The 70,553-nt window shown below is 44.4% G+C and overlaps 2 protein-coding genes and 1 long non-coding RNA gene across 4 annotated transcripts; 1 reads left to right on the forward strand and 2 right to left on the reverse strand.

The window, feature by feature from the left end:
- Positions 1–418: 418 nt before the first annotated feature.
- On the reverse strand, positions 419–19,583 carry PLA1A (phospholipase A1 member A). Its single transcript, XM_086884081.1, has 12 exons — positions 18,797–19,583; positions 14,694–14,770; positions 12,896–13,097; positions 11,196–11,373; positions 10,379–10,487; positions 8,819–8,920; positions 7,927–8,016; positions 7,313–7,480; positions 6,182–6,271; positions 5,622–5,730; positions 2,109–2,273; positions 419–900 (listed from the first exon to the last, which is right to left on the reverse strand). Exons 2-12 carry the CDS (start codon positions 14,764–14,766, stop codon positions 816–818), a joined length of 1,371 nt encoding a protein of 456 aa, XP_086740207.1. The 5' UTR covers positions 14,767–14,770; positions 18,797–19,583; the 3' UTR covers positions 419–815.
- CD58 (CD58 molecule) lies at positions 19,413–43,067 on the forward strand. Of its 2 annotated transcripts, XR_015285393.1 has the most exons (9): positions 19,567–19,631; positions 29,087–29,380; positions 30,023–30,277; positions 32,187–32,285; positions 34,582–34,641; positions 34,803–34,859; positions 37,529–37,631; positions 39,022–39,090; positions 40,870–43,067. XR_015285393.1 is itself a non-coding variant. In XM_086884083.1 (8 exons), the coding sequence occupies exons 1-8, from the start codon at positions 19,595–19,597 to the stop codon at positions 40,881–40,883; spliced, it is 885 nt and encodes a 294-aa protein (XP_086740209.1). In that variant the 5' UTR covers positions 19,413–19,594; the 3' UTR covers positions 40,884–43,067. The 2 variants fall into 2 exon arrangements, 1 of the variants encoding a protein (XP_086740209.1); XM_086884083.1 differs by lacking the exon at positions 37,529–37,631 and having other exon boundaries at positions 19,413–19,631.
- Positions 43,068–54,858: 11,791 nt separating this feature from the next.
- Positions 54,859–57,946, reverse strand: LOC111938972 (uncharacterized). The gene is made up of 2 exons (XR_002869136.2): positions 57,247–57,946; positions 54,859–57,157 (listed from the first exon to the last, which is right to left on the reverse strand). It is a non-coding gene; the product is annotated as an uncharacterized LOC111938972 (long non-coding RNA).
- Between the last annotated feature and the right edge of the window lie 12,607 nt (positions 57,947–70,553).

A 70,553-nucleotide genomic window follows, 5' to 3' on the forward strand; every position in this document is an offset into this window, starting at 1 on the left:
AGGTGTGGGTGTGTTGTTTCTGTGGTCATGCATCCCACTGTAATCTTTCACCAATTATTTCCAGACTTCAACTACTTTTTCTGGTCTGAACAGCTGTGCTGAGTTCCTGGGACTGTTTCGTGTTAGGTGGCCCTGTGGCTACAGTGCTCCATTCTCCTTCTACCTTCTATTCTGGGCAGATGGTGAAAGCAGTACAAAATTGGACGTGACAGCTCTGTGCTACTCCTGGTGTCTGCTTCACTTCATGTGAGTTTCAGAGAGAATTATGTGCTGTAAAATCAATAGGGTCTCCCTCTGAAAGCATCTTGTAGATGAGTCTAGTGAGTTTCCCATTGGAGGTGTGATTAAGAATGATTCCTTCCTTCCAGACTTGGACCACACAGTTTCCCCTTGCTGAAGAAAAAGAATACCTCTCACCTTTAATATGAAGATTTCAGGACAGTTTAATATAAAACACTAATACACTAATGAATTATACTAATACAAATACCACTACAAAAAGAGTGATATTATCCACTCCTTCTTTAATACAGATTCAAACCTTGAGATTAAATGACTTTCCTGTCTCACTTTGCGAGCTGGGTACAGAACCTGGGAGACAAAAATGTCAATCCAGTCTTTCAACTGAAAGATTTTGCTGTAACCAGTTAAGCTTGTATTTGTCAATCTGCCATGCACTTCTTTTCCTTGACATCTTGCCCCTAGTGCAGGGAGTAAAAAACCCATCCAGTTTTATGCTGAAAGTATCATCTGGGAGCAGGGAGCAGCACTAGATTTAGGATTCCTTTCTGGTTCTGCATATCCTGAAGGCAGAGCTAGGCACAAGCAGTGGGCAGGTCATAGGAGATGTCTGTGTTGCTGGGGAGGGTGAGGATCCTGGGCAGGCACGACGTTGTCCTGCTGTGGGAAGAGCACAGAGAAGTCAGGCTGGCTTTGTGAGGGATAGTGAATGGGCCACTGTGTCCTGGCTGGAAGGGTGTGTATGGGCTCGTGTCCTTCACCTTTCCCTTGATCTCAGCAGCACCACTGTTGCTCTGAGTGCTCCCAGCATAGTGACAGGAGCACAGCTGTGAGCCTGTGCAACTCTACAGCTTTCTATCTCTATCAAAGCCAAGTCCAGTGCTTCCAGGGGTGCAGGTTAGAACCTCTTTCAGGCAATGTGCCTTGCTGTCCCCTTCATAAGTGATAAAAACACATCCAACTCTGGACTGTAAAACATGCTATTAAGGAATAGTCCTTATACTCAAGGGACTGGTATTTATATAGGAATGTCTTTTTTCGTCTCCTATCTGGGCCTGCTGGATATATTTTTACTGCCTAGAACTTCAGCTTCCCTACTGTCCATCAAAATAGAATTTGAACCTTCTTTGAAGTATCCACTAGCTTGCTTCAGCCTTGAGCCAGCATTTCAGAAGCAATGTGGATGGACAGTTTAAGGTGTCACTATAGACTCAGTTTTTTCCTGCCTGCAAGAACTTTGGATCTGCAAAACTCCTGCCAAGAATATTGCATTATGGAGAAGACAATCATCTCTCTCAGGATGAGAAGGACTTGGCTGCTTTTACTCCAGGAAAGGTAACTATAGCTGAAGGTATATTCTCTACCATGTCTGACCTAGAAAATGTCAAAATGGTTGTCTACAGCCTTAGTGTTTTATAAACCTTGCTGTATAAAACACAGAAATATATTATTGGTCTTCCGTTGTCTCATCCTGAAAAATGTTCACCGGTCATGTTTTAGATGGGGACCCATTGTAGACAGGGGAAGATGGAGAGGGCAAGCAAGGACAAAGGAATAAATTTTAGTTAGTACAAGCTTTTGCTGTGATTTGTGACATAGGTATCTTCAAGGTGATGTGAGTTGCAGCCCTATTCCTTCCATGGCACTACACTTTTATCCTGGGGGAAGAATTTTAGAAAACTCCTATAGAACTACCTTTGTAGCTTTTCTCTTTCACAAATACAAAATGAGTTACATAGGGACACAGGGGTGATAGGAAAGACCTCTTTATGTGTTTTTCCTTAACTAGGTGGAAAAAGGCATTGCTTCAAACCACAGGCTGCATCCATAGGCTCAGTGCATCCCTGTATGACAATCCTGAGTCTTACCTGCTGTTGAGAGGCAGTGGTGCTACACAGAACTTGCCAACAACAGATGGCTCATCCTTGCTCCAAAAACGATTCTTGGGGATATACCTCAGGGTCACACTGTTTATCTGGCAGAGGGGAACTCGGTGGGCCAGCAGATGTTTGCCTGTCTCCTGGTCCTTGGGTCTGCAAGGCAGGATGAGAGATTGAGGGAGGTATTCAGTCAATCTGCAGATACAGTCCACGTGCAGATCCATGGAAACACTGGAGGAATCTGCAGTATTATTGGGAAGCCCTCACGTAATAAAATGGAGTGAGAAGACTCATCTGTCAAAACAAGGCATTGCATGAGCGTCTTCCAGGCTGTCTCTCCATGTTTTATCTCTGTATTCAGGAATATTTCTGTATAAATATATTTCCTTCCATCACCAATTCTTTTTACTGTTGCGTATGTATTGAAACACTGCTCAGCTTGCCACAGAAAGGTAAGTAGTAGATAAGTCAACATCTATGAAATGGTGAATGCCATGGATGGGGATCAGTTGTGCATCATTTCTTCCAGTAAACTGGAATCCTCAAAGAAAGCTAAGAGGTGGCAGGATCAAAAAAATGCACAGTGCGCAGAGTACCACTCCTTTCAAGCTGTTAAAATCCTCGCTTTGGGATGTTGTGAATGCCAGGAAGTTTACAAGACTGTACAAGTCAAGGGAGGGGGACCGGATAGGTTTGTGGAATACAAAAGCTAGTAAGGATAAAGATCTCTTCTTTGGCTCTGAAAGTCCCTGAGATGTAACTAGACACAGGGAAACTCTTTGGGGAAGTATTGCTACACGCTTACACAGAGATTTTTTTATACTCTTCTCTAGCTACTTGCTTTTGATCATGCCAAAGGTGGGGTGCTTAGATAGAGGGACCTTTGTCTGTCCCTATTCTCTTACCCAGGCAATGTGGACTGAGAAATGACAGAGGTTTGGTGATGAGCCAATGACCAGAGCCCAGTGAGTTGTGTCCCACAGATCTGTGCTGCCCAGGTATTTTAAGTCCCTTCTATGGAGTCCATCCAGTGGGCCTTACACTTGGTCTACTTGGCACCTCCTAGAGCATGGAGATCATTGATTTCCTTGTGCTTGTGAGGAATGATAAATGTGCTGGCTTGGCACAGTCCCCAAACCACCTGAGTGACTGTCTGATCAGAAATATGATGGCAGGGAAAGGGGGCAGGTGACAAAAGGGTCAGGAAGAGCCTACAATTCTGCTAACCAAAGTAACTCTCAGGCACAGGCTGACAGCAGCACTCACAGCAGCCAGCCCACAGCAGCACACCCAGTCTCTCCCTTAGACTGCAGCAGTAGTTGCTGGGTTTTGTGTGTCTGTGTCTGGCTTGAAGCTGCTAAAAATAAGAAGCATGGCAAAATTGTGTTTATAAAAGTGAATAATGGATAGCAAATGGAGGCCATCTCTCTATGGCACATTGTCCATGGACAGAGGAACTCACTACAGTTAATCATGCTGAAAGAGCCACTCCTGTGACTGATGCTGGGTCCCATCCCGCACAACCTTTGGATGGATTTAAGAGACTTGGCTGGCTTCAGAGGTATGTTTTCTTGGATATGGGGGATGATGTCATGTGATGTGTAAGCACACAGGAGTGCAGCTGGGAAGTGCCCAGCTGTGTAGCAAACTCCTCACTCATCAGGCCCATGTCAGCTACTGAAGCTTGGGGACCTGTCTCTTGGGGCATTCTGAGCAACATGTGGGGAGGAGTGAGAGTGGAATGGATATGTGGGAGAGGAGGCAAGAAGGGCAGTGTGAGGCAAGACACAATCATGTGAGTCTTTTGCTGAAGGTCTGAGACTAGCTGAACACTCCCAAGTAAGTCCCTCTGCGCTTCTGGGAAACTGCAGGATGATTTACATGACAGATCATCTGAGATAAGTCACTGATCGATCAGTGTCTGAACTGTGATGTGAGGATCTATGTTTAGATGCCCATATGATACTCTGAGCTTGACTGCACTGGAAGGCTGAGCTTTGCCTAGAGCAAGAAAATTTGCCCTTTGCTACTAGTGGGAAATAAAAGGGATATCTCCAATTTTATACTCTCAAATCTGTAGGTTTATTGCTGTAAGCAAATTTTTCAGTTTAGCCTTGTGCTTCTAAGAAAGGCATTTAATAGAAACACAGCTGCTGTTCCCCCCCGCAGGGCATCTCTGGATAGGCTTCCCTGCTCTAACTCCACTGTCTCATTAAAACCAGAGGGTACAGCAAAGCCTCGGGATTGCCTGCCTGGCTCACTTCCCTGGGCAGCCTTTCCCTCCAGCACTCACATGCCTCCTGCTGGGCTCCCACCAAGCCCAGTGTCCGACAGCTGCCAATGGAAGAGCTGCAGGGGTCCTTGTCTGACCTGGCTATTACTATTTCTTCCCTCCTGCATCTGCGAAAAAGGCAGATTTGTCCTCCAAACCAGGAGGAGTCGAACAGACTGAGCTCCACCAGGCTGGTGTACAAACCCAAATTGTGCTACCTGGCTGGAAATCTGTGACCAAGCATCTGTGTCACTCTGGAGAGTACCCTAGAGTGTGGCTTCCCCTTCCCCATTTCTCCCCACTACTTCCTGGTGCCCACAACTGAATCAGCAACACAATTAGCTCCAGGTCACATAGCTAGGCTTAGCAGTAAGGGCTGTGTGGGAGCCAGCGCTGGAAGCCCTGTGATCCCAGGGGAGATGGCTGGATGACTTTAGCAGGCTCTTTTCCTGCTTTCTGTGGAAGCCAGCAGCATGTGCTAGCTGCATCCCAGTCCAGAGCAGTGGGCAAGGAGTAGGAAGTGAGGAAGGCTCTGGGGAACTTCTTGTGGTGGGGAGATCCTCTGGTTACAAGAGCTGTGGAGTCTGATTCTTTAATTCAGACACAGTCTGGTGGAAGGTGGTGCTTTCAAGAGACATCTTCCTGTCTCCACAGTGGATCCTGGTCCCCTGTCCCTTGGTTTTGCCTGCAATGGGAGCGAGAGCATTTCTGCATTACTGCAGAGGCAACAAGCTATGTTCCTGACTGTGCCGAGGTGCACTTGTCTCCTCTTTCCAACTGCTGTCCTCTTGGGCATCAAGAGAAATGTCTAAGCCACCAAGTCCACCTGTCTGGAGCCTCTGGTGGATTGGGGTCTTGCTGTAGGCCACCCCTGTCTGCCAGAGCAGGGCTAATGACTATCTGACAGTGATTGCAGTTTGAAGTGGCGCCAGGTCAGAATATGGTGTGGAAAAGAAACCAGCAGAGCCACACAAAGTATGCAAACCTGGGGCTCCAAGAGTGTTCCTACTGCTTTGTGCACTTGGGAAAGACATGGACCCAGTCAGGGTTACTAAGTAGTAGTAGCACATGCCTGATTCTTGAGGGCATTTAAGGAAAATGTGGAGTGACTCAAGAAGCAAGGTTGTGGTTAATCACTCAGGGAAATACACTGTTGTGCTTTTCCTGGGCTAGGATAAACATCCTTACTCATGGAGCTGGGAAAGAATAGGCCAGAAGCATGCACTCACATGGTGATCTTTGCTGTGTCCTTGGTGCTGTTGCTGCTGAAACTGATCTCAATGCTGGTCACTCTGTTCCTTTTCTTCTGCAAGTGGAACTCAACCAGGCTGTGGTGGACTGAGCAAGAAGCAAAGAATGTGGGTGTGAGGACATGTACTATCTGTAGGAGCTACCCATGACAAAAGAGGGGCTCTAGCACTCATTCCCCAGTCCCACCAGCAGAAAAGATTAAACAGACATAAGAAAGAATCAAGTCTCTGTGCTACGTGAGGCATGGGGTCATGTCTGTACAGCCCAGTGTGAACAAACAGGCATTTTCCATCCTTTGTACTTCAGCCCTGAAACCACGTGGCTGTGTTAGATCAGGGCTGTGCCCACACTAACAAATCTGTTGGAAAGGGCTTTATGGAAGGGATGTGCAGGGTCATTGCTGTTCAGTGGTGTGTCTCAGACCCCATGGCCCACAGCAGCTGACTCTGATGGGGACTGGAACTCTGATGTGCTGGAACTACCCAGGCTCCTCAGAGACCAACACCCTTCTGGCTCATTTTTCTCTCATGCTGCTTACCACAGAATGGGGCTGAAGGACTGGTCATTAAAAAAACTTTCACTTCCTGAGGCAGCCTGCTCATGTTGACACCTGCCTGCTCCAGCAGGCCTGTGAAAAGAAATGAAGTCAGTGCAGGGAAAGCCATGAATGACAGAACAGAAATATAATCAGTCACCTCCTTTCCTGACTCCCCTGTCTTGGTCCCTTTCTTATACCAGTGCAAATCAGAGCAAGTACAAGTTTGTGGTGTCTGTTTGAAAGGTCAACATTCCCTCAGAAAGTCTCCTCTGGCTACCCCAGGTAATCATCACCAGAGAACCTCTTGGTGGCTTTCTTTTCATTCCTCTGCTAACAAACTGTGCTATCAGTTGCATCTGTGCAAAATGGGCAAGACCAAAGACTGCCAAGTCAGGTAGCTTAGTGCAGGTGTAAATGACAGTGCAAACACAAGGGAAATGGAATTCCTTGGTCAAATGAGCAAACCACCAGAACTCATGGCCTGCATCATTGAATAGCTGGCAAAATGGTTTGGTGAGAAGGGGAAGAGGTGGCTGATCTGAGAGAACCTATACCAAAAAAAGCCTCTCTTTATGTTCCTCTGGCACCATACTGCAAAGAGCAGCAGAAGACACTTCCTTTCCTCATGCCACAGCCCATTTTCAGAAGCCTATTACCTTCTCCAGTCCAAGGACTGGTCATCATCTGGACTGGACCCCATCATCTTTGGGGTGACCATGGCAGAAATTTATGAAAAGGAGGTGACTCAGTAACACTGGATGGTGCAGAAGAAAGAGACTTCAGGCTTGAACTAAAATTTCCAGCTGCTTCTCTAAGCAAGACATTTTTTGAGCTGATTGCCTACTGATTCTGGCAGGCAATTCTGGAAACTCTCTTTCAACAAATATCTGGGCCCTAGGAAATGTTTAAAGATCAGAAATGTTCAAGATTTTACTGTTCTACCTTGCACAATATATTAGCTTTTAAAATGTGTCTGTAGAAACCTGAAAATGAAACAGCTTCTCCCTCTTCCCAAAGAGATCCAAAGCAAATCCTGCTGAGAGAAATGTGGACTGCATCCTGTGCTCTGCACTGACACCATCAGGAATGTATTGTCATCTGCTCCAGGAAGATCTCATGCTGGTACTGTACCTATTCTGGGACAGGAGGTCAGGAAGGGTTCTGCACAGTCCAGGCAATGACCATTTAGAAAATCTTGATGACTTGCACAGGGGAACCCCATGATGGGGCAGGGATGGTTCAAGGCACTGATGTAGAGATGCACAGCCCGCATGTGATCACAGATCAGGAAGTTATAGCCTGCAAGGAAAAAATTAACCAGAGACAAGCAGCCATGAGTGTTCCTGTCGGCTTCAGGCTTTTTGCTCATTCCCAAGGAACTGGGAGTGAAGGAACATTCTAAGTAGACACGACTGCCAGCATGAAAACAAAAAGCAGCTTTTGTTAGTGCTACCTAAGAGCTTTTTCTAAGAATGTGTCATCTCTACTGAAGCTAGGGTTTTGTGTCACAGGGAAGCATCACCAAAATCGCATCTCTTGATGGTGGTGCTGCCAAAACACTTGATCTGTATGTGATTTTAATTTCACCTGCTTCTTGTACTGCTGAGAAGAGATGTGGGCTGTGAACATGTTTGTCTCGCTTTGCTGACTGCCCTGGCTGTAGCAGGAGCTACTTGCCAAACAGCATTTTCACAGGCTGCTAAATAGCCATGAGAGCTCTTTGCTTGGTCAGAGAGTGCTCTTACCTGCAGAGATGAATCGGGGGCATCCTGGCTGATCTTTGCCTCCATTGACAAAGTAATCGATGTGGCCTACAGGAATCCGGATCCCGAAATCTGAAAGGAGGTGAAATTCCACTTCATTCTCAGGCTTGGCTCTTCCTTGGGCTTTACCCTACATGGTGATGACAGGTCCCAATAATTGGTTGAGCATTAGTAGTACTGGAGCCAGCCCTAATGATGGAGACATCAAGGCCAGATTTCCTGCTTCTACATGTACAGGTTTGATGCATGGAGAAGAAAATGCTCCAGGCTCTGCCATCAAAATGACTGGAAACTGTGTCTTAACCACCACCTCAGCAGCCCTAGTTCTTGATTCTATGTAAAGGAGAACTAAACTGACCACAGCCTTAATTTGGGATTATGAAGGATAATTGGGGGTTGTGTTGGTAAAGGTTTTCGTGGTCTCCAGGCAAAAGGTGTGACTCAAAGGCACCACATTACTCTTTAGCACGTGTTCTGCCTATGTAGATCCTCAGTGCTTTAGAGAAGTTACTCTGTTGTAGCACCAGCTGTTGGTTTGACTCTGTTACTTTCAGACAGCACTCTCGTGGCACTTCTCTTACATCAGGTGGGAAAAAACCAAATTGAAACCTGGCCTATAAATTCCCTTCAGGCAATAAAAGTCATGCCGAGCTGGTTCTTCGTAAACTCACTCTGCTGCAGCAATCTCCGCCTGTCGGTTGTTTGAAGTGCTCTGGGGTATGAATTGGTCATCAAAGCCTTTCTTAACAAGAAATTTCCTCAGAGTGAACTTGAATTCATGGTAGTCTGGCAAAAAATGACCTACAGCCCCCTTAGCAATAATGATGTCAGGGGGAACAGAAGCCCAGGCTGAGGAAGAGGGAAGCCAGCTTACTGTCAGCATCAGTATGAATGGCTTCCACAAAGAGGGCATCCCCAGGATCCAGGCGTTCCTCGGGGCTGGCTCTGGTGTACTTAGGGCCTGCAGGATCCAGGGCTGTAAGAAAATCAAACACCTCAACAACAAGTACTCTTCAACCCCTCTCTTTCTTATTTCTGAACCAGTTATTTTTATCTAAAACTTAAAAAATACTGCTAGGCAGAAATAATAAATTACTCCCAGTTCTCAGCAATATAGTTTCTGCCAGTGCCAGCTTCCACTACAGGTTCCTTGCATTATCCTTGCTGCTCCACACCCTTTCAGCAGAGTTTTAACTCAAGGTTCTAGGCTGTAAAGCCATGACTGAGCTTTAAATAGCTCTGACAGAGTGGGTGCATAGTGTCTCTTGGAGTTTTGGTGAAAGAGAATCAAACTTTTTAATGCCTTCCCAAATTGTACTGTCATGTGTATCAGCACTACAGTCTGAGAAATGTCACTGGAGATCAGCATTTAGGTGGTGAATTCAGCACCCCAGGCATTAACCAACTCAGGAATTACGGAAGTTTCATACTACCTAACAGTTTTAAACCAAAGAGACTTCTGAGCCCTTTCCTCACAAATAAAATTGAGTCTTTAGCAATCATCTACATTTTTGCCTAAAACTTGTTCCTAGAGCAACTTCTGTGGACTCATAGGAACACAGAGAAGTATCCTTGGCAGTACCAAGAAGCAGATTACTTTTTTTTTTTCCCTGAGGTTTATCCTGTTCTCATTTGATGGAAGAATAACACCACAAGACTTTTTTTTTACTCCCCAGGCAAAAATAGTTTAGGAAGCAGGTCTGCTCCAGATGCCATGGAGCTCGCTGGTTTCACAGCTTTGGACTTAGTCTCATTAATTCTTTATGGAGAAGGCAATATCAACAATATACAAATGAGCATATCTGCATTTGTGAGGGGAAATGGAAGGAGGAAAGGAGAAGGAAAAAACACCTTCTTTTCTGTTCTTTCTGTAAATAAAAGCTAAAAGGCTTGCCTTATCACTACAAACTTGCCTGATGACCACTGGGCTGTCACTGGACCTGCACTGCTCTTCTTGCCCAAACACAGCAGGACTGTATCCCTTGTCTGTGGGGCCACTACCCACCTCACTGTCCCCTTGGCTCTCAGCTCACATTTTCCTGCAGAGCAGCTCACTCCGGCTGCTCCCCTCCTCAATTGCATTGTGGGCTTTAATTCTAAGAACCACATGTACGTGCTGTAATTTGGAAGCAAAGCTTCTGAGTGTTGTGGGCTTTCACTAGTCATGAGGGCTTGTACTCAGCTTGTAAGTTGGCACCAATTTGAAGAGTGTAGCAGAGGTGAAAGGGCCTTTTTGCAAATGCTTGTGTTCTTTTGGCAGTGTGGAGGGGACTGATGTTGGAAAGGCGCTGTCAGAATCTAGGAAGAAGCCCATAAGCTTGGATCTAGTGAGTCCTTACAAAATTAAAATACCACTCTGAATGACTCCTCTTTCTTGCCTCTTTCACTCTCTCTTGAAGGAGAGGTGAGGACCCCAGGCTCAGTTTGATGGTACCTGTTATCCGTCCCAGGTGACCGCCATGGAAGTGCCCCACCAGGCCCCCGACGTGTGCTCCGAGGCTTACCCCAATGATGTGGATAGATGTCCCTGAGACTCCCAGGGCCTGCAGGGTGACAATAATAAAAACTATTTTTTCTGTAGCAGAAAGGTGAAATACCCTGTCCCAGCCCACACAGCAGCTCTATAACTCTCCTAATGCAGGATTGCTTTTGAAGCGTACAGTGGAAAACCAAATACTTTAGGAAATTATGGATATTGCCCTTATCTGTTTTTCAGAGCCTTTCTTCAGGTCCACAGATGCAAACCCAGCCCTAAACAGATAGGTCAACACTGCAAACATTTAATGGAGGGTTTACATGTAGCTGTTAACACAAGGATTCATCACCCTGATTGCAGAAGTCTTGCTCAGCTATGCTTTCCCTGAACAGAACGGGACACATCTGGGTATTTCCACAGAGTGTGAAGTGTATCTGAAGCCCAGAGCAAACATAATATAGCTTCAAATCTCACTTCCTCCAGCTTCCTGGGCAAAATTTATCAGCAGAAGAAGAAGACTGTCCAGTGACTATGGATCTGAGAAAACCCAAGGCAGGCCTTAGGTTTATTCTGAAGAGGCAGCTGACTACTGAGATTTTTTCCAGAAAATGTCAAAACTCAAAAGGAAGAATAAAAATGGTGGCATACTCAAGCCTGGATTGAAAGAGGGAAAACAGAAAAAATCTGGAATAAAAAATCCACTTGTCCAACTCCTGGATACAGCAGGTTGTGCTCCTGGCTGTGCTCCCTGCACTGGAAATGCCCAGTAGCTTACCAGGAGCTTGCTGATGAAGTGTGAGATGGCGAGGGCCAGCTGTGTGACATTTTCCACTGCGGAGGGATAGGCTCCTGTAGACCCATAAACCCAGTCTACTGCGATCACATTCACCTGGCTGGTGTGCAGTATGGCTCGGACAAGCCCTTCAATCCAGGAAGGTTTGGTACCCAAAGCCCTGTGGAGTCACCAGAGACAAGGGTGTTAGGTGTTCCCCAAGCAGGGCATGTGCCACTGTGCTGCTCACTGCTGCTGGAGCTTCACATGTCTCAGAGGAGGCTGCCAGACAGAGGCTGAAATTTATTCTTGGTGCCAGACACCCACACCTGGGAATTATTTTTTTTTGGTGGTGTAGTAACACTTTCCAAAATGCTCTGATTCAGGAGGGAACCAGATATTTTAATGAATGAGATCACATTTGCAGGGCTCAGGCTGAGATTTCACTCTCTCTGTGGTGATTCATTCAGCCACCACAGAGACCACCTGGAGCAAGTGAGGTGACTGAGAACACTTGGATCTTTCTCTGCTGCCACTGGCAGGAAGTCTTTGGCCAGATCACTTGGTCTTTCACCACTACATTTTCTCATCCCTAGACAACCAAAAAAAATGCCAAAGAATTGCCAGAAAAACCGAGGAGGCTCTGTTCTACCCAGTTTCCCTAATGCCAGCTGGTGAAGAGTGTGCTATTTCTCTTGAAGGCAACAGCTGTTTTTCTGAGAAGGCCCTGCAACATCTGCTATAGTTTCATCCTGGTTTTCTATGCACTTTCTGTTCAGGCTTTTGAACTTCAAAACAAATAATATTATATCGTTACACCTGACTGAAAAATGGCACAGAAACTTGCAGAATTATGTCAGTTTGAAAAAAAAAACCAAAACAGCTCCAATCCCAACACCTTCAAGAACAGAAGGATAATCTGTCTGCTTGGGGTTCAAAATGGCTCATTAATCCAGGCTATTGGGCATGAAATCCAGAAAGACAATTTAAAGGGACAAAAATCTTAAAGAAAAGGCTTTTTAAATAAAAATGTTGAAAAAAGGAAAGAGATAGAAAGATGGGAATGAAGACAGAGAGGAAGGAAGACAGAGAGGAAGGAAGGAAGGAAGGAAGGAAGGAAGGAAGGAAGGAAGGAAGGAAGGAAGGAAGGAAGGAAGGAAGGAAGGAAGGAAGGAAGGAAGGAAGGAAGGAAGGAAGGAAGGAAGGAAGGAAGGAAGGAAGGAAGGAAGGAAGGAAGGAAGGAAGGAAGGAAGGAAGGAAGGAAGGAAGGAAGGAAGGAAGGAAGGAAGGAAGGAAGGAAGGAAGGAAGGAAGGAAGGAAGGAAGGAAGGAAGGAAGGAAGGAAGGAAGGAAGGAAGGGAGGAATTGATACTAATTTCTAACTTTTTTTAGGCTCCAAAGGGTGTGAAGCACACAAAACAAAAGACATTGGGTCACAAACTAAAGGACTTCAAGTTGTGCTGTAAGGTGGGGTGTCAGCAGCATTTTCCAAAAGCCTCCCAGAAAATTCCTGGGTCAAATTTGGAGCTGAGAATCCCAGTCTCTGTTCTTAGCAGTTATTTTGCATGCAGTCACTCTGCTGGGGAGGTAAGAAGATCACACAAGCAGGAGAGTTGCGTGCCAGCCCACCCTGTGTTTGGGAACGCCCTCGCAGTGTTTCATTTCCCAGTGAAAACGTAGTCACAGTGCTCATCTTTCTCTCACCTGAAGCCATGGATGATGATTTTGGTTTCCAGGCTGCTGTTGAAGCTGCAGTTCTTGATGCCATCATCAGCTGAAATCAGTTCTCCACAGCTGGGGCTCGAGGAGGTGAACAGAAGAAACTGGACCTTCAGTTTGCTGCCCCGTAGGAGATTTGCTGTCTGGAAGTCAGTGCAGTGATGCCCTGAGAGTCTGTCTGTATTCCCTGCACAGGGGGGAAGTGGCACATTTAGTCTGTGTCTGTGCAATGGGAAAAAAACACCCCTCATTCAAATTCATTAGGAAAATGAAGGTAGCAATTTCACTTCCATTAATAAAGATTGAAAGTATAGAGCATACATTAAAATAAGGCAATTCTGGAAACTTTACCTGTCTGATAAAGTTGTTTCTGTCCTATGATGGAATCCCAGCTCTCTGGAAAAATAACCATGGATGTAATACCAGCTTTGACTTCTGAGAGTTGCTTCACCAGGAGGTGAGTGATATTTTGCTGGGTTTTTTTAGCAAATTGGCCACCTACACCAGCCACTAGGTACTTTTATGAGGTGGCTGTTAGATCTTTAAAAAAAAACGGCTGCTGACAGGTAATCACCACTGAATGGGGATATTTCTATTCAAATTCTGGTAAGCTTAGTAAAAGATACAAGTCTAACTGACAATTGCATCAAAAACCCAGAAATCAGTATGAGAGTGCTCATGATAAAATATGAGAATGCTGATGAAAAAATATGTCAATGATAATTTCACTATTGATTCATTTACTGGATGAAAATGCTTTATGAGAAAGAAAAGGTTACTGCTGGAAGGTACTTTGACCTAGACAGAAAAAAATAAATATCTGACCTGTAGCTAGAAAAACACCTGAGCAAATTTAGAAAGCAAGCACAAAAGTTCAGCAGTATGAGTCACTTGCAGTGTTACTTTAAGAACTGGCATAGTGGCATCCTGCTGCAATGACAATACATGCACCTTCCCTTTCCGGACTGAAGGAAGTGAAACAGCCTTGAATCTGACATATGGTAAAATAATAATTCATTTATGTATTTTTAAATCAAACAACTAGCTTCCAAATTTCCCTCAGAAGATATTTTACACCAACTAGACAAAACGTGGCCCATGGGTCAGCACAAAGGGGTGAGATCCAATATTCAGATTCCCCTAGAAGGATGTGACCATCCCTTACTGTTGTTTATTTCAGTCTTCCTGTGCATTGACAAGGAAGACAGAGACACTTTTAGAGATCATCTTGGAAAAAATGTAGGCCCTGCTCCAGTCTAATTAGCAAAAGTGGGTCCCGTGCAGCACAGTGAGTGTCAGAAATGACGTGAAATGAGGGGGATCATCAGTAAAGGCAAGGCAGGAGGTGCAGGGCAGTGAAGCTGCAGGTGATGTGGGACTGCAGATGTGATCACTAAGGCAGCCTCACTGACAGTACAGTTAAAGAAAGAAATGGAAGTGTGGCATTTGTCTATTTTCTCTCAGCTACTGCAGATGACACTTGCTGTGCTTTTGAAGCAGGAGATGCCACTGCCAGAGGCCAAGTGTTCCCTTTTCTGCATCCTTACATTTCAGGGTAAACCTGCATCATTCTTGTAAATCAGGTTAATGGAATTAAATCACTGAGAGTGATCGAATCAAAGTATAAGAGAAGAAAGGTCCATTCTTGCACTACTTTTTCTCCCCAGCACCTAACAAGATTATTGCAAGGACCTCTTGACATACAGCTTGTTTAGGGAGAATTGAATTCAGATCCTTCTCTGTAAGATCTTCAACCCTTGCCAGGCACTCATGTTTTTCTTACCTGTTTGTGCTGAGCTGGGCAGCAAGAGGACAGCAAGGACAACGAGCAGTTTTCTCTTCAGATCTTCATCCATCTTCCTGTTCGTCCAATACAAGCATAAGGATTGTACAGGGGAAAAACAACTGTGGTTAATGATCAGCTCGACTCTGTAATGATCAATCAGCCTGTGCACTTTTGGGAAAATGACCGAATTTGGATTTTGAGCAATTACCTCTGCTCTTATTTAACCATTAGTCAAAATTTGAAGCAGAGGCTTCACTGACTTTTTGGTTAAAGAAGGTGTTGATCTTCCTTTCCTCCCTGCCTCCCTTTCCTCAAGGGAAACTTCTCACTTCATAAATCAGCCAGTGAAACCAGTCCCAGCAAGCGATAGAATTACAGTGCTTTATCCTTGCTACCTAGACCTTTCTGCCAAATGCTGAGTAGGGATGCTGGTTTATCACAAGGCTGCACAGTAAGTCTATGCCAGGAAGATTCATATCAGCCTTGCATCGTATTTTTCTACTGCATTGCTGCCTTTCCTGTATTTCTACTTTTGGTCAGATACCAGTAACAGTCTAAATAAGGCAGAAAAGTGGATTACATATGAAAAGTGAGGGGAAAGGCAGGCTAAAATGTAACTGGTGGTCATATTACCATAACATGTCCAGACCACATTTTTTAGGGCTTCAGTAATGCACCAGCATCATAAGCGTGCAAATACTTTAAAAAGACCTTTGAATAAAAAACTTTACCACTTTGATGTGTACAGATGGAGAAGCATACGTGCACACCCAAATGTGTAACACAATTATAATGTGGAGGTACCATATTCCTGGCTGAGATGGACTTTCAGGTAAGGACACACCTGTATCCTCTGTGTTGGTCCATCGTGCTCGACAAGGCAGCTTCGCCCTTGGCGAAATGGCAGGAAGGGCAATGAGCAAAGTAAAGTTCCTGTCCAGGTACTAATCTACTGTGGCATAGTTGAATAACAAAATAAAGAAATTTCTTCAGTCTGATCAGAAAGATGACCAAAGACATTTCAAAAAGCACCAGGCATTACTTTTCTTTAGAATTACTGGTGATAGCAGTAATTTCCTCACCCCAGATTGTTCCAGCTGAAGGCTTTGGGGCTGTTTTAGGCAGAAGATCATTTTATTTCCAAATCTTCTGAGATAAATTTCTCCAGTTTGCACTGAAAGTTAGGCAGCCTCAGCTGCCTGGCCTGGAGGACTCTTGAAGCCTCAGCCCAACTTCATCCTCCCAGACATACATGCAGAGATACCTTCTGAGCCTGAAGTACTTGCCTCCAGAATCGAGCAGGCTTATTGTCAGAGAGGCAGGTCCTCTCACAAATATGTGATTGTGTTTTTCAACTCAATCAATTTTCCAAGGCTGAAAGCTGCAATGCCAATTGCCATCTCCTAGCTTCCAGCCCATTCTTCATCTTTCCATCCCCAGCACCAGATTAATCTTATTTTATTTCACAAATCTCAGATTATAAAATAAAGCCTGTGCACTCCAATGGGCTCATTGCTTCTTTTCCAAGTCCTGTGGAAATTCTGAAATGCCATGTAATATAAAGCAGGCACCAGTATTACAGCCCTAGAGTTAAACAAAACTTGGGCCAAGATGTGCAAGATCTGTTTTTATTTTGTGATTTGCAGAGCTGTTAAACAACATCCTGGTGTTGGACAATTCTGCAAATGCACAAAACTGGTGGTTTTTTAAAAAGAAATGTCTTAATAAAATTGAAAATTCTGTTTCCTGAGTAGTATTTTTTTCTGAATTCTCAGATTTAGTAATTCCTGGAGTTGTTTTTTTTTTATTATTATAGCAGCACACTGTGTGATTCCTTATGCAACCAGCAAAAGCCACTCAGGTTACTCTGTGCTTAAAATGTTCTTGCTAGTTCAACTGTTTTGGTATGAAGGGTTTTTTTTTTTATTGCTTGTGAACTTAATTACAGAGTAATTACAGTTATATTAATTCAGAAACTTAATTCCACTTATCTTGCTTCCCAATGGGAGTGATTATAATGGCAACGGGAGCACTGTTGCAAAGACTTTCAAACCACTTTAGATTTTGTTTAACAGTCCCTTATAGAGCACAACCATGAGGCACAGTGTGATTTGCTTGAGTATGTCAAGGATAGTGAAAGCAAACAAACTTGATTTTATGCACAGATTCTTTTAATTAAAAAGAAAATTTCAGAAATGTGCTTTCTGCATATTCAAGCAAATGCTGAAAGTGCCCAACTCAGCTGAAAGGAGTCCCCACCCACAAAGCAACAGCTGGTAGAGGCACATAAGCACTGCAAATATCCTGTTGTCAAGTGGAAATCTCATCACAGGAAAATTCACTTAGCCTGGAAAACTAATTTTTGATACTGGAAACAATGCAATTGGCATAGCAGCACCTTGGGGGAAGCTAAGTGTGAGATAAGCAAATGATGACTATTTAAAACCTCTCCCTGTGGCCTTTGAACTTGAAGAAGGGCATTAAATACACCTTATTTAAATTCTGGATCCCCTTACTGCTGGAATACTTGATCTCAGAGCTCCTGTATTTTCTGTCATTTGCCTGTGAAGTAGAAACCATGTTAAGCATGTAGACTCCTGTGTATTGTTCCCAGGACTGACAGAGGAACCGGGATTAGTTCTCATCTCAACAAAAAGTAATTTGAACTCTTGGCTTTCAGCAGTGTGTCTCAGCAATGGCAGAGCAGGATGTATGCATTAAAGATTGTCTTGGCAACAGAGGAAGGGAAAATATGGGCAAGTCTGCCTGGGTACTCTGTCAGGAAAGGAGGAAAACCAGCAATCTGAGCCTTTTTTGAGTACTTTATGGATCTTTCACCTGTATAAGTATACATAAGGGAGAATGCATCCTTACCATGTATTACCAAGTTGAAGAACCTAGCTGAGGGCACCAGCCTCCAGGTTCAAGTTTCTCTCTCAGTTTCTCTGCCCTGTGAAGCCCTAATCATCTTCTACAACGTGGAGCAGCTCAGTAGGAACATAGGCCTGCCTTAAGAGCATGTGGGTGACCTCTGTGGTTCCTTCCACCCTAAAATAACCTATTTCAAAGTGAAACTGCTTCAAATTTCTCTCTCCTAACCTCAGACATTTCATGACCTGGAGGAAAGTTGTAGTGTGCAAGCATCCTCCCAGCAGCAAGATTCAATCCAAAGCCTCTGACATCTTGAGAGAACATTTTACCTGAGAAGAGGATGAGTCAGCAGCACTCATGGCTCATGCCATGAGAGTGCTGAAGGAATGTGGCCATGTTACATTTCTGGCATAAACACTGTGACTTGGAGCCTTCACAGCACAGGGAGCTCCTTTGGATGCTTGTCAAAAATTAAGAACAGAGGGGAAAAAGTAACCAATGGACAGAAAAGTTAATTGTGGGTTTCTGTCACTGAGCAAAAGGAATTTATGGGATGGGCCTGTCTTCATTTGTGAGTTGCATGTCATGATGTTTCAACACAGCTATGGAGAAAGGATCAGTATTATTCTGTTTTTTGTAAGAACTGAATGAGACAGCATTGCTCAGCTTAAGATGCAGCGTCATTCCACCTCATGCAGCAGTTGTCAGTGAAGAGTAAAAGGAGCTTACAGTAACTCCTAGAAGAAAGGGGGAAAAAATCCCTGAGTTGGAATAACTTCAGTGTTTACTCTGGAAAAGGACCTCTGCTTAGAGACATCCATGGCTGCCAATTTTTTTCAGATTCTGTTGTGTGAAGTGCAAAGCTGAGGTCTCTCAAAGGGATGGTGAATAGCCCAGCACAGCTGCTTGTCAGTGAATGTGGGGGCCAAGCGTACTGGGGGAGATCTGGCTGAGAGACAAAGCTGTGGTGAGAGCCTCCCTCGCAGCACTGTGCTGTGCTGCTGCTCCCCAGGACAGACAGACAAGCTGCTGAGAGCTGAGCATTGAGGCTGTAGGGTCTGCACCTGGACTCTTCTCAGCCAGGGTAAAGCACTGGGAGTGGGATACAGGCAAAGGAGGTTAAAGCATCCACTCACAGCAGCTCACTGCCATGAGAGGAAAGCTTACTCACAGCTGCCGCTGGAGTATTTGTCAGAGTAGCAGTTTTTTAACAGTTGCTGAGTACTTACGTTTTCCAAACTCTTGTGGTATTTTCCCTTTCTTCCTCAAAAACACGCAGTAGTGTCAAGAGGCCAGTCGTCCATGAAACAGAATTTAAGTGTGTTTGAGTTTTGTGAATGGGCTGTTGAGCAGCTGGTGTCAAAGAAAACCCCTAGAAGCCAGAGCTGTTTTTTGTTCTATTTCGTTTCCTTCACTCACCATCCCCAGAGAACAACTTCATCTCGGGTGGGACAGGAGAGCATGGCCAGGCTTGGCCTTGAGCTCACCCCTCAAAAGGAGGCATTGCCAGGTGTCCCTTGAAGAAAACAGTGGACATTTTTGGGAGTGTTAAACACCAGGTTTCAGGGAGCATTAGGAGCCGAGGTGTCCCTGCCCACGGCAGAGGGGTTCGAACTGACCCAAACTATTCTGTGATCATTTTCTAGGGCGGCAAGCTGCTTGCTGAAATTCTCTCTTCACCTAACCTGCGCAGCTCCCACTCCACACTAAACTGATTTACTTTCAGCTTTTCAATTATCAGAGATGAACCTCCCTGATGGAAGAGCAACACGACAACTTCTGTGGCCAGCACCTGCTGTCGCCGCTCCCCAGGAACCACAAGCCCCCATCGCGGCACCACCTGGCACTGCAAGGCCCCGCATGGCATCCCGCACCGCACAGGACGTGCCCCGGGGGGCGGCTGAAGCCCCTTTTCCCCGATCCCCCGGTTCCCAGAAGTGCCCCCGGGCACCTCCCGGCGGAGGGCCGGGCTGGGCGGTGCGGGGCGGGTTCTGCTTTCTCTGCGGGCAGTGATCGCTCGGGCAGCGATGTGGCTGCCGCTCCTGTGCCTCGCGTCCGCCCTGGGTAAGCTGCGAGAGAGAGGGCCGTGGGGACCCTTCCCGACTCCTTCGCTTTCCATCTTCCCTCCCTCCCTCCCTCCCTCCCTCCCGGTCTCCGTGCCCGGGGCAGCGGGAGCGGGGCACCCTCGGCCGGGGAGCGGGGGGGGAGCACGGCAGGGATTTGGGAGCGGGGGGGGGCACGGCAGGGATTTGGGAGCATGGGGGGGGAGCACGGCAGGGATTTGGGAGCATGGGGGGAGCACGGCAGGGATTTGGGAGCGGGGGGGGGGAGCACGGCAGGGATTTGGGAGCAATGGGGGGGGAGCACGGCAGGGATTTGGGAGCGGGGGAGGGAGCACGGCAGGGATTTGGGAGCGGGGGGGGGGAGCACGGCAGGGATTTGGGAGCGGGGGGGGAGCACGGCAGGGATTTGGGAGCGGGGGGGGGAGCACGGCAGGGATTTGGGAGCATGGGGGGAGCACGGCAGGGATTTGGGAGCATGGGGGGAGCACGGCAGGGATTTGGGAGCGGGGGGGGGGGGAGCACGGCAGGGATTTGGGAGCATGGGGGGGAGCACGGCAGGGATTTGGGAGCAATGGGGAGAGGTTCCGGGGATGCCCCGGGAGCTGCCCCAGCATCCCCCCACGGGCCCGCCGACAGTGGCTCCCTGCCCAGGGCCCTGCGGGGCCGCGTCCCTCCTGCACCGATAGCTGCGATTACACAGCGGCCTCCGGCACGGTCTGGAACTCCCCATCCCGTTCTCGGCAGGTTCCTGTGTCCCGTTTGTTTCAAACTTGCGTTAACGGGATACTTAGGAGGGGATGGGTGCGAGTTTTGTGGTACCCACGCGAGGGGTGGCGATTCCTGCCCCAAGGTTACCCTGCCCTGCGAAAGAAGCAGCTCCACAGCACACGGGCAGCCTCCTCCTCCTCCTCGTACCGCTGTGTCCTGAGGTGTTTAGGAAGTCAGGAAACGTAGAAGTATTCTTGTCTATTTTTGTATTCGTTATTTTGTGTTCGTTCTTGATCACGGACAAAGCAGCGAATTTCTCAATCGTTTTGTGCTGGTCTTTTTTGGTGTTTTTTTAGAAGTTGGGTTTGTTTAGTTTGGTTTTTGTTGTTGGCTGGTTGGTTGGTTTTGCTTTGGTTTTGTTTGTTTGTTTATTTTTGTTTTTCAGGGGGGTTTGGTTGTTTGGTTTTTTTTGGTAGAAGTAAATTACTACTATTAACTGCTGTTAAAGTAATAATCAAAGGCCTTCTTAATCCAAATGCCACCGCTGTGCCTTAGGAGCATAATCCTTACATGCACAGCCCTTGCACTGGCCTGTGAACATCAAAATTTCTTCATTCTTGAAATTGAACATGGATGTACAAACTTTCTTGTTTTCATCAGAGCGAGCTGCTGTTGCTAGGTGTGCCCAAAAGCATGATGTAATCTATGAAGAATTTATCATTCCTCCAGTCTAAGGGATTTCTTCTGACATTGGGTTTTGGGTTATTGTTTTTTGGGTTTTTTTTTCTTTGGGAGTTTCCTGAATGTGCCTAAAATAGGCACATTGTATCCCCCTGTTTAAAAAGGAACTTCTCTGCTGCTGAGCCTTCAGAGCAACTCCCTGTGATTTCCTCCTCATACCATTCCAGAGGTCTTCAGCTTGCTTTATTTAATTGTTATGGAGAGATCCAGTTCTCTAAGAGAGCACTGGGGGTCCAGGTGTGCAGGGATGACCAGTGGAGAAGCCAGGACATTGCACACCTGCATGAGTCTGCCCATGTTAAACCTTAGCTGCAATTTCTTATCTCACCTGCAGCACTTTTGCAGAGAGTTCTAAATGAGTGTGACTAAGGTATGATTAACTGGGCATGTTCTTGTAATTTTTTCTGTGAGTCAAGACACTTTATTACCTTGCTTTAAGTTGGCGTGCTGCTGCTGCTGCTGCTCTGCATGTCTCAGTCCACCTACTATATAGACTTACATAGAAAAAAAAGATTCCAGGTTCCAAAGAACATAAAATTTAAAGGAAGATGTGATGGTACTTGGACAACTGGAGAGGGTAATTGTGGCGGCAAGTATCATAATGTCATCCTTTAATGAAAAATGTAGGTAGTTCTGTTGTCTTCTCTGTAAAACTTTGATTCGAAAGTGGTTGGTTGGAGCAGGAGATCAGGAATGCAAACCCTTTACTATTGTTCACTAAGCTAAATAGGCATGGTTTCACACCATGGTTTTTTTGTAAGCTTGCATTATTGCTGTTATTTGTATGTTGACTGTGTGTAAATGTTTAGTGTTAATTTTAACAAAGTAAAATAATCTATCATCTCTCTATGTGAAAATTAAGACCATGAAAGGCAGACTGATCTGCCCAAGTACATGAAGTAGATCGGTAGCTGTTCAACTTGGCATGCAAATTTCTATCCTTGCAAACACCTGTTCTAAACACCAGGATGCTGTTGGAAGATCCTCATCCTTTGTCAGCCTTCTTCTCCAGAATCCTTTCTCCATCCAAGTTCAAAGCACTGCATTTATCCCATTCACGTTGCTGAATGTCTGGAGTAGGGGAGAAGATCATTCCCCTGTGGAAGCCAGAAGCTGCAGTGTAGCTTTGGGTGTCTTCAGAATTCCTACTCGCCACATGGCGATTCCTGCTTTTCACAATGCCAGGCCAAGTCAGTTTTTTATCTGAAGGAACCTCAGACTTGTCAATTACAGCAAAAAAGCCCCGCCTCAAGGCTGTGGAAGGACTTTGATTTTAGACCTACCAAGAGCGTGCTTCTTCAGTTGTTGGAGGTTCAAGACAAAACTCTGTTCAGATTTGGGACTCTGGATGTTGTATGTGGGGGGGAAAGAAAGTCAGTGTGGTATTTGTGGCCTAGTTTGGTGAAGGAACCCACAGAGAGACCTTTGTGTCCTCCCTGTGGAGGAGGTGGATAAATAATACCACACCAACAGGAGGATCACAGTGCAAGCCACACCTGTGGGGATGTTCTGTAGCACTGCAGATGGCAGCCAACTTCTATTTGCTTTAGCTGTGTCAGGATCCTGCCCCAAAAGCAGAGGGGATATGGGAAGCAAGCTGGATATGTGAACTAGAGCACCTAGAAGCAGTCTCTGTCTGCTGTGAGGCTCATCTGAAAGCTACACAACTTTGAGTGTTCTGAAAACCCTTTGTTATGCACTATTACTGCCTTCTAGTTCTTGCATATTTAGATGGATTCCTTACTGCCATTTCCACTGTGTTTGCATTAATGGTTGCATCCTTTCTCATCTTACCTTCTTAATAAAAATTGAGTTAAACTGAGAAAACTTGGTTCACCTAAAAGCAGAAGTTGCCTCTCCAGTGCTGAACATAGACTGACAACCTGAGAGCTGATAAAAGTTATTTTGCTTTCATACTTACTTCTGAGAGTGACCAGCATAGAAACCAAACTTCCCTCAATATGGCTTTTTGTGTCATTAGGCAGTTCAACAAGTATGGGCTAGCTTTTATTTTTTTATTATTATTTTTTAATTACCTGGATTTTTTTTTTCCTCTATATACACAAATATATGCTCCTTTCTACATTTTTATTGATCAGAAAAACAACTGGGATTGCTCAATGTTTCTTCTGTGTCTCTGCACTCAGTGAGAGGTGTTGTGGGAACCACACTACAAGGCATTGTGATGAATGTTGGAAAATCTTGACACGGAACAAATTCTGCTTGTTTATGGAATGTGATTTTTTTGTGTGTTGCTAATAGAAATGATTAAACGTACATTATTTAATTTTTTTTAAAATAGTATAAATGGAAATTTCAGTTGTCAGCACTGTGAAGCTGACACCTGCTTGTGTTATCCTGTCTTGAATCTTCCTGAATAAACAGGAAGTTATAAATTCCTCATACAGGGAAAAAAAAATCAAACCTCTGCCCTCTGGTTAAAAACTCTTGATAAGAGCTGAGGTTGTTATGTCATATCAAAACCAAAATGAAACAATATTTTTTACCAAAAGGAAACAATATTTTTGCCTTTGCTATTTAACACTACAGGATGAACACAGTGACAAAAATTTATGATAGTTTCTTGCCTTAATGTGATTAATAGTCTTAGACTTTAGAGAGCCAAGATCACCTCTGCATTGCATATACAGACTCCTTTGATCCAGAGGATGTTAAAGGTGTTCATAGAAAAAGAGAGAAAGAAAAAAAGAAAAAGTGGGTGTAAGTTTGTTTATTTTTGTTTTTTTCCTTACTGGTACTCCTTTCTGCTTACAGCCTCAGGAGAACCTCTTGGCGCTGTTGAGGGTGGTGATAGAGTGTTTGTAAGAGACAGAGGTGGTAATTTGGAATCTGTTTAAGCTGGTGTTGTCACAGGTCGAGAATAGTTGCTGTCTATAGCATCAGTTTGTGCCATCCTTTAGAAGTAGAACTGCAAAGATGATCTGGCTGAAAATGAACCCAACTGAAGGAAAGAGTTACCAAGACAGATTATTCCTCAGTGCTGTTGATCACGGAGCCTACATGAAGACTGTGCTTGTACAGCAAAGGTAGTGCTGCTGTCTGGACACTGGGAATAAGTGACCAGAGGATTTGGAATCATAGAGTGGTTTGGGTTGGGGGAGGCCTCAGTGACCATCCAGTTCCAATCCTCTGCCATGGGCAGGGATATGTTCCACTAGACCAGATTGCTTAGAGTCCCATCCAGACTGCCAGGGATGGGGCATCCATTCTCTGGGCAACCTGTTCCAGCATCTCTGGACTGCTTTCAAACTGCTGCTTTTGTTCATAGTTCAAGGCAGGCTTAAATGCAAGTCAGTTCTGTCCCTAAGCAAGGCCTAGAGACTGTAAATAATCAATAATCTGCAGGACACAGTGATCCTCCGTAACAGTTAACCACTGCTAAAAGTGGTGATTCCCTGTCCTCTCCCTCCCTTGCCTGTTCCAGTGGCCAAACACCCTCTGGGTGAAAAGCCTTTTTCTAATATCCAACCTAAACCTCCCCTGACACAACTTCTGACCGTTCTCTTGGATCCTGTCACTGGTCACCAGAGAGAAGAGATCAGTGCCTGCCCCTCCTCTGTGCTTTTACTCTCATTCTTCTGCACTTAGCTCACTTCTGCTCCATTCCATGCACGAGCCCCGGTGTTCCCACAGTGAGTCACATTCTGGAGTTAGAGTCCTTCTGTGTGTTCTTTTCCTGTTTCTTTAGCTGGAGTGGGGGTGTGTGTCAAGTGCAATCTGTCAGCAGATTGTTCTCTCTGCTTGCCTATTTCACTGCAGGAACAGGCAGACAGAAAAAGGGAGAAGAAGGAGTAGGTAAGTTAACCCTGTGTTTTTGGTCACCAGCATAGTTTAAAAATAACTGGGTAACCTCTACATGGGAATGCTGCCTGTTATTGGGCCCTTGCTGAGGGATATGACTGGTGTGGATTTTGTGGTGGGGAGGGACCCAGGCTTGTTGGTAGGTACCACCCTTGGGTCCTGACTTTGCTGATTGTAGAGTTCTGTAGATGCAGCCCCATATTGTCCAGGGGAGGAACACACATCTGTGAACGTGCTGCAGTGTGCAGGAGAACACCTCTGTTTTGGATGTTACATGTGGGATTTGCATTCATTCCTGCACAAGTCTGATTTTATCTTGCAACAGCCTGGGCTTGTTGTCAACCACATTCTCTCTCTCCTGCCTGTAGCTTTTGCCTGTGTTTTTACACCATGGGTCTAAGTGCTTTCTTACTGGAGTTTGGGAAGTGGGTTGTGTTTGTGACCTGTGGGGGAATTAAGAGGACTATGGTTGGTGAGTATTCTCATAGTCTGAACATTTATTTCAGGGTTTTATGCACCTGGTGGTTTTGAGGATTGGGAGGGAACGTAAATGTCTGCTGATTACAGTTGCTGGAGGAATTAAAATTTTTTAAAAAGCTGAAGCGAGGGGTAGTTGGCAAGTTACAACAAATAAGAAAAAAAATCTACTCTTTAGAAAGCCTTACTCCTGAAGCAAATAGTTCATTGCCATAAACTAATTAATAAGGTCTTTTCCACTCATTTTCACCAGGTGGAATGTTAGTGTCTTAATGATAATAGGAGAACCTAGCTGCTGCCTATACAGACCTAATATATACCTATGCATTTCAAATATTTGAGACCAAAAATATTAATGTTAGCATTAAAAATAAAAAGGGCTTAGTTTACAGATATTCTCCAAAATAACTAGGCTTTACATCAGCTCTAAGAAAAATAGTGAAGAAAGTCAAACCAGGTAGAGAAATACAGTAATGAAACATTTATTGCTGGTAAAGGGAGTATTAAGTTCTACTTAGTCTGAACTGGATATGGATACCTTTAACCTGCTAAAATGCTGAAAGAATCAGAATTAGTCTGGGGGGAATTAAAACTCGAATACAGCACTGAGTTGTGTGGGACTGGCTGCTGGAGTAGTGGGAGCAGAAGATGATGTAGACAAGGTGAAGTGGTGGGTTTGCAGAAGAGGCTTTGCCCACACAGTGTTAGCTCCTCTTTATCTGTGCCACTTTGAGCATGTGATTTGACTGGAAGGGAAGAGCACAAAGACTTGGCATAAGAAGGAATTTGGTGTGGGTTTTAGGAGATACAGGAGCAGGTAGTCTAGTGGTTTCTGTAGAAGCTACTGGAGGCTTTAGCACAGCACTATTGTGTTATGTGAACTTTATCTTGGAATAACAGGGAGCAAGAAAGCAGAGAAATGAAAGAAAAGGCAGTTCTCACCTCCCAGAAAGGGTGTGTGAGAGTGTTTGGTTATCACTTCTCCCTCTTTGCTCACCACTGTGGAACAGGAAATATGTTTCAATATAAAATGAAGCAGAAAAGAGGGTGAAGGGTTTCTTAGGAATATAGAAAGCATCATGACATATGCTTCTTCCAGAAGCTGAAAGATGTGTGGTTATGACCTCATGCAACATTTCTGTATGATTTCTTTGAAAAAACAAAGCTGATGCCACTGAGTGGGAGGCTTCTTCATGTTTTCACTAGACCAGTGAAGCAGGGAATAAAACCAGAGACTGGATTTTTTAAGGTGGGAGGGAGATGACAGTTATCCTTGAGGAATAACCTTTTCCATGTCTTGCTGCTGGGAGCCCTGAATGCCTTTGGGCAGGAGCACATCAACTCCTTGCTGCCAAGCCTTTGTTTCACCAGCCAGCAAGAAGAGAGCGTGCTGAGGACAGCAGTGCCCCCCTGTGCTATGTAGAACCCATGGAGAGAAAATGTGGGTTTTTCTCAGCTCTGCTTTCCGTCAGTCTCACTCCTGGGCTTGAAGAAGCAACAATTTTGCCCTCATAACTCCAGCCTAGCACTTATGACCAAATGAAAGAGAGTTAAGACGTGGAGCATTTGGCTGGATCAACACCCAAATGTAGGAAGTTGTAAGTGGTTGCCTGAGCAGTGGTGGCTGTCCTTGCTCATGTTCTAAGTGCCCAGCAAGCAGCTGCTGTCCTTGCTGAAGGCTCTTGTCAACAGCCACTGTGGTCTGGCTTCACGTTCACGTCAGGCCACCACAGCCTGGTTGTGTCTTTGAGCCAAAACAGACACATTCTACCTTCTAGAGGTAGAATTGCACAGTGAGGAGGGAGTTTTTCTCCAGACTAGGAATACTATAGGTCCTTAGGCAGTGAGTGATGACTTCTTGAGGAATATGCACTCCTGGAAATTGTCTTTATAAAACAAAGGTTTCTAACAAGACTCCAGGCTTCGTCAGATCAAAAGAGTGTTCCATCCTACCCAGCATCTTGCAATCTTGTGGTCTCCAGACACAAAGTCTGGAGTTTGTGAGTTCTTTTCTCTTCTGGAAATCATTAATTGAGATAGGTGGAAAGAGATGCTCAAGTAAAATGTTTAAATCTGCCTGAACAGGGTAGAATACAAAAAGCAGGTAGGTTGTGTTGACAAGATGTGGGATTTGATAGCTTACCCCGATTACTTCTACAACTCCTGTGCCTGGAAAAGGCAACTCTATAAGTGCAGACAACAAGAAGTTGCAACTCCAGTGGTGTGAGAAGAGTGCTTTCATGGGTAAATTGCAAGGAAATTGGATATTCCATGAAAAGTAAGGCATGGAGAAGACATGTGTGTGCAGTTCTCCAGCCAAGCATACGGAAGTGAGTTTCTATTGCATGTGTTCATTGTCCTGTCAGAGAAAGTCTGTGTTTCTATGGTGTGGAAGAAGAGCTGACGAGCTCTGTCCTTTGCCAGTGGGAAAGGAAGGTCTAGCTGACCTTCTGTTTGTCAGGATGTAGGAGTTGGTGTGTCCTTAAACTGATGCCATTTAGGAGTAAATAAAAATGATAAAACCCAGAATACTAGCTGTCACTTGGACCCAGTTGGCTTGAGGAGTAGACATCTGTAATATTTGTTTCACCATACATAGCTACTGTTTAAGGGGAAGTTTTACATGGTGCAGATTGGGAATCCTGCCTTAATATGAGACCTCATTTGCATCTTAACCATGCCTTTCCTTCAACTTAGAAGTAAAAAGTTACCAGCTCCTGTGGACCAAAATCCATTCCTAAATGTAAGTGTAACTTGATACCAAAGTGTTTTTGTCCATGTTCCTGTCTGCCATGGCAGTGATCTTGAAATTCTTTTAGAGCCATTTGGAGCTATTTGGAAGTGGGAGGTCTTTGCTGGAGACTGGAGCAGAGACACAGAGATGCTGATGGTTTAAAGGTTATGATCCCTTCCCTACAGCAGGATTTTGTCTGTTAGATCAGCTGTTTGTTTTTTTTCCTCATAAATGTAGCTGATTTCAATGAAAAACAGGGAAGAACTCTTATCTCTCTTCTGTTGTGTTTTATTTATATTGAATGCCAAGACATTTTTAGCAGAATGTAATTGACTCGAAATGGAGAGCAGTGGAGGTCTGAATAGCTTCATCCTTGCTGGGATTCTGTTTCACATATATTGGCTGTGAAATAAACTTGCTTAAGTGACTTTTCAAGGGAAATCCCTAATACCCCCATGACTTCAGAGCCAGGTGCGTTGGACTCAGTAGAAGTTTTGCATCTGAAGTGTGCTTTTTACTAACTGTGAATATCCATACTGCAAAAATTGCAGTTTATTTGATCAGCAGGAACTTCAGTCTGAGTGTTCTGCAACGAGATGCTAAAACAGATTTTTGTGGTGGCAATTCTTCATTTAATTATTTTTCACCAGCTCATGGGCAGGAGGCCTAATTCAAGTGAACAGAGGGAAAGTACTGAGGATAGAGGGTCTTAGGATAGGGAAGATCATTGGGGCAATTACTCTGCTTGGGACCAGAATGTGGAAACTGAATTCTTTTGCTGTGCCTGTCATACCATTGTGCTGACAGCCTGGGTTTGGGTAATTCTTGACTGATGTGTACCTTAGTTTGCAACTTTGTGATGTACTTCTAACCTAAATTTGAATGTATCTGACATTGCATATGGCATTAGCCGAGCAGTGTTTTATAAAATAATTGTTGAAGTAACTTCTTCTTTTTCCCCCCTCCCCTTATAGCACACATCTACTGTAAGGATGTAGTTGGCATCGTGGGAGAAAATTTTACTTTTCCAGTACAAGCAGACCAAAAAATAGTGGAAACTGTCTGGAAGAAAAACAAGGATAAAGTGGCTGAACAGGAATGGCAAAAGAAACCGACATATTTTGGTCCTCTCAGCAACAGGAGTGTACTTACAGAGAATGGATCCTTGACTATAATTAACTTGGAGAAGGATGATGCTGGCACATATGAGTTACAGTACTGGGATTCTGTGAAAGACCACTACTCAAACTTTGTACTTGTTGTGTTAGGTAAGTACTGGAAGAACTGCATAAAGAAAGTGAGCCGCTACTCACTTTAAAATGTCTAGAAAAGGCATTGTATATTTGCCAGGGAAGCAAACAGAAATAGAGGGGGCTGTTCTTTGTCTCTATTTTTGTTTTGAACAAATTTTCAAAGGTGGCATCTCATTTGTGTGCCCATCATTACTCACCTTGGGATGACTTCTAGGACATGTGTAGATGGCACGTCACACTTTCAAGCAGACAACCAAACTTTTTGAGCAAACTGACCAGGTAATGCCAGGCATTATGTATCTGTTAAATATATTCCTGCAGGCATATTATACATGCCTGAATATCTGTGGCATCATCCTGTGCAGATCTACTCAGCCTCACTAGCAGTCTTTGGGCAATATATGTGATCAGTGTGTCGATTAGTCCTATGGATGGTGAACCATGAGGACTCTTGGACTAGGCCTGGGAGAACCACAAACACATTCAGAAGTCAGGTCACTTTCAGAAACACATTTCTTTCTCATGCACATGTGGACATACCCCCACACTTCTGCCTGTGCACTCTCCTGCTGCTTTTGTTGCTCCAGCCCTTGTCCTGTGCTGAAATTCTATATAGTTTATAACTAAAGTAATACAGAATGTTTTCTCTCCTTCTAGATTCCCTTCCAGAACCTGAAATAAGTTGCAACACCAGCGATGTTGAACTTTTATTAAACTGTATAGCACATTTCCAGAGACCTCTGAATTATGCTTGGAAGCTCAGTAACAATCTACACAGCTATCAGAACCAGAATCTTTCCATCCCTTTGGAGAATGTTGATACTACCACCAAAGCTACATGTATCATTACATTTTCACAAACGGAAAGAAGCTCTGAAATCCCTTTGACTCAATGCCTGCCAGAAGGAAAAGGTAATAAATGTGTCATGTTGCAAACACAAGTCTGAGAGGCTTGTTTGGGAAACAGCATGGCCTTTGCAAGATTTCTCTTGACTTCCCAGGAAGTTGAATTTAAAGAGTATAAAGCAAAAGTGATTTGTGGGCTAAAAATGAGTATAAAGTTTGTGAAAAGTATGAGGATGACAGTTTGATCCCTGTAAAAAGATACTTTTTTTGGGGATCTCCACAGAATAAAACCTTTAGCTGTGATTTGATTGAGTAATAATAAAGCTTAGAAGTCTTAGAAGATCTCTTCTGAACCTTCTGGCCTTATGTAATTAATGCTAACAACTTGTCTTCTTTATACTGATCTCCATGAATTGGAGTGAAACTATTCAGCCATCACTTAGTAGCCATAAGATAAAATAATTTCTCATGTAGCATGTGCACGAGTCACAGTCCATGACCACAGTTCATTCCTCCTTCATAGAGAGGTATAAGATAGAAAAGAGGGTTTTCCTCCTGTTGCTTATTGCTTTGGGACAGACCTCAGCTTGAGGCTTGAACTTTTAGGGTTTTTTTTTTGAACACAGAGTAAGAATATGTTTGGAACCATCTGGTTTGTAGGGTGCATAAGGTAGTCCCTAAGTGGCAAAAATTCTCATTTCTCATGCAAAAATAATTGTCATGGTTTACTAGCAGAGAATTCTTCCTTTACTGGAGAAACTTGTTAGAAATGAGGCATGTAGTGGGTTGACCTTGGCTGGCTGCCAGGTGCCCTTCAGGCTGATCTGTCACTCCCCATCCTCTGTGGGTCAGGGAGGAGAAAATATGACAAAAGCCTCATGGGTTGAGGTAAGGACAGAGAGAGGTCATTCAGCCATTACTATCAGAGCAGGATAATGAGAAACAAGAGAAAATCTAAAACACCTCCCTGAAACCCCCTCTTTCTTCCCAGACTCAGCTCTGCTCCCAATAGCATTACCTGATATTGGTAATGGTACCAATGAGCGGCACAGGAGGATGGGGAATGGGACTTGCAGTCAGCTGTCAGCTCATTACACACTGTCCTTCCTCCTCACACTGTCCCCTGCTCCATTCTGGGGTCCCTCCCACAGGAGACAGCCTCCAGGAACTTCTCCAACATGAGTCCTTCCCAGAGGCCACAGATCTTCACAAACCTCTCCAGCGTGGGTTCCCCACAGGGTCTCAAGTCCTGCCAGTGAACCTGCTCCAGCCTGGGCTCCTCTCTCCACGGGGCCACAGGTCCTGCCAGGACCCTGCTCCAGCGTGGGCTTCCCATGGGGTCACAGCCTCCTCTGGGGATCCACCTGTTCTAAGTGGGGTCCTCCATGGGCTGCAGAGGAATCTCTGCTCCAGCACCTGCACCTCCTTCTGCACAGACCTGGGTGTCTGTTGGGCAGATTCTCTCATGTATTGTCACTCCCCTCTCACCCTTGTTGTTGTTGTCCAGCAGTTTTTCCCCTTTCTTAGAAGTGGTATCCCAGGGACACCACCGATGGTCTCTGCCTTGGCCAGCAGCAGATCCAGCTTGGAGCCACCTGGCATTAGCTCTGTCTGACTGGGGGCAGCTTCTGGCATCTTCTCACAGAAACCATCAAGACCTTGCAGTGCAAACCCCATACACAATAGTTGCTGAAATTTCATTTATTTGAAATCTGGCTGAGTCTTTCATAGGCCAAGAATTGGAATAGCCATTGCCTTTCAAGTGGTGATGTGCCTTCACTGAAATGAGGTACTTAACATGTAACTGTCCTGGAGATGGCTTCAGGTTTTGCTAATAACTGACTCTGGTGCACTGATTTATTGAGGTTGCTTTTTAAAAAATAGCTATAAAACATATTTGGAGCTGTATCTCCACTGAACTAGTGTATCATACAGTTGCTTTTTAACTAACCAGTCTTTTTATTTTTTTTTAAAGGAGACAGTTCTCACAGAAGAAACAGAGTTATTTTAGGAACTTTATTCATTACTGCAGCTGTTATCCTAGTATTAAGCCTAATATTTCTACACAGGAAAGGTATGTATAACACTTCCTAACTGAGCTTTATGTGATTCCAGATTATGCTTATCTGAGGTTCTGTAGAATGTATGAAAATTTTTGGCCATCAAAGGTTTTGTAAAAACAGTAGAAGAAATAAGTCAAATTTAGGCAAAAATTAATAGATTTGAAGGAAACAATGTACTGAACTTTCTTGCATTCTGACACTGGGCTCTGAGTCCTAGGAAGCACTGAAGTTTCTACTTGCATAGTTCTCCTTCAGACTGGGTGTTTCATTTACAGTGTTTCTAAGTACCAAGTATTTGTAGCCTCACCCGTTCCTACCCGAGTGTGTTTTCACAGTATTTTTTGAGAGCATTATAAAGCTGCCCTCAAGATCACATTTACTGTTGGGACAGACTTATACCAGATCTGAGTATCATATGCCAAGTCTTATCTGACAACTCAGTGTGGTCAGCTGATAAATGGGACCTTCTGTGCTTCCTGGAAGCCTGGATTGCCATCATCTTGGAGTTTTGTTTTTTTTTTCCATCCATCCCTACACAGATTTCAAGTATCTTCTTTGTAAATCTGACATTTTAATCAGAAATAGTAATTATAGGCTATCACTGTGTATCTTTTTCTACCACATTTTTGGGTTTCTGTGTTAAATTGTCTTCTGATTTGAAAAAGAGGAGTACACCATCTTTTCTCTTTGTGTTGGAGAGAGTCCCAAATAGGAATACATTTATTCATCCTATGCATGCTCTGCCTGCAAGATTCATGTTGACTTTCAGATGGGGCCACATGCAGGGTGAAGAGTACTGGATGCATCTCCCATCTGGGAAGGACTAATTGATGATACTCTGATCAGGACATAAGTAGATGTAGATTGCATGTGGACCTTTTACTTTCCTGTTCAGTGTCCATTTAGTTTCTGTTTTCATGGAATCATAAAATAAACTAGGTGGGAAGACATCTCTGGAAGTTTCATCCAACTTGTTGCTCAAAGCATGACCAACTTCAAAGCTAGATCAGGTTGCTTAAGGCCTTGTCCAGTCAAACTTTGAATAGTTCCAAGGGTGGGAATTTCCCAGCCTCTTTTAGCACATGTTTAAGTGCTGAATCACTCTTGTAGGGAAGGATATTTTCTATTAGGGATTGCCCTTTGGCAACCGGTAACCAATGCTTCCTGGCTTTTTGTTCTGTACCTCTGAGAGGGGTTTCCTTTGTTTTCTCTAGTTAGTTGTATACTGCAGTTAGACGTCATCCTCTTATCCTTCCTCTTGAGGCTGAACAAACCCAATTCTCTCAGCACCTCCTTGCACAGCTCCTGTCCCTAGACATCTTGCCCTGTGGACATTTGCTGGAATAAGTTCAGAAAGATGATGTTTTTACATTAACTGGGAGACTAAAACTAGAGAGAGTACTCCACATGTGGTATCCCAAATACTGAACAGAGAGGAGGAGTTATTTGTGTTGATGGGCTGACTGTGTTTCTGTTAACACAGCCCAGTATTTGGAAGCCTTCTACTGCAAGAGCACATTTTTCTGAGTAGTGTTGGGCTTTTTCATGCTTTCAGGCCTTTTCCTGCAGAGCTGTTTCCTAGCCAGGCAGAGCCCAGCCTGTAGTGGTCCATGGGGTGACTTAAGAGATTCAGGACTTTGTTTTTTGCCTTTGCATATCACATCTTTTCTGCCAGCATGTTTCTCCAGGTTGTTGAAGTCAGTTTGAGTGGCAACACTGCCTTCCAGCATGTCCCCTACTCTTCCCACTTTGATGTCATCTGCAAACTTTCAGAAAGTGCCTTCTATGTCCTTGTTCATGTTGCTGGTGTTAAACAACACTGCTGTTGCTGTGAATGCACAAAGAATGTCAGTCAAAACTGATCATCAGTTAGAATCAAAACAATTCATTTGCTTCCCTTGAAACAATGAGGGTTTGAACATACAAGAAAATAAACTTGTTTTAGCTTGGTGGGATAAGCATTGCACAAGTGTAATCAAACAGCAGAAGTTTGCTGTTTTAAGCACAAGACATATTATCGGAAAATTTTAAAGCTCCACCTTAGATTTGATGTGTTCTGACTTGCTGTTGCAGGAGATCCATTCTGTTGATCTCTTACTGACTGTCTTTCCCTCAAAACAGAATTTCATTCTATGTTCTTCCTCCAAGTCAAGTATTCAGTTGCATGTTCTCAGTGAAATGCATTTTTTTTTTTGGTTGGGGCTTGGAGAGGGGGATGAAGTGGACAGAGGCCGTAAACAAATTTTTAAAGGTACAATACTTTATTTCTGAGTAATTTCTCCAGGTATTCTATTTATTTTTGTGCAGGTAGAATTAAACTTAAAACAAGAAGAACTTCTCAGAATAAGAGTCCAGTGAATGGATCAGGTAAGAGAGTGTCACAAATGTGTGGAAATCAGACTGGTACTTGGTCTGGGCTTGTCAGTTTTTATTCTGTGTCAGTGCAGTCTTTCATTGGAGAGGTAAAGTTGTTTTCTTTCTGTGTAGTTACTTTTTCCCCTTTCTAAAACAAATTAATTTGTTTATAGGAGAACAAGAGCAACTTTTCCCTGGGAACAGCCAACAACAGCCTAACTCAGAGGGAGGTAAGAAATCTGTATTGGGGTATTAATGTTTTTGAACACCCGCTCTTGGTTGGAGCAGGGAGTCTGATTTGCTCTTTCCTTTTGTGGCAGGGTCTGAGCTTTTGAATTGGTTCTCAAAGTGTGCACATGCATACTCAAAATCTCACTTGATGTCCAATATTGGATGATTATAGGGACCTGCACTTAGTGAATGTGTTAGTGGGGCTGACAAAGTTACTGACAGTGAATAGCCTGAGATTTTCCTGGTCAAAAGCAGTCTTTGGAGGTGAATTACTTTTCTAACAATGGAGAACTGGGGCTGGTGTCAGGATGAGGGTTGCAAAAGTGCATGCTGTAGGGCAATCTGTCATTCCTCTCTTGCTGTCCAGATCTCTGCCTGGGCTTCTGCTGTCCATTCTAATCTGCATTGAGGATTTTTTTGGTTTGGTGGTTTGTTTTGGTTTTTTTTTTGCGTTGGTTTGTTGTGGATTGTTTTCCTAATGGTTTTGTTGGAGAGTTTTTGGTTTTTTTACTTCCTTAATTTGCAGCAAGATTGCACTGTTTTCTGGCTTCTTGTGTGTTGGGGTGTGGAAATCACTTCCTATGCTGAGCAGCTAAGGAAGGGGACAACTCCTTTAGTCTATGCCCCTTTCATAAGAGTGAATTTGGCTACCATTTTCTAGCTTTAACATGTATGAGTTTTGTTGTTAGGATTGTGGTCTGTTTTTAGGAACCAAACAAAATTAACCCCCAAGGCAGTCAAGAAGACTGGGGAGAGCAGGGGAAGATTCTTAAGACATGTTCTGTTACCAGACCGAACATTGTTTCAGTGGGGAATGACCAAAGCTCCTGCATCAGGTGGCAGGCTCAGTGCCCTCCTGGAGTCTTCTGAGTGTGCCTTCATGTAGGGTGCTCAGTCTGGTGCCTTTCATTTGTTACAGCTGTGGTTCTAGCCCATGGTTCAGAGACTGCTGAAGTCGAGACTGTGGATGAAACTGAGAGTGAGAAAAGGAGAAGGATGGGTAGGAAAAACCCCCCAATAACCCCCGCAAAAGACCTCATTTGGTGCTGCACTTAAATTTGCTTTAGAATGTTTCTATTAAAGATTCTTTAAGGTCTGCAAAGAGGAAGGGTTTAAAGTTACAGTGTTAGTGGAACACAAAGATGAAGTAAAAAAAGTAGATGCAGATTCTCTTCTCAGCTGTCTCTGGCTTTTTATGGCAGATCTGTGCAGCTTTACCAGTAGATCTACTTCAGCAACACTTTTGTAAAGTTGTAGGCATAAATATAAACCTTGTTGGTCATGGTCTGGGACCATAAGTGGTTGCTGGAGGGAAGTTGAATTTAATTGTGAGTCCTTAAAGTGGCATAACATAGTGGTTCACAGGATCATCTCTTAAAAATGAAATTGTCACTTTAAGGCTGAGTTGCGTATTTTGCAGACTGTTCTGCTACCTCCATACATATTTCAGGAAAAGGATTTCTGTTTTCTTGCAGCTGCATTTTCACACATTGTTTATTGTGAGAATGAAGAGTCTGAAACAGGTAACTAGTGAGATGGAGCCGTAGAACAGAGGAACATGAAGGGGGGAAAGTAATTTTGCACATGGCCTTTTGCAGTCCAAGCCATATTAGCATGTTCTCAGTATAGAGTTTACTATTCCCCTTTTGGCCTAGAAGAACCTATTGCCTTAGGAACAGTAAATGTTGATGGGTAGATCACTAGAAGACAAATCAGAAAGACCTGGAGGCTGTGTTTGGTAAACAGCACAGAGCAAACACCTTGGGGCTTCACCTTCCCTCTTGATATGATGAGAATGATGCTACTTTTGCTGGGTTTGCAGAGCATTTTACCATATATGGGAAGCAGAACTAAGCATGGAGGCAAGATAAGAGCCTCAGCACACCCGTTCAGAGATTCAGCTTGCAAAATTTGTATTAGGGAGATGAAATGTGCTTCTCTAAGGAATGAAGCCTGCTGTATCTTCCACTTGCTTTATGCTTTAGGAAAGTCTTTTGACTGCATTCATCAGGCAGTTAAGCAAAGCTCCAGTTTTGTTTTCTTAGTTCAGTCACTGTAAATTTCAAGGAAGTTCTGGGACTTGTATTTTTTCTAGAAGTTCTTTTAACTCCAAAGGGCTAATGAAATTGAATATTATTGTTCAAGTCAAGAAAATGAACATTATTGTTCAAGTCAAGAAAAAATGTCAGTTTTTTTCCCCGGTTGGTTGCACTAGTGATTCATTCACTCACTAACTCTTCCACCATTTTCCACAAGTAGCTGAAAATAAGGGGTTGGAAAAGTTTGGTTTCCCTTTCCTATAAGGGAAAAAAAAATCACCAATGATGACAGTAAGGAAAAGGAAACTCAGAAAAAATCAGAAGCCCACAGAGTTTGCTGCTTATTCTTCCTGCATGTATTGCAATGGGTATAGAAGAGCTTTCTTTCATCTGAAGAAATAGAGATAGTGTAGATGATGGTGAAGGTGTGGTGCACTGCAGAATTGTGTTATCCCTTGTATAACTATTTCCATATACATAGACATGGGTATGGGAAAAGGAGGCTTATTTTATGCCTGTCTTAAAGAGGAAAGGAAACACACAGTTCAGGTAAGAGAAAAATCAGATCCATAGGTAAAGATTAGTTTGGACATGAGATGCAGAAAACAAAATCCTTTATTTTGTTGCAGAATAGAACAGAAACATCAGGAAGGGGGGTACACCTCTGTGCAGTACACCCAGCAGCACCTGTGGGAAACAGTCAGTCACTTCTCTATGGATGGGAAATAGTAGGTAGGCTATGAAATGTGAGTTTCATATTTCATATTTCTCTGAAATGTGTGTACAAAGCAATTTCAAGCAGGGCTTTTGCTGATAGCACAGCAGTACTTAACTTGCAGAGGAGAAGGTGTGCTCTGAGCCCTGGGCTGCACAGAGCAGTGGCCTGTGCTGGGGAGGAGCAGAAGCAATGGAGTGTGCTCCTGAGGGACTGCAGTTGTTCTCTGGTCTCTTTTCAGACAGACCAGAATGAGGATGACAGTGCCCTGAAAGACAATCAGATAGTTAAGAATGGTGTAAATCAGGAAGGCCTGTTCTAGGGAGCAGTCAGTGCTACTGACCCAGTAGGCAAACTGGCCATGATTCCTTCATAGAATCATAAATCTGGTGAGTTGGAAGGGACACATCAGGAATAACTCCAGCCCCTGGCCCTGCAGATGACACCCCAATCAATAATCACGCCATATCCCTGAGAGTGTTGTTCAAATGCTTCTTGAACTCTGTCAGGTTTGGTGCTGTAACCACTTCCCTGGGGAGCCTGTTCCAGTGCCCAGCCAACCTCTGGGGGGAAAAATATTTTCCTTGATATCCAAACTAAACCTGTCCTGACTCAGCTTCATGCCATGTCCTTGAGTCCTGTCACTGATCATGAGAGTGAGGAGATCGTTCCTGTCTCTCCTCTTCCCCACACAAGGAAGCTGTAGACTGTGGTGAGGTCTCACTTCAATCTCTCCTCCAGGCTGAACAAACCAAGTGACCTCAGCCATTCCACAGAAGGCTTCCCCTTCAGAGACTTCACCAACCTCATGGCCATCCTTTGAATGCTCTCCAGGAGCTTTTTAATGTTATGTATATTTATTTTTTTATATTTTACATTGTGTATTCATGTAGAGCTGTAGCTAGCAACTCAGTCTGGTGCAATAGAGCCATACCTCGAAGCTGAGCAAGGCAGGGGACTGTATTTGTCTTCTTATCTCTCTGCAGACATCTTAAAGAAGAAGAACAGCAGCTTGCTGGCCAACCATGCAGATGACCATGGCATAAACAAAATATATTTCTAATATATATAAATAAAAAAAAGTGCCTGGGCCATGAGCAGTCTTTGTTCAGTGTGACTTTTGCCAAATGCCACCTAATGGGTGGCACCATGGGTGCTGAGTGCTTCCTGTGCTTGGCCTCTACGGCATGTGTGAGGGACTGTGACGAGAATGCAGAGTCAGGAAGGGAGCAGAGAAGGGAGGCATTGAATGGTGATCCCATGGGAGTGGGACATGTTGGTCAGGGTTACGATTGTTGCCAAACAAATGGCCCAAATCTCAGTCTGATTATTCTTGATCCATCTGGGGCAGAGAGGCAGAGTGTTGTGAGGTCCAGGATTGTCTGAGTATTGACTTTATCCTTGCAGAAGTGACTCAGGATGCAGGAGGTGGAAATGGGGAGCCCCTGAACAACTCTTCCAGCTGCAATAAAGAAGGTATGTGAGCGTGAAGCTCTCTGTCTGGGAGTGTGCTGACTGACACAGAGGTTGACTGTGAATAATTTTCCTTTCTTGGAGAAAAGAGGAAAAATGTCATTTTGTCCATCATACAGCTCTTACTTGGGTGGTGTAACTGGGCATCTCATACTGGTTTCTGCTTTTTGTATTGTAGGTGAGTGGTCACCAAACTTTTTGTGATTGTCTACCACATCAGTAAAATACTTTGAACATGCACACCCAATTTATGTATATTTATAAGTTAGATAAAATTATTACCATACTGAAGTATTATATACATTATAAAACATACACAAAATAAAAAAAAAGTCTAAATATTATAATGATAAAGTAAATACTATTTTTCTTTTTAAAATTTTATTACTGGTGCAAAAATACTTTTTCCCTGCACCACAATGGATTGCCTTGTGCACACCCACTTTGGAGCCTGCTGGTGTAGATAATCCATTTAAACATTCTCAAAATGCACAGCAGTGTGAAAGCAAGTGGCACCTTACTGCTGCAGAGTTGTTCTGCCAAGTTCAATACTTCTGTTGAACTACCAGCCAAGCAATCACATCTGGTTTATAAATTCTAATTCTAATATAAATTCTGGTATTTGCTGAAAACAATGTTGAAAAGAGATGTGCAAAAATCTCCAAATGTGAGGAAACATGGATGAATGGAAGAGTAGGAGGGAATTAGGACTGAATATAAAAAACCTGACTTGGTGATGCAGACAAAACTGCTGATGAATTGATCATGAAACCAGGAAGCAGACTTAGAACTGGCTGTGTAGCTGCAGAGGAAGCTGTGGTGTGTCGTAATAACTGAGTCAGATCCTGTTTGTTAACAGTGAGCAATACTGAAAGCCAAATGAAATAACTCTGTCTATTCCTGGTCCATGTGATGTGCTGTTTTGCTGGGCTAAACTCTTCTCCTGCCTCACCTTTAAAGGTTTAGCATCTCAAACTGGTCTGTTATGTCATGCTGAGGTGCCAGATGCAGCCGTGCTTGCTTTGGTGCTGCTTGCAAACCATGTGAGAACAGAACATTTTGTGTGTTTTGCAGGGGTATGAAATGCTTATCCCTGAAGATATAAAGTGGTAGAACCCTATTTCATATTCAGACCTTTTCACTGCACAGACACAGGAAAATAGCACACACACACACACAAAACTGGCTTTTTGATCATGTTCTTTAGTATCATCATGTAATCTTGAACTTCCTGCACTGTAACTTCCATTTGCCTTCAGTCTTCTTGCTTGTCAAATAAGAGCTGTATTTTCAGCCCTCAAAGGAGAAAACTCCAAAATCACCTGACATTACTGTGTGTAAGAAATAGGAGCAGCAACACATGCATGTCTGATGCACAGCTCATACTGAGATTATAGACATAAAATGTTTGGATAAAAGTGTTGTCTTAATTACCTGATTCTGTGATCCAAAGTCATGGAGTCAGAACAATTTCAGAGGTTACCAGCTACTTAACAGGTGGGTGGCAGTAAGTACTAAATGTTCTAAATGTAGTCCAGTTGCAGAGGAACATGCCTAATCATAAGCAGGTAATTTGGATAAAATGTTTAGTGGCTATCAAATATCATTGGTCATGTACCTGCTCTGGCTGGGTTGTTACGAGTCATGTGACAGTGTCTGGGTGCATCTTCACAGCACCTCATTAGTATTTAAAGCTTGCAGTATTCTCATGTTGCTAGTTCAATCTCTAGAAGAAAATACATAGTAATTTACCTGTGTGCTTCTCTTATTCTTTTGTTTCAGATGTTAAAGCATAAGCAAATAATTGCTTTGTTGCCCAAACAAATATGGAAGAGAAGCAGTAGAATTCAGTGATGAAGGAGGTACCACCTTTTCCCCTGAAGGGCTTCCACAAGCAATGAAATTGTCAGAGCTTCATCAAGACACACTTTGAAGACAGGCTGAACTGTTTCCAGTACCTGTTTTAGTTTCCTCAGGAAGGAGAGCCTCATTTTCTAGTGCTACTATTTGAAGACAAATAGGCCAAATCATGGACAAAATATTTTGAATTGTTTTGTATATGGTTTTAACAAACAGTGCCCTACTAACACACCAAACCTTTTTGTAGTTGATATTTAGAGATTTACAAAGTTTTATATATTTGCATGAATGTGGACAAATCAAAAATGGATCAGCTTTCTACACACTTTTTTATCAGTGCCTTTTTGCATCAGAAAAAAACCTTCATCCTTCAGCAGGCCCAGATAGGTGGAAGGTTACATTTTCTAGTCTTGGTTCTAGACAAAGCTATGTCCTGTAGTTGCCAGATGCCTGGCAAATTGATCATCTCCTCACAGTGGTTCATTCTGTGATAAAACTACATTTCAGCTCATTGTTGCACTGGAATAAAGCTGCTATTAACAACAGTTTTTGGCTTTTCCTAAAGCTTTTTATATTTTTTTAACTTTTAAGACTTTTAACTTTTAAGACTTTTCTTTTTAAGCCTTAGCTCTTTACATTTTTCTAAGAATGTCAGTTCACTTCTAGTCATTTATAGGAAATAATAGTATGTTTTTAAGTTGCTTGAGACTAGAACAAAAACTTGAAAACTGAGACAATTTATATAATGAAGCTCAAAAACAATTGCAATGAAAACAACCATGCATTAATGTTTAAAGAACATCAAGCTATGGAGTGTTTTTCTTTACGTGTACATGCTGATTGTTCAGTTGAAAGCCAGTTCATTTTTAACTTGGTATGTGTAAAGAATCATGAAGGTTTGACACTGGTAACCAAAGATTAAGAAGCTTCAGCTTTCTTCTTGTTTCAATTTATGCCCTTTCCACTCCCACAATTTCTTCTGCTACTTGAAGCTGTACTGCATGAGTGTACAGATTGTTCACTGTACAGTGTACAAAAGTTCAAAAGTAATTTCTAGTAAGACTAGAACTTTTACCTCTACTGCTGTCTGTAAATATTTATAATTTATTAAGAAAATACTCAAGATGTAAGAAACTTTGTCATGTCTATTTGTAATAGATATATGCAATTTTTATTTATCGTTAAGAGTTACTAACTGATCCCAAAATAATCAACCCGAAGTGATGTATTTTATATGTTTTTTCATTTGTTTGTTTTGTTTGTTGTTTTTTGGGGGTCAGTATTCCTGACCCAAGTGTCCTTCTCCATTCCACCTTGAATGAATTTATCAGGATAATGCTGTCTTAATAACTTTTTAACAAGTCTCCACACAAAGATATCTTTTGTCGTGGTTATTGTGGTAAAAGTAAACCTGTAGTTTGTTTGCCTCCTTGGGCAAAGTCCTATTTTTTGTTATTAATGTGAGAAATATTTGTTTAAAAATGACTGGTGGAACTGTCTGAAATTGCTTCCAGAAACCTTGCCAGTTTGTGTAATGCATTCATCCCATGCAATTTAATACTAAACAACACAGAAAGGTCTCACATAGTGTGGTTTTGAAAATTATTTGGCACTTGGTGTAACTGACATTGTTTCCAAAGCAAGAAGCAACATCCTTCAAAAATAGTAAGCAGTTGTGGTTAATTAAAATTGCTGGAAGTCTTAAGACTGGTTTGTGGAATTTTGGAGCTTGATAGAAGTAGAAAAACCCATTTACATGGCAGGCTGACATAAGAGCAAGAACTACAAGCTCTACAGTCTCACACTGCCAGCTTTCACCCTTTTACCTTGCACAGTTTCTTCTGTGCATGAGAAATTTCTGGTAGAAGTGCAAACTACAGTTTTCAAAGTAACAGTGAAGCTTTTTTTTATTATTATTGGTATGGTTGTTTCTCTGGGTTTTATGAGGGGTAGTTTTGGTTTTTTTTTTCCTATAAGGGTGTGAAGTCAGACATTTGGGAGAATAAATTCACCTGACTTCCTGCTGGTTTTGGTGACAGTATTTGCAATGCCATTCCCTATGTCCTTCTCTTCAAATGTCTCCTCAGTAACTAAAGAATAAACATTTTTTTTCTGAGAAAGGCTTGTGTATGATCTTACTTTGCAGTGAATGGAAAAATAGGCAGTTTTCGATAACAGAGAGTAGAAGCTTGCTCAAAATGCCGTTATTTTTGACCTGTGAACAACTTGAATCCAGGAAATGCTGACTGTATTCCAGGAAGTGAGCCCTCCAACATCTTTGAAGCTGGTGGTAAGACCTGTTTTAGCTAATAAGTAAACTCACAGTGAGTAGAAGCTGCTGCTAAGTACCTGTGCTCATAAGACACAGCCTGACTGATTCCCTGGTCCTGACTCTCCTTTACACTAGCTTTAACCTATGAAAGTGGTGCCTGCAGGAGATGTGGCTCCTAATTAATCCCAGAATTAATGAGCTCAGAGCTCAGTATCTGCTGAAAGTGTGGATTTTAGTCACAGAACTCGACCCACAGTTGTGCAGGCAGCTTTGTGTTGTGCTGACATGCCCAACTTTCAGTTGCTTGCAAACACACTGTGCTGGATCTCCCTGTGCTGGTTGAAAAGTTGTGTCTTCCACTCATTAGTGCAAATGTTGGGAGCAATCTCTAACAGATTCCAGTGTGAAAGCAGTCCTGTGAGTTGAGACAGCCTTCATCAGTGCCTAAGAAATTGCTTCATATGAGAGGATTGGCTTCCAGGAGCAGGACTGCAGCAAAAGCTCGGGACAGCAGGAACACCTGCTGGCAGCATGGTTGCCTTATGAGCAGACTTGTATCTGTGCCTTAAAACCAGGGACTGATTGTGCCTGGCAGAGTGCAAGAAGGTGACACACACACCCTGTGTGGCAACATGCTGCTGCTGGAACACAGGTTTGCAATCCTCTTCAAGCAGTAGCAGCCCAATTTAGGGACACCCAAAGCAAAAAGGTGAGGTGAGTGTGTCTGCTCAACCTTTTCTGAGTGCAATTTGAACTGTGGGGCAGGTACAAGGACACGAAACATTTCTAGGGACCCAAATGAACATGTAGCAGAATTCTGAGGAAATTTGCCTTAGTCATGACCTCAAGGGAATTTTCCTCCTTAAAAGTTGGTGAGTGGGGTTGATTTTGGGGCATCATGTTGGCCAGTGTGGCTTAAAAAGTGCAGTCATGGGAGAAATCAGTGTATCCTCTGCTCAAGGACACATTTAAGTTTATAATCTGTGAAGTTTTGTATGACCCAAATATAAAACTTGGCTAAAATGCAGCTGCTTTTCCATCCCTGTTGGATATCTGAGGGTAGGCTTGTGGGTCACAAAGCTTATCAATTTTTTTTAGCAGCTGAGCCTCTCCACCTGAAAAAAATGATGAAAAAAAAAATTATTCCTAGCCTTATAAATTGCAAGTTTCTTTTCAATTTAGAAGTTATTTTCCTCTTCTATAATTTTCAGTTATATTTGTTTACCATTCCTTTTCACTGGGTGTGCTTCAAGTATGCAGTTTGGGTCCTTTTTTGCTTCCTAGGGAAGAGAGGGGATGAGAGGGTGTAGAGTTGGACCAGGAAGATGGAATGTAAGTGAACGGAACAATCAGTGATTGGTGGGGCTAAGTGCAAAGAAGGTCCAGAAATTCTGTGAAGAGTACTACAAAACAGACTATTTTAGGGCTACAAAGATAAATTAATTCCAGAATAACCTTTTGAAATGACTGGCCTTATACTGCAGTAAGCTGTGTCTTGCAGTCCTGACAACAGAGTCATGCCTTGCCATTGACATCAGCGTTTTCCTCTAGGTCTGGCTGAGAATTACATTTTTAGACATTTCACTTCCAGTTGCAAATTCTCTGTTTTAAGTAAATGTTAAGCTAAACTAAACAACTCATTTAACTAATCACCTTGATGGTGATGGTGTCTCTCATTTAAGCCAGAGGATTGTCTCAGAGACACAGCACTTGGAAAAAAAAAGGCAAGGGACTCTAAGTGCCAGAATGGCAGCCTGAACTCTGTGTGTCTGGGTGACATTGCTCTGCTGGGGCAGGACTTAGACCCAGCAGTGTAGGAAATTACTCCCAGCTTCCCTCTGCTGTGTGGAATGTGAAGCTTCCCAAGGAAGGCCATTGATTCAGAGGGAGAGAAAAAGGCTCCTTGAGATTAATAACCTAATTAATTAGCTGTTTTGCATTAAGAGCTGTAGGAGGCAGGTTGCTGCCCACTTACTCAGTGGGCATTTGGTGAGTGTGGGGGTGATTTGCCATGTGGTATGGTTAGTTGTAGATGTTTTCAAGAGCCAATATAGTTGTTCGATTTTTTTTTTTTTTCCTAAAGAAATTAGAAATTGGTGAAGGCATTCAATATTTTAACATATCTTTAGGACATCTGAAAGAGGGGCCTGGACCCTTGGGATAATGATCTCACCAATGTCATTAGGATTTTGGGTAATGCAAAGCCAGCAGGCAGGATGGGCCAAAGCTTGGGTTTAATAAGAAAACTATAAGGAACTGGCTGTGGGACCTTGAGGTTGAAGGCCTTTGTGGTTGAGAGCCAGCCCATGGAGGTGGGATCTTTGTGAAAAGATGTTGTGACTCAGGGATGCTGCAGATCACATCTCCCTTTAGATCTACTCTGAAGCATGCCAGGGTACTGAGAGAAGTTGCACTGGCTTCCAGTGGTGTGGACCTGGTTGGTTCCTGTGGCCAGTCTAGCAGGCAATAATGTCACGGGAAAAAATACCTGATTTGGGATCACTCTTACAATATCTCCAAGTAAATAACTGTGTGGAATGCAGCCAGACTACAGTTCTCAGGCTCCACCATGGCTCTGAATCATGAATTTTGCTGAACAGCACTGATTAAATATGAAAGTCCTCTGGCCAACTCTGGAGTATATTAACGAACTCATAATATGCTTTTTCTAATTACTATGGTGTCACAGTGGTAACATGCATACGGTGCTTTGGAGTATTGTAATCACTAGTAATGTGCTCCACATTAATAATTATTTATCATCTGGTTGTTTTTCAGTTCCATTTTTCTGAAGCCAAATAAATTAGGACAGAAGTTCATTGCAGCAGCAAAGTCAAACACTGAAAGACTAGAGATTGCTGAATCAAGTATTTTCTGCAGTCTTCCCTTATTCCCCCCAATTCTGAAAATGGACTTTTATTCTCAGCAGATTGATGTTGTTGGTAGAAAAATTATCTGCTTCAACATTTAATTTGATTTTTTTGCATTAACTTTGTGTAGCCCACAGTCTTTTGTCCATAACCCGAGATGTGCTTTTTAATTCACTTTATTTCAGATGTTTTTGAGTTATAATGCTCACATCATAGCATCTGACCATCTCCCAAGCTGGAGAAGATGTGGGGAGAGGGTCCTTTCTGAGAGAGTAGGACAGCTCAAATCTGTGCAGTTGTCAGTTTAACACAGACATTTGGCTGGTGTTTACCTTAAATACATATTCAGCTGAATGTTTTGGTTTATGTACAGTATGAGGGAGCTCAAACAGATGTATAGATAATATCCAGTTCTTCAGAAAGGCATTTAGCAACCTTATTGTTGTTTTTGTCTGCCTGCCCACCTCCCACCTCCATCTGCCTGCTCATGTTGAGGATGTAAAACATGACACTGCTAGTTCAAGTGCAGCAAAACAGCAAACAAATGTGAGTAATGGGAAATCTCTACCTGAGGCTGCCCCACCTGCCATCAGTGAGAAAACATGGGTCCAAGAGAGAGTTTTCTGTGCTGTCTCAGCCCCTGGAAGACCCATGAAGATGGATACAACCCTCTGCCATTACCAGTCTTAAATGTCTTACCAGACATTTTAAACTCCTACCTTCAGAGTAGAGCTCTGTGTCCATGTGTGTTTGTGTATGGAGAGGTGTGTGTCATTACCTAAAAGAACTGTGGGCTTGGGGGAACATAATTCCAACCCTCTGATGGAAACCTATTTCCCTCATAAGTTCAGGAATTACAAGATACATTGCCTATTTTTTTTTTTTTTTGTTCATATCTAAATTGTCTCCAGATCCTCAGGCTGAAGATTAATTCCAGCTTAATACCATGTTATACATGTGTTATGCTGGCATAAGAGTGCTACATTGTATCTCCGGAGAGAATTATATCATTGTAATTTCATCTTTTTTTGTATTTTTCTATTTGTAGGCATGCAAGGTGCAAGACAATGCCTCTGTGATCAGAGCTGTTTCACCCATAACATCATTTCTTTGCCCAGTGTGTCACAGTGGCTTTGGCAGCTGTTCCACCCAGCCTGCACAAGTGGCATTGTTGCTGTTTTGAGCATGTTTCTGTATGGCAAAGGTATGTAAAATGTCAGACTTTTCAAAAGCTTTAAGTGATGTGAAGTGTCTTATGTTCTCAGCATCCAACATGAAACAGGTTAAGGATCTTGTTGGGATGATACTCTTGAGAAGTTGAACTTTTCAGGGAATTGCATTGTCAAGACAACAACAATTGTACCAAAACAATCAAGACATCAATTACCTTGTGATTGGCTTGAAAGTAACAAAACCTTCATGAGTTGCTTGTGTGGGGAGTTGTTGCTCCCCACACAAGCAACAGTGTGGGGCTGGAGATCTGATAGAAGTAAATAGCAGGCTGATTCACAAAATTAGGACAGCTTGTTTGCAGCAGGTGAGAACTTGGATGGCAGAATTCTGGCAGAAGCACAGCAGAGCTGGACATGCACCTCTTCCCTAGAAATGTATCCCTGAACTTGACTGCAACTTTGTCCCCTGTGGAAAAATCTCCAAGTGCTTCTGATATGATTGGCCAGCAGGCACCGCTCTAAGATCAGCAATTGCTTGGCTGCTGTAGCATTTGACAAAGATCTCATCGCAATCCCTTCCAGTTTCCTTTAATGGGGGATTGTGTCCTTATAGCTCAAGGCACCAGTTTGGAGTGTATTTACCTGCTTCCTGACACAAGATTTACACTTGGTTACTGCAGGCAGTTCTTGGACTTCTCCTGGATTTCAGGATACATAGAGATAGCAATGATGCTGGCAGGTAGTTGCAAAGGAGGGAGGTAATTTTAACAGATGATTATTTAATGCTCTGTGCTTGGAGGTTTCTGGAGGAGCTACTTGCAAAGAATTGGAAAAACACTTCCTGAGGAAAGGTTTCTCCTTACTGAATTGGATTTTAGTCCTTGAAGTACTCAGTGTCTTGCAACCAAATGCCCTTGTGCAAACGTGATCTGTGTACTCCTCAGCCACATCTAGACAGGACCTGTGCAACTGCACTTCTTTCAATACAGCTGCAACATCCCCTGTCCCCCCCCTCCCACCCCTCACTGCCCTTCACTCCATCCTCTGGTCATACAGGTTTTGATCCCAGGCTATTAAAGCAGTGCAAAGCCTGAATATTGCAGACTAGCTCTAATTAAACTTCCCAGCCACAGAGGTAGTTTAAACAGATGCAGCTGGAACTGACTGAAATTTTCCTTTACTGCCTTCTGGGCTTAGACCAGAGCAGGGATCTTGCTGCCTCCCTGGAACAGGTAGGGGATGGAGCTGCATGAAGAGGGCAGAGAAAAGACAAAGAGAAAGCTTTGTCCCTTTGACACCATCTGAGTGACCTTTCTGGTTTTTGGACTGAAGTGGGACCATTTCCTTTGTGTGCTGACATTTGCTCCAGCCCTGTTCTTCTGTCGCTTTCTCCATCTCCGCTTTACTTTGTAATTGCCTTTTGTTTCACTGGTTTACTCCACCCATCCCCATGCTCCTTCCCTTCAACATCTCCTCTCCAGGGATTCCTCTGCATGAATCTGGCCAACACAGGAGGCAGAGAAAGGACAGCCATTGGTCTGCTTTTACTACCCAGTTCTTCTCATTCCTGTATGCTGGGTCTGTCTTCTTTGAGATATCAGGCCACTTAAGGCTTCTGTTTGAGAAGGAAAAAAAAAAAAAAAAAGTATGAGGATCTCTTTCTATTTTCCTCTTGCTCTGCAGATCTCCTGGGGTACTCAGAGTTTGACCTCTGTGGATTCTCACACCCTGGCTGGAGCTGCAGGAAAATCAACTCTTGAATAACACATAATTTCTTACTGATATTTTGTGCACCGTTTTGCTACTGTGTTTATGCAGTTGTTGCTTGCAAACAGCACGTCGTGAGTTTGGCTCCATCTCCTCTCCCCTTCTCCACCCCGTTCTTGCCCTCTTGTCTTTGTTTGGTCCTAGTTTTGTCATGATGTAGACAGACTGGAGACTTCTAGGCTCCGGAAGACCTGCATTTCTAATGTAAGAAAACAAGTGGAAAAACGCTTAATCTTTTTCCATTGGACTGAAATCCTACAGGCTCCTTAATCTATTAGAAAGTCACATAAAGGGCATAGGTGGCATTTCTTTTTCTTCGGCGGTCACCTTTAAAGGGAGTGAGGGGTGGAGCAAAGACAATTCAGTTGATAAATCAAGAAACCAAGAGATGGGATTCCTGATTTCTGCTCTTGGAAATCTTTTGCCACTTGCTGGCTGTCTCACTCAGAGCTTTTAATTTTTTTGGTCAAAGTTTACCTAGCTGTCAAAGAATAGCTGTTGCACTTGCCTGCAGGAGGTGATCATGGAAAAGGTAACATTTCCCTTAACAGCTGAGCTGCAGCCGATTTAATTTGCAGTTTGTTATGAAATGGTAGGTATTGTTTTACCTCTCTTCATCCCCAGGCTGGGAGAACGGGCACAGAGAGTTCCAGAGATAAATGGTGAGCTAAATAATTACAGGTCTGGCTCCCAGGGATGGTTTGAGGATTAATGGCTGTTTGTACAGTACTTCAGGAACCTCAGCTGAAATCTGCTTTGACCTCTGGGGCATTTCAGGCTGCAGGTGATGGGCACCCCCAGGCTCTGGCAGAGGCCAGTACTCAGAGCATATCAGATCTTTTGAAGCAGACATGCAGCTCCAGGGATGTGGCTGGCCAGGCTCATAGAGGAGGTTTATTTTAGGTCTGGAAAGTGCTCCTATGTAGAATGGGAAGGTGACAGGGAGGACCTGTCCCTTCAGGCTCATTTCTCTTAAGCAGAAAAGGCTGCTTGAAAGAGAGACCTGAGGATAAACACATCCTCATGATGAATCCTCGAGTGAATGCTTCTCTAGTCATCTTTCTGGTCTTTCTGTTGATTAGCAGTGTCCCAGCTGGTAAGCAGAAATCAGTGCTCAGCTGTCATGGATATAAGAAGCAAACAGCTTACATTACCTTCTGATGCCAGTCAGAGCTTCCTTGGTCTTTTCTCCTCAGGACCCCATGACCTTGAGAGGTTTGCATTAAGCCAGAACACTGTATTTTAAGTCTTTGGGGTGAATATCCCATGAATGACCATAACTTCTCTAAGCTGGGACATTTTCTGTCATTATCACAAATGATGAAACTTTTCTGTCAGGTGCCTGCAAAGTGTTGGAGTGCCAGCCTGGCTTTTACAGCCCTAGAAGGAAATGTTGAGAGCATTGCACTCTAATCTTGTAGCAGAGATCTTCAAAGGGGAGGCTGTACTCTGGGAAGCAGTGTAAGATTAAAATGGATCCAGTCAGCTTGCACTTGTTTGACTACAGAAGCAGCCACCAAGGGCCAGGCATTTGGGAGGGTTCTTGAGTGCAGCAGCCACTGAAGGTGTAGGAGGGAAGAATCTCTCTCTGGGTCTCAGGAGTCCCTCAGAGTGGTGCAGGGTGAGTTCACCCCAAATCTTTTGCTACCCCTCTCATAATGTGGGGGAAGGGAGAACAGCTTATCTTATGTAGTCAGGGACCTGACCAGACTCATTATTGTCCATCTAGTTGTGGAGAATGTGCTGGGGAACAGATATGTCGTCTGATCTTCGTCAACCTTTTTTTTTTTTTTTTCTTTCTTGTTAAGTGTTGGTCCTGGCTACAGGCAGTGCAGATAAAAGTGTCTATTCCCACTACCCCAGAGAGCCTCCAGGCTCTGGAGACCCACCGCCTCCAGAGAGCAGCACACTGGGAGGAATGAAGGGCCATGGGAATAGTAAACATTATTTTATTATGGAGACAGTGTGAGGACAGAGGAGGAACACAGGGAAAACACTATGATAGGACCACAGACAGTGCTTGTGTTGGGGAGAGCACACCCAAAGACACTCCAAGAGACAAACAGGAGAAGAGGGAGAAAGATGAAAACAGGAGACTGAGCAAGACAGACAAGGAATAGAAGAGCCACCTTCTTCCATTTTATCCAGGGAGTGGCAAGAGCAGACCTGGGGCTCTTCATCCGTGAAACAGTTTTCTGCACACCATTCTGCCATTTTCCTGAAATCTCTGCTTTTGCTCCTCCAGGCAACCATTAATCTAATATTAAGCCCCTTAACCTCTCTAATTGTTCCCTTTCAGTGTCAGCTGGTTTCCTATTAACCTTTCAATCTCTCAGTAATGCAGTTACTTCTGACTCTAGCCAGACCCAGCTCTAAAGCTTTACCTCCGGCAGTGAATTTTCCAAGCTTTCACTTTTTTTTTTTTTTCCTCTTTCTTTTCGGTAATGATTATTACTGCTGTTAAGGAGCCAGTTTGAACCAGCCTCTAAGTGCACGAGGCTGAACCAGTTGGAGTCTATAAATAGCCCTTCACTAACCTTGTACTTTATTTCATTAGGTTGATTGGCTTCCCTCTCTCCACTTCATTGCACCTCTATCTCTCTCTCCCCTCTCCATTATTGATGCTGGTTCTTTTGTTACTATCCGAGACACCTGCTTGTTGATAGCAGGGTGGATCAGCCCTGTACAAAATAGTGTTCTTGCTGGAGAAGCATCTCTAGAGTTTCATGACAGAAGGAAGGCAGAGGGTGAGGCAGGTCTGAGACAGCAAGTCAGAAAGGGTCCATGCTGCGCAATAGGAAAATTGTGTGGCTGAGCACCAATCCCAGGGACAGAGTTTGCCACCCACAGGCTGGTGGCTTTCTCCCATGACACACAACGTGCTTATACTCGAGTGCAGCCTCCTGTGTGAACCCCACTGTGCTATATCAAAGCCAAGGCATGTGCCCAAGGACAAATGGTGCTGCAGTTCAAACCGAGCAGATGTACAGATCCCAGAACTGTCTGCTGTACCTGACACCAGTCCTTTGGCCATTTTGACATCATTAGTTAATATACTACTGCTGCTTGACCCTGCAACCTGGCAGAGCATAGCTTGCTTCGTTGACCGTCATCATGTCTCAGCTCAAAAGCATTTTCAGCCTCCTCTAATTCACCTGCTTCTTCTAGTTCTAATAAAGTTCCTTAGCTCTGCTCAATCCTGGTGCTTCTCCCTACATGCTGCTCTTTCCTCTTTTTTTGTAAAATACAATGAATGTTTGCACCAAAGACTGAATTAAGCGATTGCATAGGCTGACCTGAAATCTCTGGGGCCAGCGTAAATTGCAGCTCAACTTCACAAGTCTGTGTCTGAGAGGCACTTGCAAACGGCTGCAGCGATGCAGTGGGGCAGAGCATCTGCCAATGCTTCACAACTACTGGGAGTGCAGTAGCATAACAGGTTTTGTTTGGTGGATTCAGCAACAGCCATGGTTTCTACAGGTGGGGAAGCGCCATCCCAATGCGGAAGAGCTGGGATTGAGGATCCAGTCCATTTTGCTCCCTGACGAAAAGCAAGTTCTTTCCCTGTGAAGCCTCCTTTTTCCCCAAAGAGAGACACTTAGAGGAAACTTTTCAAATCTGTGCTTAGGCTGACGTTTACAGCCTTTTGCTTCAGCCCAGAAGAAGGATTTGTGTGTCTAAAAGCTCTTCTGTTTTCTCTAGCTGTATCATTTGTCTAACACCAGCTGTTACCTTTCCCTGAGAGTCCTGCCTCAAAGTCAACAGCAACTTACCAAAATAATAGGAGCCATTCTCTTCTGCTCTCTGTACAGCTCTGTGTGTTCCTACTTGCTCACTTACTGCTATTCCTTGTTGTTGGAAGGGCAGATTCTGGCAGCAACGAGCCTTTGTCTTATTTTCTGGCAAACAACCTCAGTCTGCAACAAGGCAGGAAAGGCAAACAGTGAAGAAATGAGAGCTGGTAAAACCGGGGTTAGAGGAGAAGGTTAACTTCTGGTGGCTTCTTTTTTAAAGTTTGATGGGGGAAAGGTGTTGTAAAAGCACCAGATGTCTGGAAAACAAAAACAATGAGTGTGTGCTCACTTTCCGTTGCCCACAACCTCCTTGTCTTCATGTTTATCCTTCTAAATTCCTGTGCCTTGCCTTTGCTCCTGTGCCTTTTAGGTACCCAGGTCTCAGCAGAACAAAGAAGCCTTCCTGAGGGCTGCAGCAGTGCTGTGAGGTGGTCACTGGGGCAGTACCTCCCTCCCTCCTGCCTTTCAGCCCTCCCAGTGATCTTTTTGGTTGCTGTGAGTTATGGAGGGAGCTCAGACTCTTCATGTCAGGGCTCTGGGTGCCTCATGGTGAGTGGGTTGATGGCTGAGCCAGGCCCTGGCTGTGCTTATGAAGGCCTGGGCTCAGGCCAGGATGCTGCTCATCATTTATGGTAGACAGAGGGGTCCCAGAGGCCTCTCTGGTCCCTGAGGCCAGTCAGCACCGTCCTAGCAGAGCCCTGGCACACCAAGGGGCACAACTTGGCCCTAGAAGAGGACCCGGGGGCTGAGGGGAGCCCACCACGCTCTCCCCCCCACACTGCTCACACACTGTCATGGTCTGGGGGTTCTCAGAGCCCCTTTAAAACTTCCTCCATGTGCCCCTCACAGAAGGTCCCTTGTGCCCTTGTGCTGCTGGTGAGCACACTGCCCTTCCACAGTGGGCACCGTGCTGGCCCTGGCTGTGGGGAAAGGGGAGCGGGAGTGGCCTGAGCCAGAAAAGCCTGGCAGGATGGGGGTGTGTGACTGCAGAGCAACATCTCTGTCCCGCCTGCTGAAAATCCTGCCGGTCAGTGAAGGTGATGCGGAGTCCTGTGGAGCAGAGCATGTGTTCAAAGGGGAAGCTGATGGCAGAGGTAATGCCCATGGCAGAGCTACCCCTGCTTTTGTGATCTGTGTTATGTTGGGTGAATGGTATCAGACCCATCGTTACTACATTCCAGTTGTCCATTTTGCCTGGTTTCCATGGCAAGTCCCGTCTATTCCCCTTCCCTTGGGAAGCTTCCTAAATATTTATCCCAGTGATCAATCATATGACCCCACTGTAGCAATGTGATATGGCTTTAGCTGTGCTAATCAGCTTAGCTTGGGCCCCTGACCCCTGTCATCTTATTTTAGGAAAAAATTTTACACAGTGCCTGGTAAGGGCTGTTCAGTCCAGAGGATTTAAATCCAAAGTGAGAAATAGCAACACGGACTTATGCTTTTTTATTTTGTAGCCAGAACTGAGTTTACCATTATTCTGATTTGTCATTTCTCTAGGAGGAGTTGAGCTTTGAATAATACACAAAGAGTGAAATTTCATGACAAAATTCTTGACTCTTGACTGCGAACAAAAAAACACCCCAAATAGTAAATGTTGAGTGCTTTGGCTGAAGCACTTAAGAAATGTTCAGTCATCCAAATGGACATTGAATCCCTTCCCTCCTTCCTCCTCCCAACTTTAAATGAGGCCCCTTAAAGCAAAATAGGCTCTAGAGAATAGTGTCTGGAGCAGGGGACTGAAAATATGTGCCTTGAACCTCAAGAGGTTTTGTGGGGAAGACATCAGAGGACAGATGGACCTAAAGAGAAATATATTCTTGAAGTGTTTTTTCCTCCACAGAGAGATGTCTCAACTCCAAAGCAGCAGCAGGAGCCAGAGGTGAATTAGCAGCCAAGAGCAGCCAAGATCCCAGCTCATCAACTGCTCGTACTGGTGGGAGAAAATGTGCTGAAAGCCAAGCCTCTTTCCAATGCTCCAGGAGTGCAGTGCAAGCCCTACAGACAATATATGAAAATATGAACTACATCAAATCTGTAGGAACTTGTTTTATTAGGCACATGAGTACTGACAACCTTCTCTGTATAATATCTGAAGGGAACAGACTGGCTTTGTAAGGGAGAGACAGATGAGGACAAACTATCCTTGGATAAAAGAACAACTGGAAATATGTTGTGTAAGAGAAGGATCTGGCAGAATCTGAGCACTTTCCAAAGCTTGAGAACTTCTACCAGTGGCAACTTCTGTCATCAACCCTGATGGTGAACATCCCATGGGCTGCCAGGGCAGGGAATGTCTCCAGACCCGCCTAAGGGCTTTCCCAGTCCAGCTGCTGCAGCAGCCTCATCTCCCAAGTTCCTGAAGCACCATCTGGATGCAACAAGCAGCTCTTCAAACTCCTGTCTGCCACATCTTCAGTCCTTCCCCCACCCTGTGAAGCTTGTCTTCAAGTGAGTTCATCATCCTGCTTTCTCAGCAGGTGAAAATATCCTTCTTTATAGCATCCCAGGGAAGACATGGCAACTGCTGAGGTGTCATAGCAGACTTTGAACATCCTCGAGGTTTTTGAACTTGTATTGTCCTCTTGACACCCATGACTTGAATATAGTCTGGAACTGATTAACTTGGCTGCTTAAGTCTCTGGAAGGGAATGTTCTTTCTGCAGTTAAATATTTACTCATCATTGCACATGGACCAGGTATTACAGAAGCCCGAAAAACATTTGCATTTTCTCCCCATAAACTGAAAAAGGAGCATCCTCCATTATTTCAGTGCTGCCACTTCCATCCATCATAGTTGTCCAGTCATGTCTTGTTCAACCTAGCTATTTTCTTAGCTTCAGCAACGTTCCTAAACCATGAGATTTATAGCCCACACCATGGGGAGCCCAGACTGCACATCCAAAATATTCCTTGGTTCCAAAGTACATCCTCAGAGAACAACATGAATCTTATTTCTGAAAATAGTGTGCTTCTAGCACTTGCAAGCACCTTTGCATGACATTGAGGTGTTGAGCTCTCCCCTACCCAGTCTTCCACTGGCAGAAGGACTTTTACGATAGAAATAATTTCTGTCTTGGGCAGCACCACAGTGAAGTGGTGAAAATGGTAAAATCTGAAGCATTGGTAGGGGCCTTTAGAAATACTGGGGTATTCCCATATTCCTTCCCTTTCCTACCTGCTTTAAATGCTGGGGTGGGTACCTCTGACCTGCCAATATAGCTGAGAGGAGCATATCACCCCTCTCTGCTGCGACCCAGCATCAGACTGCTCCATCCTGACCATGGCAGGCCAGAGAGAGCTGTTTTCCAGCCCCAGGACTGGGTCTGGCCCCAGGATACCAGCAGGTTGGCACTGCTGGATCTGTGCAGGGAGTGAGGAGAAGCTGGGAGGTGTTTTGGCTCTGCTCAGGGCTGAGTAAACAGAGCAGCTTTTGCCTGGGAATAGGTACAGTCCCTGACCACACTGGTGACGCAATGACATCCCTGTTGCTCCTCCTGGCAGGGGGAGTCTCCTGTTTCCTCTGGCTCAGGCAGAGACTCTTTTTTTTTTCCCACCCCCTTGGCACCTGACAGCTCACCATTTCAGTCACCAATGACAGCAACCAAAAAATAATGCTACTGTACTCAGTTAATCCATAGGAAAATCTCACATCGGCACACAAAAGGTGGAGACGGTGCTCACGCATTTTCCCCTAAGGGCCTTGGGCAATGGAAATTTTCTCAAGCTCCATTCATTAACGAAATAGATGAACAGTTATGTAAGGTCACATGAGGGAAGTGGTTGGTCTTTGGTCAATGAAAGTGTTAGTCACACATCATTGAGCTGGTTGGCCCTGGGAGGAATTGTGGAGCCACCCTTTGCATGTTCAAGGACTGAAGAGGGAGAACTTTAGCTATAATTCCTCACTATGCCCTGAGCTTGGGCACCACCTTTACAGACCTGGCATTGCAGGAGGCATGTGGTGCTGCTAAACCAAAAAGCAGGGAGTGGAGGTCTTTTGAGATCCTCCATACTTTCTTCTTCCCAGATCACTCAACCCTCCTCTGAAGAAATTAAGCAACCACCTGATGATCTTGGGGTGCCAATGTGCAGTCTGTTCTTGAGGTACTCAGCAGGTAAATAAAAGAACATGATACAATTCAGCAGTCACAGGGCAGATAAAATCTGTATTAAGGCTCTCAGGAACCACTAGAACGTTACTAGAACATTCAGCTGGGGGAGGATTTTCAAGGATCTCTTCTGGAACTTGTCCATTACCGAGGTGGTTTGGACTTTTTCTCTCCCTCTTTGAACCAAGGATGATGCCATCATACAGAATTTCTGTGGGACTGACTGTAGGAGAGAAGATAGGGCATTGACTGGCATTCACACTTTAGTACCCAGTTAGACATGGTCTGCAACACTATTCTCCCACTTCTCACCTGCTCTTATCCTTGTTCCAGGCAGCCCAGTAGAGAGTCCTCCAGTCCTCTGAACTTGCGTTACCTTGGCCCTTGGCTCTTCTTAGCTTCTGCTTTGGGGCTTACAGACCTGACTTTTAGACAAGGATGTCTTGCAGACAAATCAAACCAGCTTTGTTTGCCGATTTGCTCTAATCCCTGGATGTTGAATGACCAGCTTCAACCTGCTAGTGTACTTTCACCTTGCAGCCAATCCCTTGAAGGTCATTTCAGACCACTGGAGAGGCAGGGTGACAAAGCTTGGCTGGCAGCCTCCACAGGACATGGAGCAGCAGTCACCTGGCCCCAGCTATCAGCAGGACTCACAGCCTGATGAGTGCAGAGGGCAGAGGAGGCCTGCAAAGGAAGCTCGTGTCAGGCAGGTGGGGAGAATGTGGGTGTCAAGTTGTACCTGAACCATGATCTGATGCCTGAGGGCTGGTAATAAGTTGTAATTGTGTAAACCAAAGTGCCTCCCACATTTGCTACTCTGTCCTGAGCGCTGAGGATGTGAAACCCTGTGAGGAAGACACCTCAACCCACCCAGGAGGGGCTGCAGCGTAGATCTCACCCTCAGTAAAAGCCCAGCTGTCTCCCTGAGCAGGTGGTTTCCAGGAAGAGCCACATTCCTGACTGTGAGGAGCTGAAAGGACCATGTATGGGATATGCCTTAAAATAGACAGAGATATAGGAACAGAATTCAGGTCCCAGGCAATGTGGACTTGATGGCATCTCAGGCGTTTGGTCAGGAAGGGAAGTGCTGCTAAAACTACAGCTGCCTCAGCTTTGACTGCAAGTGTCTCTCATAACCTTAGGGTTGTTTTCACTCAAGGAAAGGATTCTGGCTGAGATTTTTGTGGGTTTTTTCCCAGCCAAATTCCATTCTACTTTATTGTTTTCTGCTTTCCTAAAAGCCAAGCTGAGCAGAAAATAGATTTCTCGTTTCCCAAAGGTTTGAGATATTGTGGAAAGAGGCCTATCTTATATTTGGAGAAAAAGTTAAAATCTCTAACCTTTCAAATAATTGATATTTTGCTAGGGGAAAGGAAGGCCTTTTTGAAATATTTTATTTCACTAATCTTAAAATGGTCTTTTTAGAACCATTTTACTATATCTAGCCTTCTGGCTTTTAACAACCAAGTATTTTATATCTGTAGTGAAATTTTTTTCTTTAAAAAAAATGTCTAAATGTTATGATACCTAGAAAAGGGATTCCCCCAGCAGTATTTCAAACTGGCAAGTTCTTTGAAAACATATTTTCTCCAAAAATTATCTGGTTCTGAAGAACTGGCAATAAATTTGAGAAAAGTTTGGTGAAAAGTTTCCAGCAAATTCTTCTGAAGCATGTATCTTTTCACTGTAAAGCATTTCCTGGCCATTTGCAAACCGAACAGTGATGGGTTGAAAGACAGAACTTCTTGATGGCAGCTGAAAAATGCAATGAGATGAATTTTGGCTTCCATTCACTCTTGCTGAGTAGTTTGGCTTTGCTCTTTGAAATAGTTGCTACATGTTGCCCATCAAAAAAATTCACCGCAGTATCAGTTGTTTTGGTAAAATCCTCTGAGCCTGCAGAGCTCTAAGAGCTGTTGGGACAGCACACTTCAGGTAAGAAGAACCCAGAAGTGCTCAGGGTACAACATCAGTGAGCAGGAGGAGAAATGGGTTATTCCTTATTGCCCACCTGCTGCTTTGCTCTCTCCCTGGCACAGCCTGACTGCCTTGCAGCGTCTGCTGGAACGCGTGGCACCCGGAGACCATGTGAGTTAATTATTAAACAAAATGGAGTCATTATGCCCTCTGCCACTGCTGTTCCTCACATAAATCTGCTGCACAGTAGAAAAACGATCCCGTGCAATGAGAACAAAGAAACCTTTTCAGGATGAGCACATTTTCCTCTGCTGGAGAGCTGCTCTCATTTCACCTCCCTGGAAGAGTGATGCATTTGGTCTCCATAAAGGTGGGGGGTTTTGGAAAGACAGATGAAAGTGATACAGAGCCTCAGGGCACTGATTTCCATGAATAATCTCCCCAGCTGTTAGCCTAGGTCTGGAGCCATCTTCTTTCAGAAAATACGTTTCTACTAGCAACATTTCAGGGTCCGGAAGGAAATATTTGCAAGTTACCTTTGGCATTTCAAGGCCAGCACAATTTCCAGTGAGCTTCCCTTGAACTTCTAGATAAAATATTAACTCCTGGACGAGGTGCAGAGGCCCTGGCAGGCTGTCAACCAGCAACACAATTAAGGAGACAGTCTCTGGTGAGATAGCATCTACTGCTTTAAAAAGCATCTGTGATTAGTTTCACTTGACTGACACACAGGAAAAAATGAAGACTTAGATGTGAGATCCCCAGATGCCAGCCACCCAGGGAAGGGTCCCCTTTGCTGAAATAGCCCATCATCTCAGCTCTGGGAGGGGAGAGAAGAGAGTTGGTCTGGTGTCACTGCTGTGAAGGCTTTCTGAAGCCTTTTCTCTCACACAGAGGGGAAAGGGTCTCTCCCCTGTGGCTGCTCAGCCTGGCAAACATGGGAGTCCCATGAAGGACATGTGCTGTGGTAAAAGGGGTGCATGGGCTGAGACTCCAGCAGATGAGAGTCCACTGGCTGCAGGAGGGCCCTGGCTGAGGGATAGGAACTGAAATACTGGCAGGGGGTGAGTCAAGCCATGAGACGCAGGTGTATCTTAGATGTTTGGCTTGTGCCCCTAATGTCCAGGTACCATGTGCTCAAGTCTCTGCCTTTCACCAGTCAGCATAGTGGCGCTGTGGAGGCAGAGCCCTGTGGCTGGAAATAAATAGATGGACAAGAGTGGCAGTTTCCCTGGGGATTTAATTCCTGAGGATCACTGCTCCAAGCACTTCTGAAGGCAGCCTCTATACTTGATGCAGGCATTTTGCTATCCCTGTGTTTGCTGGCCAGTGCAAAGCTGAGTTGGTCCTTTGCTGCCTTCTCAAAGAGGGCAAAGGTTTTGGAAGGAGTCCCTCTGCTTTGCCACATGCTGTAATAGCAGAGAAAGAGAAACATAGAGGTCATGTGGCTTAGGCAAAGCCGAAAAGCAAAGCGACTGGCAGGGCTGGCCATGGCAGCCAGGACTCCTGCCTCGTGGGAGGCAGCCACTGGCTTATAATACTACTTCTCTGAATGTTGTTTGAAGGGACAACACAGAGCACACGCCTGCTCCTGCTGGGCTCAGTCAGTTGTGTTTGTGGTGGCTCTTGCTTTTCTTCAAGGGTTTACCTTGGCTCTTTCCCTATTGCTTCACTGGCACCCTGTGAAAGGACTGCAGTGACCCTTGTCCCCTGGATGCAGGAGTGCCTGGAACAGACTGAGCAGTCAAGAAATGTGCATGTGCTCCAAAGCTGGCTAGCTGTGTTTTGCAGGTCTGCTGATGTGAGATGTGCCACAGCTGGATGTGAGGGCCTGTCCCACTCCCTGTCATGTATCACACCCCACAGCAGTGCTGTGCTGTGGTCACCTCCCTCACCCGTGACCCCACAGGCTGCACACACCTGCCCAGCCTGCCCTGTAACCTCTTAGCTGTGATGTTGGGCCTCATCCCCTGCATGGTGCTGGGTATCTCTGCATTCCTGATGCATCTCTGCATTCCTGATGCATCTCTGCATTCCTGATGTATCTCTGCATTCCTGATGTATCCCTTTGACAAGGCACCTGCTCACACCTCCAGAGTCACTCAGCCAAGCACTGCCTTTGCTTCCGGGGTGCAGGTGCTGTGTCAGAGGTCTTTAGTAACCTGCAAAAATTCAGTGGGCTGCTAAGGGAAAGGAAAGCTGGTGACTAAAGGACACCTTGTGCTCCAGGGCTGTGTGGTCCATTTTAATACCAGCTCTCCTTCACTCTGCTCCCCATCCCCTCCTCCAGACAGTAACACAGGGAGATGGTATGAAGTGGCCCATATCTGCAAAGACTAGGGAAAGCCTGGACATGAATAAAAGGTACAGCTGAAAGTCTGGCCTGCTTCAGGCTCACTGCACTCCTTCATTCCCTCCTGAAGCAAGCAAGGGCACATCCTTCCACAGAGAGTGGGGGCAAAGCACACCTTGCCAGTGCTCTGAATTGGCTGGATGTGAAATAGCTCCAGTACTGGGGAGACATAGGTGCAAAAGACCTGAGACTGTTTTGAAGCCTACCTCTTGGTATCTGTAATCCACCTGCTTTCCACTTCTGTATGTTTACTGCTGGCATGAGCCACACAGGAGCTTTCCTCTCTTTTTCCTCTCTGCCTCTCTGAGTGGTTCAGAGGTCAGGTGTCATCAGCTGGTTCTGGACAAGAGCTAACTGAAAAATGTGCTAAATTAATGTTAGTCCTCTATTTCCAAAATTGACTGACTCAGGGAGCTGCAAGCACACAGCAAAATCCTCTCTAGTGCCTTCTCCGTTGGGATTTCTTGAGACCTCCCATAATTGAAGATATGAGAGCAATCTGGTCATCCTCAGATCATTCTGCACTAGTTCCCAGTGATGCCCTGAGCTGTGTCTCTCCCCTGCCTCCCTGCTTGTTAGAGTCTTGGTTTAACCTTTGCAGAGGAACAGACATCCCTCTGTAACCAGGCATCCTGTTTTGCCTGCCTAGAACCAGGACCTCGCAGCTCAGCGCTTTGTGGACTCTCAACATCTCCACTGCATCACGGCAAATAGACATGCAAGCAGATTCCCAGAACAGCTCTGTGTAAAATATTCAGCATCTTAGCAGGAGCAGGGTGTCTCATGTCATATCACTTAGGTTCAGCTTAGCTCTAGGTCAGTATTTACAGGTGGATTATTTTTAAGTAGAAATGCAAGTGAATCTAGTTCATCGATAGGTTCAAGTTATAAAGAAAATACACAAAGGTCATGCAGAATTAGGATTACTCTCTGCAGAAAGAAGTTCTTTCAGTGCTCAGTATCTTGGCTAACTCATGAGGCTGCCTTAGTCTGTGCCCTAAATAAGGACTAAAGTGCTGAGAAAAATCCTAGAATTTCATCTTTCTTTCTTCTGGTGATAAAGTCAGCTGAGGAGATAGCAGGATATGGAATTTGGGCAGTCAGCACCTTCTGTCTCCTAGAAGGGACTGGACCAGCCTTCTTCTCTTGCCCTCTGTAAACCTTAGCTTCCTTAGTCATTGTGGTGGGAAAACACATGGAATTAAGTAATTTTGTCTTCCCTCCTTCCCAAAGAACCTTTATTTATTGTTTCTGCTTTACACCTTGATTTCAGGATGTTATCCTGGATTCGGATGTTTAAGTGTTTTCCCAAGCCAGCAGCCTCCCTGTAACCATACAAGCCAGAGATTAGGAGATACGTATCACAGCAGGGGATCTGGCACAGCGCGCCTCTTTTTTCCTCTGCTTGGAAAGAACAGGGACAAATATTAGTTTGAGATGAAAGAGAATGTCTTCACTTTGTTAGGAGCAGGACACTGATAATGGCTTTGCCTCACATGCTTGGCTAGCCTTGTGCCATACCGTGGGAGGCTGCCAAACTCGAGTTCAGCTGATCCCTTGCTATCTGCAAGGGAAGGCAGAGCCAATGCCCACTCAACGGGACTTTGTCCTCCCGATGGCAGGCAGCTTATGAAACGTCAGCCTTTGCGTGTGCTGGCATGGCAGGAGGGCTCTGGCCCTCACAATAGCGGCGTTCTCTGCGGGCTCAGCTGGAAGAGGCTCACACAGAGTTAAACCTGTGCTTTAGAGCACTTTTCAGCAAGATGCCATCAGTTACTGGCAGAGCCTGAGGCCACGGCTTCGGGCTGGATGCGCTCTCCACTGCGTGAGCATGTGAACGATGGTGTGCGTGCGTGCACACGCGAGTCCGTACTTGCACGTGTGTTCTGTACATGCAGGCTGAAACCCACGGCCTTTCAGAGCCACTAATAATCACCCAGCACATTTCATACATTCTGTGGATGGGGCACAGGAGAAAGCTGGCCTTGTCTGACCAGGCCGTGCAGACACTGTGCCTTGGGCTGCTGCTGTCACAGCGCTCTCTCTGCTGCTGCCACAGACCTGTTTGCATGGAGCACCTCTTTGCCAATGCCATTTATTCTTTCCTGTTCAGAAATGCTTTCAAACAGTGAGAAAATACTGCTCTGGCTTCTGTAATCCTTTCAAAGAGTAAGGTAGCTGTTCCCTTCATGCCTTCATGTTTGGATCTGCTGCAGGCAGGACTGAGTGCATCTTCTGAGCACAAGTTGGCCCTATGGCTATTTATAAGTAAGGGTTAGTAAGGAGGCAGGGCTCTGAAGAGTTTTGTCTTGTTCCTTACAAGGTCTGAGCTGGGACACCCACCTCTGAACTTCATTTGCACTAGCTGCTTGCAGAGGGAGCTCTGCCTTCAACCTGATTTGAGAGAGCCGGACAGGGTGCTTGACAGAGTTCTCTCTGGCCACTAGGAAAGTAATTCATTGGCATGACTGTGGTTTCCCAAGCAATCTGCTCTTTTGTTGGAAATCAAACTAGCTGACACAGGCAAGGGGAAATGTTTGTTCAGTTTGAGATCAGAGGCTCTTGTTTTGAAAGCTCGGTTTTATCCTCAGTCCCAACTTCTCTCCATACACCATTAATCACTTGTCTGGGAACAGAGAGTTTGAACCGTCTCCAGAGCTATACAAGCAGATTTGGTGGCTGTCAGTAGTACTCTGTAAATAAGTACCATCAGGCAACTGTGTAAGTAAACAGCTTCTTTGGGAGCACCAGTGCCTTTCTCCACAGTTTACGTAGCGCAGCGGAAGGGCTCTGTTAGCTTTTGCAGGGACAGCCTAAGCACCACACACCAGGCAGGGACAATCTGCAACTTCCAACTGACAGCTTTACCTCCCGCTTCGCTGCAGCTCAGAAAGAGCAGGATTTGTATCGGGAGGCCGGGAAGCCAGCTGTGTCGCAGAAACAGCTGTGCCATGACATCATCTTTGTCCCTTGGTGTGTGTGTGTGTTTCAACACAGGCTTTAGTTACACAAGTGAGAACTCACCTTTCCTAAGAGCCCAACATTCTTACAAAATGGGTTGTGCCTGCCAGAGGAAAGGCACGGTTTTAGGATGAATGAGTGGGGGACAAATTATATTTTAGAAGAATAGGTAGGCTTCTACAGAAAGGCATTCTGGTGCAACTGAGAGTAATATATGTCCTGAGACCCTGACAAGTATTTAACAAGTATCTTTGACAAATATCTTTTAAGTATTCCCCCTAGAAAATATTTTTATGACCATTTACATGGAATATTTCAGAATTTCCTTTGTATGTACATGTGTGGTTGAAATGTAGAGAAAAAGAATGTATTTTCCCTTAAAGGTGTTCATTTCCATTAAAAGGCTATTTTTCTGTTAAGTGATACCTGTTGTGTTGTGCTTTTTTTCCAGCTGGACAATACTACCCAGCCCTCAGGGGCCTGATGCTATTGGGCAAGATTCAAATTATTGAACTACCATGGATATAAATAAATGCTGCTAAATGGCTTAGCTCAATGGCCTTTGCCCTTCCTGGGGGATGGAGCTCATCTTCCATCAATATGATTAGCGGAGGAGATTGTGTATTGATTAATTGTCCAGACTCATTTCTCATTAGCTGGCAGTAGTCTGTGATGCGTGACCTTTTCCACTGAAGTCAAAGCAGCACATTTGACTCCCTAGTGGTTGGGTGCCCAAATCCTTCAGGCTCTCCAAGGTCCACGCTAACAGATTTGATAGCTCTCGCTGAGGATAAGCAAACCCACATCCTCCTCCAGGAGGCCTCTGGGGCCGGAGCTGAAGCTGCTTGGTGGGTAATGGAGGAAACACGCTGCTACTCCCTTGCCTCTCTAGGAAGAAGCATCCCTAAACACAGAACACAGTGAAAAGGAAGCACAAAAAGCATCCCGGAGTGCAGGTGTGCTCCGAGGTGTGCACACCGCTCACCCGTGGGACCATGCATTGCTGAACAGGCTTAATCACCCCGTCTGGGCATTGTCCGTAAAATCAGCGTTTTCCTGCCAGGGCTGGAGTGCAGTCAGCTGGGCGTTGCTGCTTTCCCAGGGAGGAACTCGCAGTCCCACGGGTGAGGGAGTGAGTGCTGGTGCAGCTGGATGGGGCCCCAGCGCTTCCAGCACAGCGTGTCCCCAGGTCTCCAGCTTCCAGAGCTGGCACCTCTCACTGCCTATTGTGCGCTCGGTGGGGGTTTCAGCACGAGTGTTAACCTGTTCCGAACTGCGCAACAACACCCGGGCACCGCTGCCGCGCTTGGACGGATATTGCTTTTTCCCAGCTCAGCCTGGCTCTGGGTCAAGTAGGATAAGGAGCTGGAATTCACAAGCTCTATTCCTGTTGCTGCCATGCAGCATGACCTTGAGCAAGGCCGACAGGAGGCGAGGGGAGATGGTCCCGTGACAACAATGTCCTTTGCTGTGCTGTGACAATTTGCTCCTCGGCCCAGCGAGAGGGAGCATCATGCCATTCACCTTTGACAACACAACCTTATCTCTCTGGGATGGAAACTTTTGGAGGAAACACACATTTACCACCTAAGGAATGCTACCCAATGGTGCTGTGCTGAACAGGGCTGTACCCAAGCTGAGGGCAGGACTGTGGCTCTGATGGGAGGCTCAAGCACTTGGATGACAATGCTGAGGATATGCCCATCATTTCTGCCTCCGCCTGTGTTGTCTAATGCAGCGCAGTTAGGCTGAGATACCTACAACGGAGGCACATTCACTGAGCTCCCCACCTTCCTGGCAGCTCTCACCTGGTACCAAGGGGCAGGCAACAGAGGTGTCTGGAGCTGGCTTCTGTCAGCAGCAAGAAGCGGGTTATTTAACCTCTGTCTCTGTGATGTACGATGCAAGCAGTAGTAGCTGCCTTCCTCCCGAAGAAATAGATTCTCACTTCAAACTTGTAATTGCTGCCTTAAGTAAAGGCTGTTGTATGTTCTGGCCTTGTGCTGCTACAGCCTACTTTGCTGCTTTAAATCAGCAGGCCACTTCAGAGCTGGGATCTGGGTAAATCTAAATTAGGATTACAATTTCTGTGCTGCTGAAATCTCAGATCTCTTTTCGGGATTTCAGGGTTTCAGTGTAGAGAGGAATGCACTCAAGTTATCCCTATCATACCTTCTGAGCAAACAGAGCACTTAATCAGGCACATGCAAGTTCCTCCCTACAAGTTATTCCCTGCAACTGATTCATTTGGAGTTCAAGAAAAAGCTTCTGGAACAGCAGCAAGAAGGAGAGCAAAACTGAATCTAGAAGAAAATTAAAAGATACAGGGATGGCTTGAGGTCAGATGCCAGGGAAGCATGAGTTTAAAAACTTGGAAAGAAGAAGGGGCTGCAGAAAGCACTGCAAAGGGCAAGGGGAAGAGACAGAATGAAGTTATAGAGACCAGCAGAAGCATCAGGAAAAATAGATCTATGTGAGTGGGAATACTTTAAGACAAATCCTGTTACAAAGGGGATCTGGAATTGAAAAGACATTTGTCAGGAAAAGAGAATAACCCAGTGATTCCTTTCATGTTGAGACAAATGAGGGACCTAGATTCCCACTGAAATGGAAGAAGGATGACTGCAGATACTGCTCAAGGCACTTTACATACCTCGATGAACCATGTCCTAAGAGAAGAAGGGCAAATCCATGGCCCAGACATTACAGATTCTTTGGGAACTCCTGCCAGCAGTGTGTTTTCTCTTTGAAGTCATCCAGAGAAAGAGGACCCTCCTTGGCAGCTCAAGTGTGCATGTGGAAAAGCACAGCCTACCGGGAGCGAGACACCCGGGACAGGCTTTAGACTAAGACGTAAGGAGGACAGCTTGGCATTTTGTCCAGGCTTTTTAGCTGTGTGGCTTCCATCCTGTCTTTTGATGTTTAGTTGGAGGGAAGAGCATAGATATTAAGATACAATGATGACTTAAGGAACATATGAGAGCAGGAGTATTATACTAATTCGAGCAGGAAACCAATACTCTATCCAGATTATATAACCATGTGTATGTGGGAAACCAGGAGAAACAATGGAAGTGCCTGAATGCTAAGACAAGGACCTCATAAGCAATATGCAGACTGAGTATGCCAGGACTTTCAGGGGCTGGATGGACAGCTGGCATGGCTGGACCTCTGGGACTGAAAGATTTGTGCTGCTCAGAAGAGCAAAGACCAGTGGAGCCTGTGGTAGTATTGCCTGTGCATGATATTGTTGAGTGTGAAGGCAAAAGCAGGAGCAGAGGTGACAAAACAGATTTTGTTTGGGTTCAAATCACCTTGAGGAAAGACAGCTGTAGTTCTGCTGCTGTTGTCCAAGGTTGTATCTGGGTATTGATGATGGTCTCTTATGTTTTTAGAATGATATGCAGAACCAGGGATTGCCATTACTACAAGTTTTAACTTCATACATGGAGAAATAATTGCTACTAACATAGGCTGGGCCTTGGATTTCTAGGATGCACTGCCTGACATTTCTTCACTAAAGAGGCAGCAAACTAACCACAGCTGCTGTTATGTTTGACCCGGTCTTGACAGCCAGTGAGACATTGCAGAACAATGTGGCAGAAGATAACTTTTAACCTTGACTGTGCACAGGCTGATTCTGTTTCAATTAAATGGAAGAGTAAATATCGTGGGGCCACAGCTAAGATTTTTCAGCCTCCAAACATTAATGGTCAGAGAAGTTATAAGACTGAAATGATGAAGCAGTTTGAGTTAAAATTCTTAAGTATTTATATGTGGAAGGCATTCAGGCTCACTATGGCAATAGCTAACTTTCCCAAACAAAGAGCAGGAGGAGACTATGTAGAAAATGCGGCTGACTGCAGAAAAAAATTCCTCAGTGAAAAATGGGAGTGGTCAGCAAAGAAATTTACATTGCAGAGGTCACAAAGTTTAGAGAAAAAGACACGTCAGTCAGCAGAAATCCAGGTGAGATATACCTGGCAGAGCTGCTGAATGAAGTTCTTTGTGGAGGTAAAAAGAACAGGCAAGGCATCAGACCTCTGTGCAGTGCAGATAAGATCAAGGCATGCTTCAGAAACCAGAAGTTTTGCTTCATTTTGCTGAGAAGATGGTGCAGAAGAAGGGGATTACAAGTTGATGGTTAAAAGTTTCTGAAAACACAAACAATCTCATCAGAGGTCAAGGCAAAATTCGCAAGGTTTGTTCAGATCAGAAGGTTCCTGGAGACAGATCAAGTAGTAAATCCAATAGCACTGATATACAATCAACCTGTGCAGATGGAGGTTGGATGGGGACCAGACAGTTGCCTAGTATCAATAATTTAACCTAAACTTAATTAAGGAACAAAAAAAGGGAGGCAGTTACTTACAGACGCAAGAGTTTAGAACAGCTTTTCTTTTTATCCTAGAACAAAATAGGAATAATCAAAGATATGGAAATGCAAAGATAATGAGACAAAATTCGATGTGTCTGTATGAAATGTGGGGTTTTTTTTATTATTTTTATACTTTCATAGGAGAATAAATATTTTTTAAAATACTGATTATGTGGCATATGAAATAAATCTGGGTTTCACAGAGGGTAATTGAGAAGCTGTGAAAGCAGGGGAGTGAAGGGATACATACATGAACTCAAAAGAGGGTAACAAATTGCTCGGTGAAGAGATGCTGAAACATAAAGTTGTGGGAAATTGCTAGTGAAATTCCTTTTGCCTGGTTTTGGCACCAACTAATTTCATCATTCACTGATGACCTTGGAGAAAAAATGTAAATGTTAGCTGAGGAGACAAAACAAAGAAGCATCTCTGATACAGAGAAAGAGGAAAATACCTGCCAAAAGAGCTGGAAAAGGAGAGAGAAATTTCTAACAAGTGGAAAGAATGGCACTAGAGTGATCTGGACAAAAAGAGGTAATGGTAGAAGTCTAGATGGTCTTTACTTTTTTTAGCCTAGCAAAAGGAATGTTAAGAGGGCATATGATTGCTGCCTATTAATATATCAGATGGGTAAATCCCAATGAAAGGGAACTACTATTTCAGCTAAAAGGCTGAAGTGTACTGGCATGAGAATGTACATGCATCACCTGCTTAAAATAGAGGCTAGATACTAAGAGGTCATTTGAACCACAATAACAAAGAGGCTTCCTTTCTAGCCACAAGTAAACTGTTTTCAGATGTATGCCATAAAAAACAGCTCTGGAGACAGGCTCTCTCTTCCTCGAACAATCTCAAACAAGCTTAAGTGCCTCCCTCTGCTCTGTTGTGGGAAATGTTAGCTAAGCCAAGCTGTAGGCAACTCATAATTCCTGATGCAGGTCAATCGCTGCCTCCTCTCCAAACATCATGGATTCAAGGTCACGTTTTTTTGCCCAGCTTCCCAAGAACCAATGAAACACAGTCCCTGGTCTCATTGCTCCCAGGATTTGAATGCATAAGTGGCTAGCATACAGAAGCTTCTGTGCTGACTTTCCCAAAAATGTGCATATTTGGCACAGCTTTCACCACTGTGCACTCCCTGATACAGGTGGGGATGTTACCACAGCTCTTCCAGCCAGTATTACACAGGGGTAAAGGAAATAAACACATATGGGTTAAACAGGATGTTTTGCACCCCTGAACATCTTTCATCTTCCCTTTTCATTTTTATCCTGAATTTATACTACCTATATACAGAGTCACCTGGCTCATCCCTACTGTAGAAAAACAACACTCCAGGATCCAAACCCCAGAGGACAGTCTGAGCTGTGTTTCTGGGCTGCCTGTGGAGACCTCACAACAGAGTTGTGTTGCCTGGCATCAGACAAAGCCCTAAGGGGAAAAATGAGCTCCCAGGAAGCATAAGGATAGGGGAGAACATTGGTCACAGGCCCCTTGTTGTGACTGATGTGGTCAACTCCACCTGTTCAGCTTCCACTCAGAAATGTTCTTCTTTTTTTCAAGGAACTGTTCCTTGTGGTTGAGCTACCTTGTATAAACATGACCTGGAAACACAACTTCCAAACAAAGATTTGGAATCACTTGAGTGCAGGCATCTCCCAGTGATGTGACCTGTGTGCAGACATGGTGGCCAGCATGTGGTGTTCCTGCTGAGGCCTTTTCTTGCACCAAAACTACAGCTGAAGCAGTGGCTCCTGTGTTAACTTCTCCATGTGCTGCTGCTTGATGCTCTCAGATGCTGAAAATTATTTCCCTATTTTCTGAAAGGGAGACGCTGAAACATCAGCTTCTAAACTAATGCACTATACTGCTTTTTCCAGGTTCCCTTAGGGGACAATGACACTTCAGATTTCTTGTAGAGCACTAGAAGATCTCTGCTTGTGTCATTATCTCCATGTACTGTTGTGCTTGTCCATGCAAGATCACAGAATCACTTCATAAGTGAGT

This window comes from Cyanistes caeruleus, chromosome 3 (assembly GCF_971803275.1).
Source record: "Cyanistes caeruleus chromosome 3, bCyaCae1.hap1.1, whole genome shotgun sequence".
Lineage (NCBI taxonomy): Eukaryota > Metazoa > Chordata > Aves > Passeriformes > Paridae > Cyanistes > Cyanistes caeruleus.

Coding starts and splice junctions, on each gene's coding strand:
- PLA1A (XM_086884081.1), bottom strand. CDS start 14,766: ATGGATGAAGATCTGAAGAGAAAACTGCTCGTTGTCCTTGCTGTCCTC. Junction 8,921..10,378: donor TCACCTGGGACGGATAACAG/GTACCATCAAAC, acceptor ATTTTCTTACAG/CCCTGGATCCTGCAGGCCCT. Junction 901..2,108: donor CCACTGCCTCTCAACAGCAG/GTAAGACTCAGG, acceptor CTCTTCCCACAG/CAGGACAACGTCGTGCCTGC.
- CD58 (XM_086884083.1), top strand. CDS start 19,595: ATGTGGCTGCCGCTCCTGTGCCTCGCGTCCGCCCTGG. Junction 29,381..30,022: donor CTTTGTACTTGTTGTGTTAG/GTAAGTACTGGA, acceptor CTCTCCTTCTAG/ATTCCCTTCCAGAACCTGAA. Junction 30,278..32,186: donor ATGCCTGCCAGAAGGAAAAG/GTAATAAATGTG, acceptor TTTTTTTTAAAG/GAGACAGTTCTCACAGAAGA.